The 72,089-nt window shown below is 46.7% G+C and overlaps 2 protein-coding genes across 4 annotated transcripts; one reads left to right on the top strand and one right to left on the bottom strand.

Moving 5' to 3' along the window:
• The first annotated feature begins 8,008 nt into the window (after positions 1-8,008).
• Positions 8,009-11,586, top strand: LOC120044183 (G-protein coupled receptor family C group 5 member B-like). Its single transcript, XM_038988774.1, has 3 exons — positions 8,009-9,035; positions 9,344-9,456; positions 10,745-11,586. Exons 1-3 carry the CDS (start codon positions 8,009-8,011, stop codon positions 10,787-10,789), a joined length of 1,185 nt encoding a protein of 394 aa, XP_038844702.1. The 3' UTR covers positions 10,790-11,586.
• A 32,415-nt stretch (positions 11,587-44,001) lies between these two features.
• LOC120044869 (SUN domain-containing protein 1-like) lies at positions 44,002-65,611 on the bottom strand. Of its 3 annotated transcripts, none has more exons than XM_038989565.1 (22): positions 65,242-65,611; positions 63,737-64,038; positions 63,196-63,222; positions 62,584-62,952; positions 61,993-62,127; positions 61,283-61,414; positions 58,946-59,029; positions 56,720-56,836; positions 54,871-54,990; positions 54,667-54,760; positions 53,955-54,013; positions 53,357-53,541; positions 52,879-53,160; positions 51,249-51,338; positions 50,559-50,638; positions 49,810-49,954; positions 49,230-49,556; positions 48,638-48,722; positions 47,541-47,656; positions 46,985-47,152; positions 46,096-46,188; positions 44,002-45,899 (listed from the first exon to the last, which is right to left on the bottom strand). In XM_038989565.1, exons 1-22 carry the CDS (start codon positions 65,355-65,357, stop codon positions 45,783-45,785), a joined length of 3,243 nt encoding a protein of 1,080 aa, XP_038845493.1. In that variant the 5' UTR covers positions 65,358-65,611; the 3' UTR covers positions 44,002-45,782. The 3 variants fall into 3 exon arrangements, with proteins under 3 accessions (XP_038845493.1, XP_038845494.1, XP_038845495.1); XM_038989566.1 differs by having other exon boundaries at positions 56,747-56,836; XM_038989567.1 differs by lacking the exon at positions 56,720-56,836.
• Positions 65,612-72,089: the final 6,478 nt, after the last annotated feature.

The raw sequence follows: 72,089 nt of genomic DNA, 5'->3' as shown, positions 1-72,089 counted from the left end.
CTCCCTAATCTTAAATGGCACCAACTGCCACTGATGTAAATATTATGTAACTCTATTAATGGCACCTAGAAGCAGATATAGCATAGCTCAGATATAGCATAGCTCAGATATAGCACAGCACAGATATAGCATAGCTCAGATATAGCACAGCTCAGATATAGCATAGCACAGATATAGCATAGCACAGATATAGCATAGCTCAGATATAGCATAGCACAGATATAGACGATGGCTGGAAGCCTTGCTGCACCAGATATCCTTGACACACTCATAAAGCTGTCTGTAATCTGAATTAGTCTAAGCTGCCTTGGAGCGAACCAACACCATGATGGAGGGGTTTAATGCCAACATTCATGAATCCAAAATTGGGTCTTTTTCTCTTTTGGATCCCACTACCACTATCAGCGACCCCCAGGTTATTTCCATGAGCCAGACCTAATTAAGGCTAACCACAGGGCTTTTCCCATTACTAAGCCTAACCAAACTGTACTGAGCTGGGTTGTGTACACATCCAACATTCTGTAGTTGCAGGAACCATGCTGAAAAGGACAATGTGCAAAGACAATATGTCAGCCAGCACAGTTTGGTTTGTGTGGGCATGATAGTGTGAACAGAGTGAAAGGGTAGTGTAGGGTCTGTGTTATGTCAGGCAGCACAGTTTGGTTTAGGTGGGCATGATAGTGTGAACAGGGTGAAAGGGTTGTGTAGGGTCTGTGTTATGTCAGGCAGCACAGTTTGGTTTGGGTGGGCATGATAGTGTGAACAGAGTGAAAGGGTAGTGTAGGGTCTGTGTTGTTATGTCAGGCAGCACAGTTTGGTTTGGGTGGGCATGATAGTGTGAACAGGGTGAAAGGGTAGTGTAGGGTCTGTGTTGTTATGTCAGCCAACACAGTTTGGTTTGGGTGGGCATGACAGTGTGAACAGAGTGAAAGGGTAGTGTAGGGTCTGTGTTGTTATGTCAGGCAGCACAGTTTGGTTTGGGTGGGCATGATAGTGTGAACAGAGTGAAAGGGTAGTGTAGGGTCTGTGTTGTTATGTCAGGCAGCACAGTTTGGTTTGGGTGGGCATGACAGTGTGAACAGAGTGAAAGGGTTGTGTAGGGTCTGTGTTGTTATGTCAGGCAGCACAGTTTGGTTTGGGTGGGCATGATAGTGTGAACAGAGTGAAAGGGTTGTGTAGGGTCTGTGTTGTTATGTCAGGCAGCACAGTTTGGTTTGGGTGGGCATGATAGTGTGAACAGGGTGAAAGGGTTGTGTAGGGTCTGTGTTGTTATGTCAGCCAACACAGTTTGGTTTGGGTGGGCATGATAGTGTGAACAGGGTGAAAGGGTTGTGTAGGGTCTGTGTTGTTATGTCAGGCAGCACAGTTTGGTTTGGGTGGGCATGATAGTGTGAACAGGGTGAAAGGGTTGTGTAGGGTCTGTGTTGTTATGTCAGGCAGCACAGTTTGGTTTGGGTGGGCATGATAGTGTGAACAGGGTGAAAGGGTAGTGTAGGGTCTGTGTTGTTATGTCAGCCAACACAGTTTGGTTTGGGTGGGCATGATAGTGTGAACAGAGTGAAAGGGTAGTGTAGGGTCTGTGTTGTTATGTCAGGCAGCACAGTTTGGTTTGGGTGGGCATGATAGTGTGAACAGAGTGAAAGGGTAGTGTAGGGTCTGTGTTGTTATGTCAGCCAACACAGTTTGGTTTGGGTGGGCATGATAGTGTGAACAGGGTGAAAGGGTTGTGTAGGGTCTGTGTTGTTATGTCAGGCAGCACAGTTTGGTTTGGGTGGGCATGATAGTGTGAACAGGGTGAAAGGGTAGTGTAGGGTCTGTGTTGTTATGTCAGCCAGCACAGTTTGGTTTGGGTGGGCATGATAGTGTGAACAGGGTGAAAGGGTTGTGTAGGGTCTGTGTTGTTATGTCAACCAACACAGTTTGGTTTGGGTGGGCATGATAGTGTGAACAGGGTGAAAGGGTTGTGTAGGGTCTGTGTTGTTATATCAGGCAGCACAGTTTGGTTTGGGTGGGCATGATAGTGTGAACAGGGTGAAAGGGTAGTGTAGGGTCTGTGTTGTTATGTCAGCCAGCACAGTTTGGTTTGGGTGGGCATGATAGTGTGAACAGGGTGAAAGGGTTGTGTAGGGTCTGTGTTATGTCAGGCAGCACAGTTTGGTTTGGGTGGGCATGATAGTGTGAACAGGGTGAAAGGGTTGTGTAGGGTCTGTGTTGTTATGTCAGGCAGCACAGTTTGGTTTGGGTGGGCATGATAGTGTGAACAGGGTGAAAGGGTAGTGTAGGGTCTGTGTTGTTATGTCAACCAGCACAGTTTGGTTTGGGTGGGCATGATAGTGTGAACAGGGTGAAAGGGTTGTGTAGGGTCTGTGTTGTTATGTCAGCCAGCACAGTTTGGTTTGGGTGGGCATGATAGTGTGAACAGGGTGAAAGGGTAGTGTAGGGTCTGTGTTGTTATGTCAGGCAGCACAGTTTGGTTTGGGTGGGCATGATAGTGTGAACAGAGTGAAAGGGTAGTGTAGGGTCTGTGTTGTTATGTCAACCAGCACAGTTTGGTTTGTGTGGGCATGATAGTGTGAACAGGGTGAAAGGGTAGTGTAGGGTCTGTGTTGTTATGTCAACCAGCACAGTTTGGTTTGGGTGGGCATGATAGTGTGAACAGAGTGAAAGGGTAGTGTAGGGTCTGTGTTGTTATGTCAGGCAGCACAGTTTGGTTTGGGTGGGCATGATAGTGTGAACAGGGTGAAAGGGTTGTGTAGGGTCTGTGTTGTTATGTCAGGCAGCACAGTTTGGTTTGGGTGGGCATGATAGTGTGAACAGAGTGAAAGGGTAGTGTAGGGTCTGTGTTGTTATGTCAGGCAGCACAGTTTGGTTTGGGTGGGCATGATAGTGTGAACAGAGTGAAAGGGTAGTGTAGGGTCTGTGTTGTTATGTCAGCCAACACAGTTTGGTTTGGGTGGGCATGATAGTGTGAACAGGGTGAAAGGGTAGTGTAGGGTCTGTGTTGTTATGTCAGCCAACACAGTTTGGTTTGGGTGGGCATGATAGTGTGAACAGAGTGAAAGGGTTGTGTAGGGTCTGTGTTGTTATGTCAACCAACACAGTTTGGTTTGGGTGGGCATGATAGTGTGAACAGAGTGAAAGGGTAGTGTAGGGTCTGTGTTGTTATGTCAGCCAGCACAGTTTGGTTTGGGTGGGCATGACAGTGTGAACAGGGTGAAAGGGTAGTGTAGGGTCTGTGTTGTATTTGTGTGGTTGTGTGTATTAGAGTGACGCGTGGTGATGGTTTAAAATGAATGCAGTGCTATTGACTGTATGAGGCAGATAGGAAAGTATGTCTGAAAGGTCAGTGTGTGACGTGTTGTGAAGGGACCGGACAGTTGTTGTTGACTGTTACTAGGCTGGTTTAAAAACAGGCTGGTGTGTCAGTGTGAATGTGTGTGTGTGTTTGTGAGTTTAGATACAGCCTTAGATACTGATCCTACAGTGTGTTCGTTGTCTCTTTAGAGGCTTATGAGGGATCGTCTTGTGTGTGTTTGTTTTGTTAGGATGGGATAGGATAGGGTAGAATAGGATGGGATAGGGTAGGATGGGATAGGGTAGGATGGGATAGGGTAGGATGGGATAGGATGGGATGGGATAGGATGGGATGGGATAGGGTATAATGGGATAGGATGGGTTAGGGTAGGATGGGATAGGGTAGGATGGGATGGGATAGGATGGGATAGGGTAGAATGGGATAGGATGGGATAGGGTAGGATGGGATGGGATAGGATAGGATGGGATAGGGTAGGATGGGATAGGGTAGGAAGGGATAGGGTAGGATGGGATAGGGTAGTATGGGATAGGGTAGAATAGAATGGGATAGGGTAGAATAGGATAGGGTAGAATAGGATAGGGTAGAATAGGATAGGGTAGGATGGGATAGGATAGGGTAGGATAGGATAGGGTAGAATAGGATAGGGTAGGATGGGATAGGATAGGGTAGAATAGGATAGGGTAGGATGGGATAGGATAGGGTAGAATAGGATGGGATAGGATGGGATAGGATAGGGTAGGGTAGAATAGGATGGGATAGGGTAGGATGGGATAGGATAGGGTAGGGTAGATTAGGATGGGATAGGGTAGGATGGGATAGGGTAGAATAGGATGGGATAGGGTAGGATGGGATAGGATAGGATGGGACGGGATAGGATGGGATAGGATGGGATAGGGTGGGATAGGGTAGGATGGGATAGGATATGATGGGACGGGATGGGATGGGATAGGGTAGGATGGGATAGGATATGATGGGACGGGATGGGATGGGTTAGGATGGGATAGGGTAGAATAGGATGGTATAGGGTAGGATGGGATAGGATAGGGTAGAATAGGATGGGATAGGGTAGGATGGGATAGGATCTGATGGGACGGGATGGGATAGGATAGGGTAGGATAGGATGGGATAGGGTAGGATAGGGTAGAATAGGATAGGGTAGGATGGGATAGGGTAGAATAGGATAGGGTAGGATAGGATAGGGTAGGATGGGATAGGGTAGGATGGGATAGGATATGATGGGACGGGATGGGATGGGGTAGGATGGGATAGGGTAGAATAGGATGGTATAGGGTAGGATGGGATAGGATAGGGTAGAATAGGATGGGATAGGGTAGGATGGGATAGGATCTGATGGGACGGGATGGGATGGGATAGGATAGGGTAGGATAGGATGGGATAGGGTAGGATAGGGTAGAATAGGATAGGATAGGGTAGGATGGGATAGGGTAGAATAGGATAGGATAGGGTAGGATAGGATAGGGTAGGATGGGATAGGGTAGAATAGGATAGGATAGGGTAGGATGGGATAGGGTAGAATAGGATGGGATAGGGTAGAATAGGATAGGGTAGAATAGGATAGGGTAGAATAGGATAGGGTAGGATGGGATAGGATAGGGTAGGATAGGATAGGGTAGAATAGGATAGGGTAGGATGGGATAGGATAGGGTAGAATAGGATAGGGTAGGATGGGATAGGATAGGGTAGAATAGGATGGGATAGGGTAGAATGGGATAGGATGGGATAGGATGGGATAGGGTAGGATGGGATAGGGTAGAATAGGATGGGATAGGGTAGGATGGGATAGGATGGGATAGGGTAGGATGGGATAGGGTAGAATAGGATGGGATAGGGTAGGATAGGATGGGATAGGGTAGGATGGGATAGGGTAGAATAGGATGGGATAGGGTAGAATAGGATGGGGGTAGGATGGGATAGGGTAGGATGGGATAGGGTAGGATGGGATAGGGTAGGATGGGATAGGATATGATGGGACGGGATGGGATGGGATAGGATAGGATAGGGTAGGATAGGATGGTATAGGGTAGGATGGGATAGGATATGATGGGACGGGATGGGATGGGATAGGGTAGGATGGGATAGGATATGATGGGACGGGATGGGATGGGGTAGGATGGGATAGGGTAGAATAGGATGGTATAGGGTAGGATGGGATAGGATAGGGTAGAATAGGATGGGATAGGGTAGGATGGGATAGGATCTGATGGGACGGGATGGGATAGGATAGGGTAGGATAGGATGGGATAGGGTAGGATAGGGTAGAATAGGATAGGGTAGGATGGGATAGGGTAGAATAGGATAGGATAGGGTAGGATAGGATAGGGTAGGATGGGATAGGGTAGAATAGGATAGGATAGGGTAGGATGGGATAGGGTAGAATAGGATGGGATAGGGTAGAATAGGATAGGGTAGAATAGGATAGGGTAGAATAGGATAGGGTAGGATGGGATAGGATAGGGTAGGATAGGATAGGGTAGAATAGGATAGGGTAGGATGGGATAGGATAGGGTAGAATAGGATAGGGTAGGATGGGATAGGATAGGGTAGAATAGGATAGGGTAGGATAGGATGGGATAGGGTAGGATAGGATAGGGTAGGATGGGATAGGATAGGATGGGATGGGATAGGATGGGATAGGGTAGAATAGGATGGGATAGGGTAGGATGGGATAGGATAGGATAGGGTAGAATAGGATGGGATAGGATAGGATGGGATAGGATAGGGTAGAATAGGATGGGATAGGGTAGGGTAGGATGGGATGGGACGGGATAGGATGGGATAGGGTAGAATGGGATAGGATGGGATAGGGTAGGATGGGATAGGATAGGATAGGGTAGGATGGGATAGGGTAGAATAGGATGGGATGGGATAGGATATGATGGGACGGGATGGGATAGGGTAGGATGGGGTAGGATGGGATAGGGTAGAATAGGATAGGATAGGGTAGGATGGGATAGGGTAGGATGGGATAGGGTAGGATGGGATAGGATGGGATAGGGTAGGATGGGATAGGATGGGATAGGGTAGGATGGGATAGGGTAGGATAGGATGGGATAGGGTAGGATGGGATAGGATGGGATAGGATGGGATGGGATAGGATGGGGTAGGATGGGATAGGATGGGATGGGATGGGATAGGGTAGGATGGGATAGGGTAGGATAGGATGGGATAGGATAGGATGGGATAGGGTAGGATGGGATGGGATAGGATAGTGTAGGATAGGATAGGATAGGATAGGGTAGAATAGGATGGGATAGGGTAGGATGGGATAGGATAGGGTAGGATGGGATGGGATATGATAGGATAGGATAGTGTAGGATAGGATGGGATAGGATAGGGTAGGATGGGATAGGATATGATGGGACGGGATGGGATAGGGTAGGATGGGATAGGGTAGAATAGGATGGGATAGGGTAGGATGGGATAGGGTATGATGGGACGGGATGGGATGGGATAGGATAGAATAGGATGGGATAGAACCCTATCCCATCCTATTCTACCCTATCCCATCCCATCCTGTCCCGTCCCATCCTATCCTATCCCATCCCATCCTACCCTATTACATTTACATTTACATTTTAGTCATTTCACTTTAAAAGTGTGTGTGTGTGTGTTTGTGTGTGTGTGTGTGTGTGTGTGTGTGTGTGTGTGTGTGTGTGTGTTTACCTATGCAATATGCCTCGTCTCAGTGTCTTACCTCAACAACATGATGCTGTCAGCTCCTGTGTCTGGACAGGAGGATCCCTGTTCTTCTATTCCTGTTATATATATGATCCTGTGGAGGCTGGTGGGAGGAGCTATAGGAGGACGGGCTCATTGTAATGGCTGGAATGGATCAATGGAACAGAGTCAAACACATCAAACTTATAGAAACCACATGCTTCTATACCTGCATTGCTTGGGGTTTGGGGTTTTTGGCTGGGTTTCTGTATAGCACTTTGTGACATCTGCTGATGTAAATACATTTGATTTGAAATTTGATTGATGTTTGACTCCGTTCCATTAATTACATTCTAGCGATTACAATGAGCCTGTCCTCCTATAGCTCCTCCCACCAGCCTCCACTGATATGATTCTACATGCCTTCCTGTGTCCGCTCAGACAGTCAGCAGTGTTTTCTCTGAGTATGACTCTGTCTGTGGATACTGATGTTATAAAGACTACCGGTAACTCAAAGTACATTTCCAACCTCCGACTCCCAGCTTCATGGTAAAGCCATAGGAATGGTTTGTTTACTTGTTCTGCTCTTGTTCAGGAAGTATCTATTTGATGCTCATCATTTTGTGTGTGTCTATATGCATTTGTGTGGGTGTGTGTGCATGCATGTATTGGTGTAGTCAGTGTATGTGTATGTATGTTAAAGCTATCAGTGTGTGATGTTGGTAAGGAGCCTCTTGGCTGTGTGTTGACCTCTGGCCATTTACAGGATGGAAGGAGAGAGTCACTGTGCTCCTGTTGTTGCGGATACAGGAAGTGTGGGTGTGGGTGCGTGCGTGCCATTGGATAACGCTTCCATGTACATACACTGTCACTCACACAGTGATCACTTGTGTTTCATAAAAAAACACAGACAGCTTTACAGTAGACGATTTACTAGTGAGATTTTGTTTCACTTTGCACATTCTGATCCAGAAATGACTCACTGTTTCTCTCTCCTCCCTCCTCCTCTTAGAGATGGCATTCTTCCCTGTCCTCCTCCTCCTCCTCTCCGTGCTCCAGCGTGGTTCCTCCCAGGACCCTGATGAGGACTCGTTGGCAGTGCCCCGGGGGTGTGGCTGGGGCCTGGTGCGCCCCTACACCCTCCTCTGCGACCTGGACTCTGTTTGGGGCGTGGCGGTCGAATCTGCAGCGGCCAGCGGCGCCCTGGCTGCCATTTTACTGGGCCTGATCATCCTCTGCCGACTACACCACGTGAGCGAGGCGGAGAAGCGCAGCGGCGTGGGACCCATTCTCCTCCTGCTTCTGGGCATCCTGGGCCTGTTCGGCCTCAGTTTCGCCTACCTCATCGAGCGTGACGAACAGCTGTGTCTTCTGCGCCGTGCCCTCTGGGGCCTGCTCTTCGCCCTGTGCTTCTCCTGCCTGCTGGTGCAGGGTGTGCGGCTCCGGAGGTTGGGCCGCGAGCGCCGGAGCCCGGGGGGCTGTGCTCTGACCGGCCTGGCCCTGGGGCTGAGCGCCGTCCAGGGGATCATCGCCGCCGAGTGGCTCCTGCTCACGGTGCTCAGGGAGGGCAGAGCGGCCTGCCAGTACCTGCCTCTGGACTTCTCCTTAGCCTGTAGCTATGTGCTTGCGCTACTGCTAGCCGCGCTGGGGGCGGCCTCCTTCGCTCTCTGTGGGAAGACCCGGCAGTGGCGCTGTAACGCGATCTGGCTCCTCTCCGCCTGTCTGTTGTCCCTCCTCCTCTGGGTTGCCTGGGTGGGCTTCTATCTCTACGGTAACGCCTGGCTGGGGCGGTCCCCGGACTGGGACGATCCAGCATTGGCGATAGCACTGGTGGCACAGGGTTGGCTCCTCCTCCTGTTCCACGCCGTGCCCGAGGCACACTCCTGTCTCTGCTCCCCGCCACAACCCTCCGCCCCTGACTATTTTGACACATCCCAGGCCCCGTCCCGCATGAGGGAGACCAGCTTCGACGAGGACATCCCCCTCTCACACAGGCAGTTTCCGGAGAACCAGAGCTACGGCTTTGACGAAAACACTGCAGGTAACAAGAGAGTTTGACTTTCAAATATGTATTAAAATTCATGCTTACAAGCTCAGTACAGCGCTACTGAGGTTTTACATGCATGTTTCTGTGTATGGGGTTGGAAGATAGTGACTCAGTGATATTACCATACTGGGATAAAAATAACTACATAAGAGCAGTGGTTCTTGTAGTGGTACAAACAGTACCTGTACAGCATGTGTGTTAAAAGTACAGATTAGGCATCTGTTCCTGTGTCGATCTTAATGTAGAATGCATGAATGAATGTGTTTGCATAAGAGAATAACATTGTTCCTCTGCTGTGCCAGATCTGAGGAGTGCAGGTAATCATAATGGTAACACAGCGCCCAGACCCAGTGCCCCCTTCCGCAGCAACGTGTACCAGCCCACTGAGATGACCATGATCCTGAATGGGGGAGCGGTGAGTTCTCATATTGTACGTTTACACATCCGACCACGCTTCACATCCATTCACAAACTCTATTAAAACTCTGATTATGATCCTGAGCAAGAAAGCAGTGTAGACACTTACACATATATAGAAACATACTCTCACTCACCTGGGCAGTGAGCACACACACATTTACACCCACGTTTACACCCCTGTCACACACTACCATTCACAGGTATACAAACTCAAATTATTATTCTGCGCAAGAAAGCCACACATATTAGGTATAAAGCCACATATACACAACACATATACACACCTTGCATGCATGTGTGTGTGTGCGTGTGTGCGTGTGCGTGTGCGTGCGTGCGTGCGTGCGTGCGTGCGTGCATGTGTGTGTGTGAATGAGGGAGTGGGTTCCCTGGGCTGCAGACTAGAGCCATCTCTCCAGTGTGAGTGATGCAGCTGTGTCCCTGGCCCAGTCACGCCCTTTTTAGCCCCAGGATGGATGGGTGAGCTCCCTAGCGCATGTGACTAACCTCCAATCACCTGGCTATAAATAAACGCTGCTGACCTGGCAGAATCTGGAGCCACGCGTCCAGAAAATCGCTGAGCCAACTTTCAGCTTACGTTCTGGGAACGTTTACCTGTGAACCAAATGGTCTCCTTCCTAGTATTATGCTCATAGACCTGCCACCTACATCAGAGTGGTATTACTGTACTTTAGTAGGGAGTAGGGGAAGGAAAGGAGGGGAGGTCTGGAAATGATGCTCTCTCCTGCACAGAGCAGGATTAGCTGTTGAGACTGAATCAAGAGACAAAAGGGGAGAGAGGAGGAAGAGAGAGGAGGAAGAGAGAGGAGGAAGAGAGAAGGGGAAGAGGGAGGAGAAAGAGAAAGAGAGAGGAGGAAGAGAGAAGAGGAAGAGAGAGGGGAAGAGAGAGGGGAAGAGAGAGGGGAAGAGGGAGGAGGAAGAGAGAGGGGAAGAGAGAAGGGGAAGAGGGAGGAGGAAGAGAGAGGAGGAAGAGAGAGGGGAAGAGAGAAGGGGAAGAGGGAGGAGGAAGAGAGAAGGGGAAGAGGGAGGAGGAAGAGAGAGGGGAAGAGAGAAGGGGAAGAGGGAGGAGAAAGAGAGAGGAGGAAAGAAGGGGTTTTAGAAGATGTGATACAGGCAACATTCAAAATGTAACCTCTTATCAGGAACGTGTGGTGTGGTGTGGTGTGTGTGTGCGGTGTGTGTTTACATGGGTGTCTCTCAACTTCAAACACTGTATATTACCAAACTGACGTTCCATCTCTTTTTCTCTCTCCTCCTTTTCACAGGTCCCCTCCGCACCCCCGACCTATACGGGGCGGCAGCTGTGGTGAAGGACAGAAATTAAGAAGAAGAGGAAGGAAGAATGGGGTGATGAAGAAGGGAGGATGGGTCCTTGGACAGAGGAATAACCCAGTGAGGATAACTATAACATGGACACCATCAGGAACCCCCCCCCCCCACCGATCTCTATGTGTGTATGGGGACAGACAGTTGAACAGATAACTTACTGAGGGCTTACACACACCACCCACCCTGTGTTAATCAAATACACCAACCAACCACTGAATGAGTGTGACTGAGGGGGAGAGCAGGTATGGAGGACAGATCAACACATTACGGGTAGTTTTGAAGTTAAATCACTGTAGGAGATATTCAACTTAAAAATAACCCTATTTTGGTTGCAAATGCTGTGGAGACCATTTTCATCTGGGAGATGTAAGATTTGAAATGTTGACAGTCAGGTTTCTTTTGTATGAGTCAAGTTTACTCCCATGAGACTACTAAACCACTGTATAACTTCTGAAAAACTGTGAAACCTCTCTCCCTTTTGAGATATTTGCTCTGTTTTTGTTGTTTATTTTGGGAGAAACTCTTCTAAATCAGAATGTTTTGCTCTGTCCTCCATCCTCCTGTAGGTATGGTACAGACACCTTACAGCCCTGTACCTCACCACAGCCCATCACACAGCACACAATAGAATAACACACGGACAAGTATGGCTTAAACTCCAACCTCTCTAGCCAGTGTGTGCCTACAGGTAACTGCTAGAATAAAGGAAACAGCAACATAAAGTGTCTTAATAGGGCGTTGGGCCATCACGAGAACAGCTTCAATGCACCTTGACATAGATTCTACAAGTGTCTGGAACTCTGTTGGAGGGATGCGACACCTTTCTTCCATGAGAAATTCCATAATTTGGTGTTTTGTTGATGGTGGTGGAAAACGCTGTCTCAGGCACCGCTCCAGAATCTCCCATAAGTATTCAATTGGGTTGAGATCTGGTGACTGAGACAGACATGACATATGGTTTACATCGTTTTCATCCTCATCAAACCATTCAGTGACCACTCGTCACTTTCAATATCTAATTTTAGGGATGGGCATTTGAAATAATTTCACTATTCGAATAATATCATGATTTTTGTGGGGTATATCTGGATAGTCGAGTTGTTTAAACTTGGGAATTAGATTGCTGTGCAGCCTGTGCTACTTGCATCCCGTTTGCTTGCAGCAGTGGGATTGGCAGGTGCCAGTGAGTTTTATGAGAGAGAGAGAGTAGCCATACAGACTAGTTCAACAAATTTGTAGATTCCATAGGTCATCCATCACCCCATCTGGTAGTGCCTGTCTTGTATGCATCAAATCAATCTAAAGAAGCTAGCTATGTTAGCCAGCCAGCTAGCTAGCTAGGCTAAAAGTACTTAAGGTTATTTTGCTGTGCTTCCCGTCCTTGTCTACAACAACTCCATTCAGATTAAACAACAGCTTACCTGATGGTTGCTCGTAGTTGTAGCCTACTCCTTCTCATTTAACTTCATTCTGTCATTTGAATTCCATTTTGCATTGATTAGAGATCTCCCACGTTGCTTACTACACATGGAGCCACTGACTGTAGACGGTGCCACTTTGATTGGCCGACAATAACAAACACATGAAACCCGTGTAGGCTACTATGGTATGTACTTTATGTCAATAAAACTACATTCAAAAGATAGTTTTATTGAATTAAGTATTTCAAATGTCATGGCATATCCTCGTGTGTAGCAATGTCAGATAGACAATTACATTTAGACAAAGCCTTTTCATTGTTAAAATAGACAAAAAATGTATACTCTCACAAGTATTCAAATACTAAAGTCCATTCGGATATTTGATTATCTGAATAACCGTGCCCATCCCTACCTCATTTACTCAAGTGTTTCCACTATTTTGTCAGTTACCTGTGTATATATGTGTGTGTGTACCTCATCTATATTGGCTCTACTCCAAGACTCTGGACCCCAAAAAACAAAATACTCCTTGTTTAAACACTGTGTTCTGCTTCACCAACCCCCCCCCCCCTCTGAGTAACCTGGACTGACTTTTACTGAGTAACCTGGAATCACTACTACTGAGTAACCTGGACTGACTTTTACTGAGTAACCTGGAATCACTACTACTGAGTAACCTGGACTCACCTCTACTGAGTAACATGGACTCACCTCTACTGAGTAACATGGACTCACCTCTACTGAGTAACATGGACTCACCTCTACTGAGTAACATGGACTCACCTCTACTGAGTAACATGGACTCACCTCTACTGAGTAACATGGACTCACCTCTACCGAGTAACATGGACTCACCTCTACTGAGTAACATGGACTCACTTCTACTGAGTAACATGGACTCACTTCTACTGAGTAACATGGACTCACTTCTACTGAGTAACATGGACTCACCTCTACTGAGTAACATGGACTCACCTCTACTGAGTAACATGGACTCACCTCTACTGAGTAACATGGACTCACCTCTACTGAGTAACATGGACTCACTTCTACTGAGTAACATGGACTCACCTCTACTGAGTAACATGGACTCACCTCTACTGAGTAACATGGACTCACTTCTACTGAGTAACATGGACTCACTTCTACTCATCTTGTCTTTCCTTTCCACTTGTCTAACCCCAAACTGTGAACCCACTCAGACTGCGGTCCAACTAACCATAATGACAATATGACCGCAAACTACTATACACCTATCCAGCTCACCTAGCACCTGGCGGAAGGAGCTAAGCTTCTACTGGACGAACAGTAGGAACCGGGAGAATCCGGGGAACCTGATTGGATGGACAGGATGTCAGTCAGTGAGGAGGGGATTTTGATTGGACAGACAGGGTGTCAGACAGGGACTGTGTATGTAGGTCAGACAGGCTGCGTTTTCCCATCACGTTCTCCTGTGACCACAGAGACTTTCTGAACCAGCAGGACTGAACCAACTGTCCCTTTATATCAGAGAGAAATGGATCGGCGGGGAGGAGATGGACTTCCCTTTTACTGTTTTGTTTTTTCAAAGTGTGTGTGCGTGTGTGCAGAGATAAAAAAAAACATGTTCTATCTGTTTGTGTGTGTGTGTGTGTGTGTGTGTGCACACGCTTGTGCGTGTGTGTGTGTTATTGATTTGATCAGTGTTGGGAGGATATACAACAACTGTGCAATACACAGCTCCAGTCCTGTTCCAGTCCTGGCTGTGCCTCTCCCATTTCCTCCAGACTGGTTTCCAGTGAGCCTGAGAAATGGATCCAGAGTACCAGACATCTTGGTCAGCTCCAGATACATAACCCCATACTGTCAGCCTATATATAGACAAGCCCTGACTGGGGTCTGGAACTGCCTGTCCTGGCCCCTGTGAATGATCAGATATAGTATACTGTGAGATCAGCTATAAGCCTGTGGGGAGGACTGGAGAAGAAAAGGGGATGGGTGGCTAGAGAGAGGAAGGGAGGAGCCTGTCCTGAGGGGTTACAATAGTCTATGTGACGGCTACATCGCTTTGACTTCCCCCCAATCAGCAAACGTATCTGTGTGACAAAATGGCTCTTTCCCCAGTGTGTGTGTGTGTGTGTCTGTGTCTGTGTGTGTGGGGAAGGCAGCACTGCCCTGTGCTGTCCTCCTTATCTGAGAAGCCTCTCTCCCTCCTCTCGTCCGTCTGTGCTGGTAACTACTGTTTTCTGTGCCAAGAAAGACTCTTGTGTTACAGCAAGGTGTCTGTTTTCAGTCTCCCTCTCCCTTACATACTTACCAGCTCTCCCCTTACGAGAGAGACATGCTGTGTACTGTATATAGTAGTGCTGTATAGCTTGCTTTGGTTAGATTTCTTTTTGACTGTAGAGGATGATTTGTTTTAGACACCAGCCTAATATATTATTATATAAACCACGGGGCATCTGACTAGTGTAGTAATGCTTTGATTTTCATTTGATCAGATTTGTGACTGGATTGATTTTGTTGTTATTATTTCATTTCTTTTTATTTTGCTTTTTGCTGGTGTCTTTCTTTGTTCTTTTTAATTTGTATTTTAAAACATATTTCAAGATGCTAGCCATGTTTTTAATTTCATTTGATTAGATTATTAACGTTGAAAAACACAACGATCTGTCTGTGAGGGATCTAGCTAACTCTGGGTGTGGATTTTCCTACTTGCGACAACCTTGGAAATCTCCTATACAGTATCCTCTGTCAAAACATTATTTCACTGTCTGCTGTAACAGTTATATTATATGGGGAAACGTAATACATTTTTCAGAGATATGACATTCGTTGCATAATGCTAATCAAAAAGACTTGTTGTTTTGCACTTGATAGATAATGACTACTGTGTCTGTGATATAATAGAGTGATGCAGAGAGTAGAGCAGTGATGGTAGAATGACCTCTGATCTATGACCCCTGCCAATGGCCAGAGATGGTATGACCCCAAGGGTCTTTTGGTGTAATCCTGGGTCATTGGGTTACAGGATGTCTCTTCACTGGGGGTGGGTAGCAGTGGAGGCTGGTGGGAGGAGCTATAGGAGGACAGGCTCACTGTAATGTCTGGAATGGAATTAATGGAACAAAGTCAAACGTGGTTTCCATATGTTTGATACCATTCCATGTATTGCATTCCAGCCATTACAATGAGCCTGTCCTCCTATAGCTCCTCCCACCAGCCTCCACTGGTGGGTAGGTAGGCAGGCACTACATGTAGGCCTAACCATAGAAATATAATTACTAGATTGGTTATTCTGTATATGGCCCTAACCCACAGCGCTGCATGCCAAGGCAGGCTTTGTTCGGGCCTCTCCGGGCCAGACCCAGGCCCGTTCTGACTGCACTGTGCCAGGCTCCAGTTGGACAGGCTACAGGCCTCAGAGTGCTGGCTCAGGATCAGTTCTGCCTTTTAGATAATAATGAATAAGATTATATGGACAGGAGAGACCTGATCCTAGATCAGCACTCCTACCCTAAGATGCTTTGTGAATACGGGTCCTGTCCTCAGGGCTGTGGGTGGACAACAAGCAAGGAACAACTGTGGAGATTCACCCTCCCAGAACCGAAGAGGGGCGGGTTTCAATTCTTCAATCTTGTGATGTTTTCACTCAATGTGGAGTACAAAAAAAAGTCAAAAGCTGTTACTTAGTAGATTTTTGCACTCGTCGATGACTACCTATCTGTGCATGCTCATCACCATTTATATACATGTAAGTACCTTTCTCTCAGACGTACTGTTACATACTAATTATATTTATGTGAAGGTCATGTGACAAATCATATTTTTTAGCGTATATCAGATTGTAAAAGAGAGACACGGTGGAGAACTGTAGGGGATGTCAGGGGATAGGGGCCAAAACAGGCCAAAGGGCACACAAATAACCTGTCGGATTTGCTTGTGACATCATCAGATTACCCAAATACTGTACCCCCTGCCAGTTTGGAAGGAAATCTATATGAAATGACTAAAAATCTAGATCTTCATGTCTGTGTTTATAAAGATGCTATGAACAAATTAGGGTGAGATTTTACACATACTACTGTTCCGTCAAGTTAGTTTTCCCCCCCTGGGCAGCCCCATTTGTAAACACCCCTCCTGTCTGGGTTTGACATGTCCTTGACTTGTCCACTCCTGAATTGGCTTGCCTTCACACTGTTCCATCCGGGGCATCCGACGGGGGTGCTATTGGTTTTCACAGCTGTGACTGTGCAGTGACGCAGCATGCCTATGTATAGAACTATGTTTCCCCTGATTAGAAGAACAAACAGTTAATTCTCAGTTTCTGTAACCGATTCAGGCAAACGTTCAATAAAGTGTCATGTTTGTAGTTAACGCCTTTCGATGGATCATGTTTTTATTTCTAAACAAGAACAGGCCCACTGGAACTCTGTCCGAAGGCATCCCAAAGGGCACCCTATTCCCTACATAGAGGTCTGGTCAAAAGTAGTGCACTATATATAGAATAGGGTGCGAGTGCCATTTGGGACACAACCGTGGTAATTTACGACCACTATAGAGTCCAAAGTGAATTACTGGGACCCTAAAGTGACAGGTATCGAGACTGATTTGTCCATTGCTCCTTACTCTCTGTTCCAGACATTGAACATGGAAGGGTTAAAGCTGTTCAGTTGGTTTGTCAATACATCACTGGGAGGTGACATTGACAGATATATAGGCCAAGTTGAAATACAGATGTTCAGAGTAGTGCAGTAGTACCCTCCACCCGTTCACATCCCCTGTACAGAATAACTAATATCCATAATAGTTGAGGCCCTGATTAGAAGAAGAAAAAAGTTTCCTAGTTTGTGACCGATCCCCAAGATGTCATAGCCTGGTCTGTATATGCTTCCCCCTTCTCCCCAGACTACTCCCCAGCCAGAGTTCCCTTCTCCCCAGACTACTCCCCAGACAGTTACTTTTTCCCCAGACTACTCCCCAGCCAGAGTTCCCTTCTCCCCAGACTACTCCCCAGCCAGAGTTCCCTTCTCCCCAGACTACTCCCCAGCCAGAGTTACCTTCTCCCCAGCCAGAGTTCCCTTCTCCCCAGACTACTCCCCAGACAGTTACTTTTTCCCCAGACTACTCCCCAGCCAGAGTTCCCTTCTCCCCAGACTACTCCCCAGCCAGAGTTCCCTTCTCCCCAGACTACTCCTCAGCCAGTTACTTTCTCCCCAGACTACTCCTCAGCCAGTTACCTTCTCCCCAGACTACTCCTCAGCCAGTTACCTTCTCCCCAGACTACTCCTCAGCCAGTTACTTTCTCCCCAGACTACTCCTCAGCCAGTTACCTTCTCCCCAGACTACTCCTCAGCCAGTTACTTTCTCCCCAGACTACTCCTCAGCCAGGTACCTTCTCCCCAGACTACTCCTCAGCCAGTTACTTTCTCCCCAGACTACTCCTCAGACAGTTACTTTCTCCCCAGACTACTCCTCAGCCAGGTACCTTCTCCCTAGACTACTCCTCAGCCAGGTACCTTCTCCCCAGACTACTCCTCAGCCAGGTACCTTCTCCCCAGACTACTCCTCAGCCAGTTACCTTCTCCCCAGACTACTCCTCAGACAGTTACTTTCTCCCCAGACTACTCCTCAGCCAGTTACCTTCTCCCCAGACTACTCCTCAGCCAGTTACTTTCTCCCCAGACTACTCCTCAGCCAGTTACCTTCTCCCCAGACTACTCCTCAGCCAGTTACTTTCTCCCCAGACTACTCCTCAGCCAGTTACCTTCTCCCAAGACTACTCCTCAGCCAGAGTTACCTTCACCCCAGACTACTCCTCAACTAGATGTACCTTCTCCCCAGATTACTCCTCAGCCAGTCAGAGTTGACAAAAGCACATACAGATGTGAGACCAAGCTAAAGCTTTCATGCCAGTGCATGCAGTAACATTAAAACTAGTAGAGCAGTCCTGCTACCTACCCACTGCAATGTGATCCAGTTTCACCATGCAACAGGACCCACTGCTTCCGGCCAGCCAGCCAAGCTCTACTGTGGAGTGCTGGTTGCTCAGGCCTATCAAATGTCCTCGAAATGAAATGAGCTGTTTTATCGCCTCACCCTAACCCAGTGGCAGCTGTGCCCCGGGCATCCAATTACCTACTGACTGAGATACATCTCTCTCCCTTCCCTGGCCTGGGCCTTCTGGAGGCTGCTGCGTCAGGATTGGCCCAGCAGCTGTCCATCACAGGGCCAACCCGCTGTTCTGCTCTGTGATTTGGTCCAATTGAAAACTGTGAGGCCTTCATGAGCAGGGTCTCTGCAGGTAAGTCCCTCAGACATATAACAGTGGATATAATGCCAATACACTGAATTGCACTCTCAAAACCAATGGAATGTCAATGGTCTCTAAGGTCCACGAGGGAGTAAAGTACAGCACACTCTATCTTGTCATTCTCAGTGTTTTATTGCTGTCCTGTTTATCAGCTTGCTCTCAGTCACAGAGATCACTCTTCTCAGATCTCACTTTCTCTTCCTCTTTCCATCAACAGGGTCATTCAGCTTCCTGACTTGCAGGACACAAGGCTAAGGTGGAAAAAGAATGTGCTATTCTGTTCATCTGCTCTTATCCTTTTCTCTGCCCTAAATTCCTGTTTTGAGTGGGAACATTTGTCTGTTTCATGAGCCAAAGCATTATTATCACCTTGTTCGTGGAAAAAGGAAGTGACAAATACAGGAAATATTTGTAACTTTCTATGCGCTATGGAGGAGAGGTGATTAGAAGCAAAGCCATTGTGCTAGTGACTACCAGAGTGTCTAGTCATCTTTACAGTACGTATCGATGTGGTTTCTAATATTAGTGTGTAACCTATGCTCTTCATCAGTAGTGTGTCAGTAATAGTGTGTAAAAGTGTATTTTCTGAGGTTGTGATGTTGATATAACATTGATGATGTACATGTCATGCTCTGCCGTAGCACCCTGTAAGATGTATTACTTTTGACCAGTTGGCGTAGTCGGCAAGATCCCTAGCCACACAAACAATATGGAGGGACAGGTAGTTGGTCAAGTAGTGCACTATATAGGGCAGGCCCAATCCTGGAACACGAAACATTTCTGGTTTTAGTTTCTACCTGGTAGTTTGTTGCACACACCTGGTGTCCCAGGTCTGAAATAGTCCTGAAAACCAGAAGTACAGTGCCTTAAAAAGTATTCATCCCCCTTGGCATTCTTCCTATTTTGTTGCATTACAACCTGTAATTTGAATTGATTTTTATTTGTATTTCATGTAATGGACATACAGAAAATAGTCCAAATTGGTGAAGTGAAATTAAAAAAATTACTTGTTTCAAAAGATAAATAAAAAAAACGGAAAAGTGGTGTGTGCATATGTATTTACCCCCTTCGCTATGAAGCTCCTAAATATGATCTGGTGCAACCAATTACCTTCAGAAGTCACATAATTAGTTAAATAAAGTCCACCTGTGTGCAATCTAAGTGTCACATGATCTGTCACATGATCTCAGTATATGTTCTGTTCTGAAAGGCCCCAGAGTCTGCAACACCACTAAGCAAGGGGAACCACCAAGCAAGAGACACCATGAAGACCAAGGAGCTCTCCAAAACAGGCCAGGAACAAAGTTGTGGAAATGTACAGATCAGGTTTGGAGCACCATTACATCCATTATAAAAAAATGAAAGAATATGGCACCACAGCAAACCTGCCAAGAGAGGGCCGCCCACCAAAACTCACGGACCAGGCAAGGAGGGCATTAATCAGAGAGGCAACAAAGAGACCAAAGATAACCCTGAAGGAGCTGCAAAGCTCCACAGCGGAGATTGGAGTATCTGTCCATAGGACGACTTTAAGCCTCCACAGAGCTGGGCTTTATGGAAGAGTGTCCAGAAAAAAGCCATTGCTTAAAGAAAAAAATAAGCAAACACGTTTGGTGTTCGCCAAAAGGCATGTGGGAGACTCTCCAAACATATGGAAGAAGGTACTCTGGTCAGGTGAGACTAAAATTGAGCTTTTTGGCCATCAAGGAAAACGCTATGTCTGGTGTAAACCCAACACCTCTCTTCACACCGAGAACACCATCCCCACAGTGAAGCACGGTGGTGGCAGCATCATGCTGTGGGGATGTTTGTCATCGGCAGGGACTGGGAAACTGGTCAGAATTGAAGGAATGATGGATAGGGCTAAATAGAAAGTATTTCTTGAGGGTAACCTGTTTCAGTCTTCCAGAGATTTAAGACTGGGACAGAGGTTCATCTTCCACAGGACAATGACCCTAAGCATACTGCTAAAGCAACACTCGAGTGGTTTAAGGGGAAACATTTAAATGTCTTGGAATGGCCTGGTCAAAGCCCAGACCTCAATCTAATTCAGAATCTGTGGTATGACTTAAAGATTGCTGTACACCAGCGGAACCCATCCAACTTGAAGGAGCTGGAGCAGTTTTGCCTTGAAGAATGGGAAAGAATCCCAGTGGCTAGAAGTACCAAGCTTATAGAGACATACACCAAGAAACTTGCAGCTGTAATTGCTGCAAAAGGCGGATCTACAAAGTATTGACTTTGGGGCGGTGAATAGTTATGCACGCTCAAGTTTGTTTCAGAATAAAAAATATTTTGCATCTTCAAAGTGGTAGGCATGTTGTGTAAATCAAATGATACAAACCCCCCAAAAAATCTATTTTAATTCCAGGTTGTAAGGCAACAAAATAAGAAAAATGCCAAGGGGGGTGAATACTTTCGCAAGCCACTGTATTTCAGCCCTCCAGGACCAGGATTTGCCAGCTCTGGTATAGGGAATAGGGTGCCATTTGGGAAACAGATTGCCTCAGCCTCTATGGCCTTTCAGTATTTCCCTAAGGATGGGGAAAAGGTATCCATAGCGGTGGCTAAAGCAGCGACGGCAGCAGCAGCAGCCTCGGGCAGGGTCAGTGAGTCAGTTAGTGTCCTCTCCTGCCTGGTCAGCTCCTCTACTCCCTGCAGGCTGGGGGGCAGCGACTCGGTGCTCTCAGGACTCATCTGGGAGGTGGGGGTGTGGACCATGGTGCTCTGGGGGGTGGGGGAGACCACCTGGATGGACACGTCTGAGTTGGAGTACCCACCGCCGGGCTGAGGGGTCTGAGGGGTGGTGGAGTCCCCCCTGAGGTCATTGAGGGCCGAGCTCACTAGGGAAGAATAAAACAAAATAAACCAAACATACAGTTTATCCACAAACACACACACACACACACACACACACACACACACACACACACACACACACACACACACACACACACACACACACACACACACACACACACACACACACACACACACACACACACACATGATTCAGAGGTTTGTAGACTAGCTCATGGTGACAGCTGCCAGGCCTGTTCTATTGTTAGCCTCAGTAATAGACAATAGACGTGACATCATAGATGCAAAGCTTTCTTGAATAGAATTGAGTTCTTTATATTTGACCAGTTACAATACTCAAACAAAGAGAGAGAGAAAAACACATTTGTGTTGTAGACGTCACAGACACAATGTTGGGTATGATGGTTTGCTATGTTTACGCTGGTTAATGACGGTGTTTGGGGTCAATTTCAATTCAATCAAGTAAACAGGACGCAAATGAAAATGTTACCCCAAAAAGTATTGAAAAATGTTTTATTTCGAATTGGAATATCAGTTTACATCCTGAATTTAAATGGAATTCACCCCAACCCTGTTGTTGAGTTACCGAGCTATGGGATAGCTAGCTTTGTTATGTTGACGTGTTCACTGAACCGTCATCAGAGATACATTCCTCACATGATACACGAGGTCAAGGACATGAGGAGATTAATGTGGTGCTGAGCTCTGCACCTGTCAGCTGACGCTTGACCTCCAGGCCTGACCTGACCTGTGGCGGCCATGTCTGAGAACCCTGTCGAGACCAAGAGATGAGACCGCCTCAGTATGAATGTCTTTCCTGCTTGTTTCCAGTGCTTATGTTTCAGAATGTCTTTAAGTCCATTTCCAATGATAACGTTTCAATCTAAGTCATTTCTAGGGCTTATGTTTCAGACGGTGAAGTTTTTAAAAGTAATTTCCATAACCACCATAACCATTTTGTGTACGTGTGTGTGTGGAACGAACAGCTGACTGGTTGGGCATTTCCGTGGTAACATGGACTCTTTACAACGTGATGAAACTTTGTTGTAGCAAACGAGTCCCCCTCACTGCAGCAGCAGTCAGGAGCGGAGTAGAGGAGAAGATGTGCTATTCAAATGATTATAATGTGACCACGGCCATTTGGCTGACCAATAACTCTCATCCAACATTCCATGACCGCCACAGCCGTAATGGCGAGGTCATTAAATGTTTCAGCCTGTGAGGTTTTTAGGCCATTTCCAGTGCTTGTGTTTCAGCCTGTGAAGTGTGTAATGGTGAATGGGTATGGTATGGTACTGGGTCAGATGAGATCAGCCTGGCAGCAGCTGCTGTATCACAAAGTTAACATTTATTTTCTCATTTCATGTCTCCCTCTTCCTCTCTCCCTCCCATCTCAATTTCTCTCTTTGCCTCTGCCTCTCTTTCAGGTCTTTCTGTCTCTCTTCTACATCTCTCTCACACTCCCCCTCTTCTCTCTCTGTCCTGTGGTTTGTGTCATCCGTCACTCTGCACTGTATGCTGCTCTGCTCTCGGTTCATTGCGCCCAAAAACAACAAACAAACCGCAACTTCAGCAAAAACAGCCCAGCAAGGTCTCTCTCTGTCTCTACCATCTACCCCTTCCTCCCTTTCCCCTATATTTCTATATGCATCTCTCTGTCTCTCTCTCACACACAAGTACTGTACAGTGCTGTGGTACTGATGTTGAGAGAGGGCTCTCTATTGAGAACACAGTAGTCAGGTGCTTATATTGAAGAAGTAGAGAGGTCTGCATTGACAACACAATAGTCAGGTATAGAGAGAAGTACCTCCCCATTGAGAATACTGTATTCAGGTGCTGCTGTTGAGAGGTAGAGAGTAGAGAGAGGTCTCCATTGACAACAGGTGCTGATGCTGAGAGATAGAGAGGTCCCTCTCCATCTCCATTGAGAACATAAGGTCAGGTGTGTTTCTGTGCTCCCACAGCCTCCCCAGGCCCCCTGCTGGAATGTCAGGTCAGCACTCGCTTCACGCAGCAGGAGTGTCGTGTACCAGGACGTGTAAGAATGTTCGCTGCTCCACAGCTATTTGGATGTGTGTGGTGTGTGTGTGTGTGTGTGTGTGGTGTGTGTGCCTTTGTTGTTCTGGAATGCGTGCCTCAATGTGGTGGTCATGTGGAAAAGACTGATGTGTCTGTCTGTGTGTGTGTGAGTGGAGTGTCTGTGTGTCTAAAACAAAATGTAGACATGTGCAGGGCGGTTAAAACATCTGCCTGTTTGTATGTATGTATGTCTAAGCATATCTGTTTGTATGTATGTGACGGAGATATTCTGTGCATGTATGTGCATTGTATTCTGTGCTTCTGTATGTATTGAGCATGTGGTTATGTTTGTGTGTGTGCATATTTGTAAAGTGTGTGTGTGTTGTCAAGGACATAGCTGTGTCGTTCTCCCAGGAATGCCAGCCAGTCAACCATTAAGGGCTCAGGGTTTTCTCTCTGGAATAGGGCCTACATTCCCAGCTGCTCTACACTATATATATATATATATATATATATATATATATATATATATATATATACATACACACACACACACACACACACACACACACACACACACACACACACACACACACACACACACACCCGCGCTGACATTTTCATCTCCCTCATTCTCTCTCTCCTTCTTTCCTGCCTCCATCTCTTTCTGAAGATGTGTGCAGTCCCCCTCCCCTCCCTCTGTGTCACAAAGACATCCTGAACCCTGCAGACATTTTCTCTTCTGTCTCCTTCACTTCCCATATTTCTTCCCCCTCCCTCTCCTGCTCTCATTCTCTCCCTCTCCTTCCCTCTCTCTCGCTCTCTCCTCAGCAGCAACTCCATTCAGATTAAACAACAGCTTACCTGATGGTTGCTCGTAGTTGTAGCCTACTCCTTCTGATTTAACTTAATTCTGTCATTTGAATTCCATTTTGCATTGATTAGAGATCTCCCACGTTGCTTACTACACATGGAGCCACTGACTGTAGACGGTGCCACTTTGATTGGCCGACAATAACAAACACATGAAACCCGTGTAGGCTACTATGGTATGTACTTTATGTCAATAAAACTACATTCAAAAGATAGTTTTATTGAATTAAGTATTTCAAATGTCATGGCATATCCTCGTGTGTAGCAATGTCAGATAGACAATTACATTTAGACAAAGCCTTTTCATTGTTAAAATAGACGTACAATTGTCCATTCGGACATTTGAACATCTGAATAACCGTGCACATCCCTACCTCATTTACTCAAGTGTTTCCATTACTTTGTCAGTTATCTGTGTGTGTGTGTGTGTTCACTCACCCCGGCTCTCCTGGTGAGCCCAGAATTCTTGGACCGTTTTGGTGATGTCACGGTTATCCTCTCTAAGCTCCCTCTGCCACTGGCGCAGCTCCTGCACATCTGCACGGGCCCGCACCTACACACACACACACACACACACACACACACACACACACACACACACACACACACACACACACACACACACACACACACACACACACACACACACACACACACACACACACACACACACACACACACACACACACACACACACAAACAAACAAACACACACACAGTTGTAATGTCTATTCTTGTGTTTGACCTTGATTGAATCCACATTGTCAATCAAACTAAAACAGGCAGTATCCTCTAGATGGTCCAGATCCTCTCTGGTAGAATCCTACTGTGTTTTAATCTGAAGCAGCTGGAGGAGAAACACACTGGGCTGGCACACCTGAATATAGATTCCTTCCTCCAGAATACCATACAGCAGTGTGTGTGTGTGTGTGTGTATTGTACGCTGCAGGCAATAGGATGGGTAGTTTAGCAGTACTAATATTCATGCGGATTCCTGTGTTGATAAAACAACGTGTTTGGCAGTAAACTGAAGGCAGTGGCAGTGCCAGGTCTTTCAGCTATTGTATGTTGATGATCATGTGGATAATAATGCAGATGATGATGTGGATGGTGGGCCTAAATCCAGAATACTGAGAGAGCATGTTTTTCCTGGAGCCTTTCAGAGGCCTTTCCCTGTGTTTCTGTATGGCCTCAAAGCTTTCAATGAGGTTCCAAATAGCTGCTGCAGGGTAGCTGAATAGAACATGTCCCTGAATCCTCCTCTCTCCCAGCCCCCCTCTTTCCTACACTCTGACTAGATCTTTATGTCTCAGAGTCCCTCTTCACCCGTTTTCTCCTGCTCTCTATTCTCCTCTCACCCCTCCTACTGTCTGTCTGTCTGTCTGTCTGTCTGTCTGTCTGTCTGTCTGTCTGTCTGTCTGTCTGTCTGTCTGTCTGTCTGTCTGTCTGTCTGTCTGTCTGTCTGTCTGTCTGTCTGTCTGTCTGTCTGTCTGTCTTTTTGTTCATGTCTTCTTTCTATCCCACACACACTTCTGTTTGCCACTCTCTTACCTCCTCTCCTTGTTCCCTTTTCTTTTATACCATTCTCCTTCCTCTCCTCCTCTCTCTCCCATCTTTCCTCTCTCTTCTCCACCTCACTTCTTGCCTCTCCCTCCCGCATTTCACCCTTCCCCCTTGCTCCCATTTCTATCTCCCTCTCCCCAGTGTGTCCCTTTTACATCTCTCTCCCCTCCTCCCATCATCCCTCCTTTCACTCTCTCTACCCTCCCCTCTCTCTACTGCTTTGCCTCCTCTCACCCTCCCACTCCTTGCTCCCATTCCTTCATCTCACTCCTGTTCCTCAGCCTCCCCTCCCCCCGGTCTCTCCATCTCTCTCCCCAGTATAGCCTTAGTTAGTGGTTAGCCGTAGCTAGCTGCAGTCTAAATGGGAGTGTGTGGCTGTGAAAGTGGGCCTGTTACGTAAGGCCGTACCATGGCATTGGGGTGGAGGGGGGTAGGGGAGGGGGAGCCATGGTTTATTCAGTGGGTGTCAGAACACAGCACAATCCCCTCTGCTGACGGGAGATACCATAGAGATGGAAATGAGGGGTGAGTGTCAGAAGGGGGGCAGTCTGTTGTTTGTGACGTACGTGTGCATGCGTGCGTGCGTGTTCGTGTGTGTGTGTCAGTATGGCACTTGAGGAAGAAAGGGGGTGGGTGATGGGAGTGTAAATCAATGCAGATAGCCAGTTAACCAGGGTGAGGTTTGTTATGGCTGAAGTGCATCAAGGATTCAGTTTAGCACTGCATCATGTCTGTCTGTACACGTGTCTGTTTCATTACATACGGATGAGTGTTTTTGTGTGTCAAAAAAACATTAGTGTGCCTTTCCTAATAATCTTTTGAGTATGTGTGTATTGTGTACCATGGTGTGCACGTCAGGGTGTATGTGTGTGTCTGTGTGTATTTTAGTTGAACACGTGAGTGAGTTGTCTCTACACTGGGTATGTGTGTCTGTGTGTATTTTAGTTGAACACGTGAATGAGTTGTCCCTACCCTGGGTATGTGTGAAGGATGGGCATTTCAAACGTGATTATATAAATGAGTGAAACAGCACGCACACACACACAGCATAAGCACCAAAAGCACAGTGAGACCCCATCCAACTTAATCCCCACTGGCATCCTCGCTCCAAGTCAAAGTCTTCCCAAGAAAACCTGTTCACACACACACGTGCGCACACACACACACGCACACACGTACACACGCATGCACACACACACACAAAACCACAAACACCCACATAAATACCTGACACAAAGATACACAGATGCACACACACACACACACACACGTATTCCAAGTGTCATTCTCTGTCAGGTGGTCTAGCTGAGACAGAGCTCTTGTCCAAGTCTGTGGGAGAAAAGGGAGGAGAAGAGAGGAGAAGAATAAAGCGGAGAGGAAAGGGGGTTAGAGTGAGATCAGAGACTTTACTTCATCCTGAACACTGAAGCATGCATGAGAGCACCAGCTGTTCCGGACGACTGTGTGACCATGCTTTCCGTAGCCGACCTTCAAACAGGTCAACATTCACAAGGCCACGGGGCAGACAGATTACCAGGGCGTGTACTCACACCAACTGGCAAGTGTCTTCACTGACATGTTCAACCTCTCCCTGACCCAGTCTGTACTACCAACATGTTTCAAGCAGACCACCATAGTCCCTGTGCCCAAGAATGCCAAGGTAACCTGCCTAAATGACTACCACCCCATAGCACACACGTCAGTAGTCATGAAGTGCTTTGAAAGGCTGGTCATAATGCCTACAAAGCTCATCACTAAGCTAAAACCCTGGGACTAAACACCTCCCTCTGCAACTGGATCCTGGACTTCCTGACGGGCCGCCCCCATGTGTTAAGGGTAGGTAACAACACATCTGCCATGCTGATCCTCAACACCGGGGCCCCTCAGGGTTGCGTGCTTAGTCCCCTCCTGTACTCCCTGTTGACCCACGAATATGTGGCCAAGCACGACTGCAACACCATCATTACGTTTTCTGACGACGACAGTGGTCGGCCTGATCACTGACAACGATGAGACAGCCTATAAGGAGGAGGTCAGAGAACTGGCAGTGTGGTGCCAGGACAACAACCTCTCCGTCAACGTGAGCAAAACAAAGGATCTGATCGTGAACTACAGGAAAAGGCGGGCCGGACAGGCCCCCATTAACATCAACGGGTTGAGAGTTTCAAGTTCCTTGGTGTCCACATCACCAACAAACTATCATGGTTCAAACACACCAAGACAGTCGTGAAGAGGGCACGACAACGCCTTTTCCCCCTCAGGAGACTGAAAAGATTTAGCATGGGTCCCCAGATTGTTATACAGCTGCACCATCGAGAGTGTACTGACCGGTTGCATTACTGCCTGGTAGGACAACTGCTCGGCATCCAACCGTAAGGCGCTACAGAGGGTTGTGCGTATGGCCCAATACATCACTGGGGCCAAGCTTCCTGCCAGCCAGGACCTATATAATAGGCAGTGTCAGAGGAAAGCCCAAAGAATTGTCAAAGACTCCAGTCACCCAAGTCATAGACTGTTTCCTCTGCTACCGCATGGCAAGTGGTACCAGAGCACCAAGTCTAGGTCCAAAAGGCTCCTGATCAGCTTCAACCACTAAGCCATAAGACTGCTGAACAATTCATCAAATGGCCACCCGGACTAGTTACATATGTTTTTACACTGCTGCTATGCATAGTCAGTTATCTATGCATAGTCACTTTACCCCTACCTACATGTACATATTACCTCGACTAACCTGTACCCCCCCACATTGACTCGGTACAGGTACCCCCTGTACATAGCCTCGTTATTGTTATGTCATCTTATTGTGTTACTTATTATGACATTTTTTACTTTAGTTTATTTAGCAAATATTTTCTGAACCCTACTTCTTGAGCTGCATTGTTGGTTAAGGGCTTGTAAATAAGCATTTCACAGTAAGGTCTACCTACACCTGTTGTATTCGCTGCATGTGACAAATAAAATGTGATTTTATTTGATTCATCTACAGCAGAGCCGGGCCATGGAGGAATGTAGGGGTGGATGGAGAGGAGGAAGAACCACGCTCTGCCCCAGGGTACTGCACTTCCTGTGAGCCACACAGGGTTCATCTAAGTGCCTTGTGGTTCCTCACTGCATCACTGGCTGTGTCTCAAACAGCACCCTATTCCCTATGTAGTGTGTACTATAAGCCTATAGGGTGTACTGCAAGCAGACAATATCACTCCCTTTGGATTGCCATTTAAAGGGAGGGATGGGTAGACACAGATTAGAGAAGTGTCCATTGTGGTTATCAGGCTAACTCAGCCCTTGTGTTCTTATTGTCCGCCCCTCATAAAGGCTTGCCTACCATTAGCTTTTCACTAGCTCACTGGTCTAATGCAAGTCAACTAACATCCCTCCAATCACTCATCTGGAATCACAGACCTAGTTCTCTATGGGCAAAATCTCTCTCCAACAGCCTTGCCTCACATAGACATTTATTTGCTAGAACAGGTGTGGAGTCTTGACTTGAATGGGGATGTCTGTTCTACAGATTATATTTCTATGTTCCCACAGTTCTATGAATTTATCACTGATAGTGGTGGCACCACTACCAGGCCATGCCAGGGCATGCAGGGATAATACTGGGGGTCACCCAAGCCTACACCCCACAGTCATACACAGGGCTCTATGCTGCCCCTTTTTACAAGGAGCATGTGTGCGCCAAGTAAAAAATGTTAAGAGCACATAAAAAAATATTTGATGTAACAAGCCGTTTTCTTTGTCATGAATCTGCGCTCAGTGTGTTCTCCATGGCACTCAGGTGCTGCCGTGCATTATCATTACAACAATTATCATCTGGGTGATGTTTTTCTAGGCACACTGGTGCTCCTCATTTAAAATTCCAGGTCGCACAGCAAAATATTTAGGCGCATATGCGAGTAAAATGGTCGCACTGTAGAGCCCTGGCAAAGTAAGTATAGGGCACAGCAGTACCTGGCTACTCACAGTCTAAGTACACAGAGAGGTAGATGACTATGGGCTGGGGTAGGCTAGGCTATAGGCTAGACAAAGCTAAACTACTAGGCTAGGCTATAGGCTAGACTGACTATGGACTGGGGTAGGCTAGGCTATAGGCTAGACAAAGCTAAACTACTAGGCTAGGTTATAGGCTAGACTGACTATGGACTGGGGTAGGCTAGGCTATAGGATAGAAAAAGCTAAGCTACTAGGCTAGGCTATAGGCTAGACTGACTATGGACTGGAATGGGGTAGGCTAGGCTATAGGCTAGACTGACTATGGACTGGAATGGGGTAGGCTAGGACTAAGCTCTGCTGGGCTGGGCTATGAGATGTCCTGGGCTGGACTGGGCTAGGTACTGAGTCCATGCCTGTAAATCTCTGAGAGTGGGGTAGGCTAAACAGAGCAGCACCCTAGAGGCGTCTATCTATGACCATAAAAGCCCTCTCTTTCTCTACATGGCCACACTATTGAGCCCCATTGACTGTTTAATTGGAGGGCTATTTATTACTGGTCTCTTTTGGCCACAATACTGTTTAACTCACCATTGCAATGCCTTAAGTGGTCTGTGGTGGGTTTATGTACACATCTCTGTGGTGGGTTTATGTAGTACATCTCTGTGGTGGGTTTATGTAATATATCTCTGTGGTGGGTTTATGTACACATCTCTGTGGTGGGCTTATGTAGTATATCTCTGTGGTGGGTTTATGTAATATATCTTTGTGGTGGGTTTATGTACACATCTCTGTGGTGGGCTTATGTAGTATATCTCTGTGGTGGGTTTATGTAGTACATCTCTGTGGTGGGTTTATGTAATATATCTCTGTGGTGGGTTTATGTAATACATCTCTGTGGTGGGTTTATGTAGTACATCTCTGTGGTGGGTTTATGTAATATATCTCTATGGTGGGTTTATGTAATATATCTCTGTGGTGGGTTTATGTAATATATCTCTGTGGTGGGTTTATGTAATATATCTCTATGGTGGGTTTATGTAATATATCTCTGTGGTGGGTTTATGTAATATATCTCTGTGGTGGGTTTATGTAATATATCTCTATGGTGGGTTTATGTAATATATCTCTGTGGTGGGTTTATGTAGTACATCTCTGATGTGGGCTTACGTAGTATATTTCTGTGGTGGACTTATATAGTATATCTCGGTGGTGGGTTTGTGTAGTATATCTCTGTGGTGGGTTTATGTAATATATCTCTGTGGTGGGTTTATGTAGGATATCTCTGTTGTGGGTTATGTAATATATCTCTATGGTGGGTTTATGTAATATATCTCTGTGGTGGGTTTATGTAGTACATCTCTGATGTGGGCTTACGTAGTATATTTCTGTGGTGGACTTATGTAGTATATCTCTGTGGTGGGTTTATGTAGTACATCTCTGTGGTGGGTTTATGTAATATATCTCTGTGGTGGGTTTATGTAGGATATCTCTGTGGTGGGTTTATGTAGTACATCTCTGATGTGGGCTTACGTAGTATATTTCTGTGGTGGACATATGTAGTATATCTCTGTGGTGGGTTTATGTAGTATATCTCTGTCAGTGGAGGCTGCTGAAGGGAGGAGATGGCTTCCATATGGTTGAAACCATTCCATTGACTCCATTCCAGACATTATTATGAGCCGTCCTCCCCTCAGCAGCCTCCACTGATCTCTGTTGTGGACTTATGTAGTGCATCTGCTGGCTAAGGCTTCCAGATGGTTAGAGCAAGGTCATATTCATTAGGTCAAACCATAGCAAAACGTTTTGAAACGGAAGTTGAAAAACAAGCTTTTCTTATTGGGTGAGTGCAGGTAGTCCATCCCTGTTTCAGTCCCTTTTCTTCTGTTTGGTGCCTGATGAACATCCCCATTAGCTGTTGCGAAAGCAGCAACTATTCTTCCTGGGGTCCACACTAAACATGAAACATTAGATAATACAGCTCAAGGACAGAACTACATCAAACATGTTTTAAAGGCACACATAGCCTACATGTTAATAACATACACACAAACTATCTAGGTCAAATAGGGGGGAGGCGTTGTGCCGTGAGGTATTGCTTTATCTGTTTGTTGAAACCAGGTTTGCTGTTCATCTGAGCAATATGAGATGGAACGGATTTCCATGCAATAATGGCTCTATATAATACCGTACACTTTCTTGAATTTATTCTGGATTTGGGGACTGTGAAAAGAGGAGTTTACACTTTGAAGTGTACCTCCAGTACTGTACTGCACTGTGCCTAGCAGGAGTTAAAGGATGGAGGATTATGGCTAGCTGGGCTATGGCTACGGTGTGTTAGCTAAGTATATTACATAACATGTGTCGTAGCATCTCTCTTTCTAGTGTTCAGCCTAGCATCTCCCTGTGCTGCTCAGAGAGACAAGAACATTGTCTGACTGGCTGCTGTGTGATATACTGGCTGCTGTGTGATATACTGGCTGCTGTGTGATATACTGGCTGCTGTGTGATATACTGGCTGCTGTGTGATATACTGGCTGCTGTGTGATATACTGGCTGCTATGTGGCATCAACGTGTGTTTCTAATACCGACCGTTCATCCTTGGTAACAACTACACATATTGTCAATGAAAGAGGCGAGGGGTACACACAAATGCACGTACACACGCACCCCCACGCCCCTTCTCTGCAGTCAATGCTGCGTCAGGCAGGTTACATAACTCAGCCAAGTGAGTGAGAGAGAGAGAAAGAAAGAGAGAGATAGTAAGAGAGAGGGATGAGGCAGAGAAAGAGAGATATAGACGGAGGAAGGGGGGAGGAACAGGAGAGTATGGTGTAAGGGGGACTGAATGAGAGAGGAAGAGAGAGATAGTCAGAGGAAGGGGGAGGAACAGGAGAGTATGGTGTAAGGGGGACTGAATGAGAGAGGAAGAGAGAGATAGTCAGAGGAAGGGGGAGGAACAGGAGAGTATGGTGTAAGGGGGACTGAATGAGAGAGGAAGAGAGAGATAGTCAGAGGAAGGGGGGAGGAACAGGAGAGTATGGTGTAAGGGGGACTGAATGAGAGAGGAAGAGAGAGATAGTCAGAGGAAGGGGGGAGGAACAGGAGAGTATGGTGTAAGGGGGACTGAATGAGAGAGGAAGAGAGAGATAGTCAGAGGAAGGGGGAGGAACAGGAGAGTATGGTGTAAGGGGGACTGAATGAGAGAGGAAGAGAGAGATAGTTAGAGGAAGGGGGAGGAACAGGAGAGTATGGTGTAAGGGTTACTGAATGAGAGAGGAAGAGAGAGATAGTCAGAGGAAGGGGGGAGGAACAGGAGAGTATGGTGTAAGGGTTACTGAATGAGAGAGGAAGAGAGAGATAGTCAGAGGAAGGGGGAGAAACAGGAGAGTATGGTGTAAGGGGGACTGAATGAGAGAGGAAGAGAGAGATAGTCAGAGGAAGGGGGGAGGAACAGGAGAGTATGGTGTAAGGGTTACTGAATGAGAGAGGAAGAGAGAGATAGTCAGAGGAAGGGGGAGAAACAGGAGAGTATGGTGTAAGGGGGACTGAATGAGAGAGGAAGAGAGAGATAGTCAGAGGAAGGGGGGAGGAACAGGAGAGTATGTTGTAAGGGTTACTGAATGAGAGAGGAAGAGAGAGATAGTCAGAGGAAGGGGGAGAAACAGGAGAGTATGGTGTAAGGGGGACTGAATGAGAGAGGAAGAGAGAGATAGTCAGAGGAAGGAACAGGAGAGTATGGTGTAAGGGGGACTGAATGAGAGAGGAAGAGAGAGATAGTCAGAGGAAGGGGGAGGAACAGGAGAGTATGGTGTAAGGGGGACTGAATGAGAGAGGAAGAGAGAGATAGTCAGAGGAAGGAACAGGAGAGTATGGTGTAAGGGGGACTGAATGAGAGAGGAAGAGAGAGATAGTCAGAGGAAGGGGGAGGAACAGGAGAGTATGGTGTAAGGGGGACTGAATGAGAGAGGAAGAGAGATAGTCAGAGGAAGGGGGAGGAACAGGAGAGTATGGCGTAAGGGGGACTGAATGAGAGAGGAAGAGAGAGATAGTCAGAGGAAGGGGGAGGAACAGGAGAGTATGGTGTAAGGGGGACTGAATGAGAGAGGAAGAGAGAGATAGTCAGAGGAAGGGGGAGAAACAGGAGAGTATGGTGTAAGGGGGACTGAATGAGAGAGGAAGAGAGAGATAGTCAGAGGAAGGAACAGGAGAGTATGGTGTAAGGGTTACTGAATGAGAGAGGAAGAGAGAGATAGTCAGAGGAAGGGGGAGAAACAGGAGAGTATGGTGTAAGGGGGACTGAATGAGAGAGGAAGAGAGAGATAGTCAGAGGAAGGGGGGAGGAACAGGAGAGTATGGTGTAAGGGGGACTGAATGAGAGAGGAAGAGAGAGATAGTCAGAGGAAGGGGGAGAAACAGGAGAGTATGGTGTAAGGGGGACTGAATGAGAGAGGAAGAGAGAGATAGTCAGAGGAAGGGGGAGGAACAGGAGAGTATGGTGTAAGGGAGACTGAATGAGAGAGGAAGAGAGAGATAGTCAGAGGAAGGGGGAGGAACAGGAGAGTATGGTGTAAGGGGGACTGAATGAGAGAGGAAGAGAGAGATAGTCAGAGGAAGGAACAGGAGAGTATGGTGTAAGGGGGACTGAATGAGAGAGGAAGAGAGAGATAGTCAGAGGAAGGGGGAGGAACAGGAGAGTATGGTGTAAGGGAGACTGAATGAGAGAGGAAGAGAGAGATAGTCAGAGGAAGGAACAGGAGAGTATGGTGTAAGGGGGACTGAATGAGAGAGGAAGAGAGAGATAGTCAGAGGAAGGGGGAGGAACAGGAGAGTATGGTGTAAGGGAGACTGAATGAGAGAGATAGTCAGAGGAAGGGGGAGGAACAGGAGAGTATGGTGTAAGGGGGACTGAATGAGAGAGGAAGAGAGAGATAGTCAGAGGAAGGGGGAGGAACAGGAGAGTATGGTGTAAGGGGGACTGAATGAGAGAGGAAGAGAGAGATAGTCAGAGGAAGGGGGAGAAACAGGAGAGTATGGTGTAAGGGGGACTGAATGAGAGAGGAAGAGAGAGATAGTCAGAGGAAGGAACAGGAGAGTATGGTGTAAGGGTTACTGAATGAGAGAGGAAGAGAGAGATAGTCAGAGGAAGGGGGAGAAACAGGAGAGTATGGTGTAAGGGGGACTGAATGAGAGAGGAAGAGAGAGATAGTCAGAGGAAGGGGGGAGGAACAGGAGAGTATGGTGTAAGGGGGACTGAATGAGAGAGGAAGAGAGAGATAGTCAGAGGAAGGGGGAGAAACAGGAGAGTATGGTGTAAGGGGGACTGAATGAGAGAGGAAGAGAGAGATAGTCAGAGGAAGGGGGAGGAACAGGAGAGTATGGTGTAAGGGGGACTGAATGAGAGAGGAAGAGAGAGATAGTCAGAGGAAGGGGGAGAAACAGGAGAGTATGGTGTAAGGGGGACTGAATGAGAGAGGAAGAGAGAGATAGTCAGAGGAAGGGGGGAGGAACAGGAGAGTATGGTGTAAGGGTTACTGAATGAGAGAGGAAGAGAGAGATAGTCAGAGGAAGGGGGGAGGAACAGGAGAGTATGGTGTAAGGGGGACTGAATGAGAGAGGAAGAGAGAGATAGTCAGAGGAAGGGGGGAGGAACAGGAGAGTATGGTGTAAGGGAGACTGAATGAGAGAGGAAGAGAGAGATAGTCAGAGGAAGGGGGAGGAACAGGAGAGTATGGTGTAAGGGGGACTGAATGAGAGAGGAAGAGAGAGATAGTCAGAGGAAGGGGGAGGAACAGGAGAGTATGGTGTAAGGGAGACTGAATGAGAGAGGAAGAGAGAGATAGTCAGAGGAAGGGGGAGAAACAGGAGTATGGTGTAAGGGGGACTGAATGAGAGAGGAAGAGAGAGATAGTCAGAGGAAGGGGGAGAAACAGGAGAGTATGGTGTAAGGGGGACTGAATGAGAGAGGAAGAGAGAGATAGTCAGAGGAAGGGGGAGGAACAGGAGAGTATGGTGTAAGGGGGACTGAATGAGAGAGGAAGAGAGAGATAGTCAGAGGAAGGGGGGAGGAACAGGAGAGTATGGTGTAAGGGGGACTGAATGAGAGAGGAAGAGAGAGATAGTCAGAGGAAGGGGGAGGAACAGGAGAGTATGGTGTAAGGGGGACTGAATGAGAGAGGAAGAGAGAGATAGTCAGAGGAAGGGGGAGGAACAGGAGAGTATGGTGTAAGGGGGACTGAATGAGAGAGGAAGAGAGAGATAGTCAGAGGAAGGGGGAGAAACAGGAGAGTATGGTGTAAGGGTTACTGAATGAGAGAGGAAGAGAGAGATAGTCAGAGGAAGGGGGAGGAACAGGAGAGTATGGTGTACGGGGGACTGAATGAGAGAGGAAGAGAGAGATAGTCAGAGGAAGGGGGAGGAACAGGAGAGTATGGTGTAAGGGGGACTGAATGAGAGAGGAAGAGAGAGATAGTCAGAGGAAGGGGGAGGAACAGGAGAGTATGGTGTAAGGGGGACTGAATGAAGGAGGAAGAGAGAGATAGTCAGAGGAAGGGGGAGGAACAGGAGAGTATGGTGTAAGGGGGACTGAATGAGAGAGGAAGAGAGAGATAGTCAGAGGAAGGGGGGAGGAACAGGAGAGTATGGTGTAAGGGTTACTGAATGAGAGAGGAAGAGAGAGATAGTCAGAGGAAGGGGGAGAAACAGGAGAGTATGGTGTAAGGGGGACTGAATGAGAGAGGAAGAGAGAGATAGTCAGAGGAAGGGGGAGAAACAGGAGAGTATGGTGTAAGGGGGACTGAATGAGAGAGGAAGAGAGAGATAGTCAGAGGAAGGAACAGGAGAGTATGGTGTAAGGGGGATTGAATGAGAGAGGAAGGAAGGATTAGGATGAGTATGATGGATAAAGGGCTAGAGGTGAGAACGAGAGGAAAATAGTATTGACGTCTACTGAAAAGCTTCACAAACACTGTTTCCACCCCGCTGAGCCACACACACACACACACACACACACACACACACACACACACACACACACACACACACACACACACACACACACACACACACACACACACACACACACACACACACACACACACACACACACACACTCCTCTGAAGCATGATGGCACAGTGCAGAGCATCAGCACAGCCTCCAGACAAATCCCTATTTTATATATTTCATTGAAAGAACAGTGGGAAAGTGTAGAGGGGTGTATCATAAAGTAGAATGTCTCAGACACTGAAGTGGCAGAGTGGGCTCAGTCCCCCTGCCACCAGGGGTATACAGTGCATTCAGAAAGTATTCAAACCCCTTGACTTTTTCCACTTTTTCCACTTTTTTGTTACGTGACAGGTTTCCCCCTCATCAATCTACACTTAATACCCCTTAATGACAAAGCAAAAACAAGTTTAGATTTTTTTGTTAATTTATTACAAATAAAAAACTGAAATTTCAAATACTCAATACTTTGTTGAAGCACCTTTGGCAGTGATTACAGCCTTGAGTTATCTTGGTTATGACGCTACAAGCTTGGCACACCTGTACTTGGGGAGTTTCTCCCATTCTTCTGTGCAGATCCTCTCAAGCTCTGTCAGCTTTGTCAAAACATCTCAAGCTCGCACAGATTTTTCAGGTCTCTCCAGAGATGTTCGATCGGGTTCAAGTCCGGCCCCAGGCTGGGCCACTCAAGGACATTCAGAGACTTGTCCCAAAGCCACTCCTGCGTCGTCTTGGCAGTGTGCTTAGGGTCGTTGTCCTGTTGGAAGGTGAACCTTTGCCCCAGTCTGAGGTCCTGAGCGCTCTGGAGCAGGTTTTCATCAAGAATCTCTCTGTACTTTGCTCTGTTCATCTTTCCCTCAGTCCTGACTAGTCTCCCAGTCCCTGCAGCTGAAAAACATCCCCACAGCATGATGCTGCCACCACCATGCTTCACCGTAGGGATGGTGCCAGGTTTCCTCCAGACGTGACGCTTGGCATTCAGGCCAAATAGTTCAATCTTGGTTTCATCAGACCAGAGAATCATGCTTCTCATAGTCTGAGTCTTTAGTTGCCTTTTGGCAAACTCCAAGCAGGCTGTCATGTGCTTTTTACTGAGGACTGGCTTCCATCTGGCCACTCTACCGTAAATGCCTGATTGGTGGAGGGCTGCAGAGATGGTTGTTCTTCTGAAAGGTTCTCTCATCTCCACAGAGGAACTCTAGAGCTCTGTCAGTAACCATCAAATTCTTGGTCATCTCCCTGACCAAGGCCCTTCTCCCCCGATTGCTCAGTTTGGCTGGACGGCCAGCTCTAGGAAGAGTCTTAGGGGTTTCAAACTTCTTCCATTTAAGAATGATGGAGGCCACTGTTCTTGGGGACCTTCAATGCTGCCTTGACACAATCATGTCTCGAAGCTCTACGGACATTTCCTTCAACCTCATGGCTTGGTTTTTGCTCTGACATGCACTGTCAACTGTGGGACCTTATATAGACAGGTGTGTGCCTTTCCAAATCATGTCCAATCAATTTAATTTACTACAAGTGAACTCCAATCAAGTTGTAGAAACATCTCAAGGATGATCAATGGAAAATTTCGAGTCTTATAGCAAAGAGTCTGAATACTTATGTAACTAAGGTATTTATGTTTACTAAAAACCTGTTTTCGCTTTGTCATTATGGGGTATTGTGTGTAGATTTGAGAAAAAGGCTGTTACGTAACAACATGTGGGAAAAGTCAAGGGGTCTGAATACTTTCCGAAGGCACTGTATGTGAGTTGGGAGGGCTAACCACTATGCCCTAGTTAAGATCTAGTCCCAGATCCCCAATATCCACAGACACAAACATAGCTGTACATCAAACAGCAAGCGCCTCAGACCCAGTTCTGGGCTGGCCCAAGTTCCTAAAACAGCACTAACAGTGTTCCTCTCCTTCACTCCCTCTCTAATCATCCCTGAAAAAGCCTTTTAGCAGAGCCTTCCAAGCCATCTCTCTCCACTCCATTCCTAAACTTCTATTGAGGAGAGTCTGCTGTGCTATCCCTCGCCCTATTGAACCTCACCTCAGTCAGAGCAGGATAAACACAGGGAGTCAATGAGAGGACAGGCTCACTACCGCCACCTCCTGTTGAGGAGAGGAATTACAACCAATTACAGTGCGAGATAACACAAGAGATCCAATACTGCCTACCTCTGGCCACACTGGCAGAACAGGACACAGGGACACGCGGACACACTCTGCATGCTCTGCTCTGCCCACCCCAGTGCTTCTTCAAGCCCACTCGAGCAGAGCCTGTTTGGACATGACAGATCTAAACCACAGCTGGCATCGTCGATCCTTAATCATTTACACAGACAATGAGATTTTTGACTGGATTTTTCTACGCCATCACAGAGATGGGATGAGAAGAAAAAGAGCTGTTTTGGTGTTTGTGTGTAAAAAAGGGGTAATTTGTGGTTACATCATAAACAGACAACAACAGTGTCTAGTAGATAGACGAGACAGAGACTTGTCTGATTAGAAGTGTGTCTATGTGTGTGTGTGTGTGTGTGTGTGTGTGTGTGAGTTTACATTTTTTGTAAATTATGAGACGCTCTTAACCAGAGTGACTTACAGCAATTAGTGTCTATATTTATCCAGAACAGAGCACTCAAGGACACCCACACAGGAAGGAATTAGGCAGTGCATCACTGATGACATAATCACGCTGTAGCCAGAAAAGAATGGGATTACACAATATATTTGTTTCATATGGGGTCACTGGCCAGCTCCTGAAAATGCACATGCCTGAACACAATAATACACACACATGCATGCACGTAAAAGAACACACATAAGCATGCACGCTTACACACTAACAAACACACAGCAAAATAGGGGACAGTGGAGCATTTAACCCTTTACACACCGTGCATTGACACCTTTTAAAATGGTACAAGACTATTTCTCATCTAAAATAACAGTGACCTTTAAGTTACTGTCAACAACACTCACGGTATAGCCCCGCCAGAAGGACTGGATGAGAACAGCAGCCTGCTGGTCTGACAGCAGTAGGGAGAGAGGGATGGGAGGCCTGGGACTGGGAGAGAGAGGGAGAAGAGAGGAGGAGATGGAGAGAGGAGGGGGCAGCGTGTGAGTCACCTCTGTTCATAAGGGCAGCATCAGCCTAAGGTGCAAGTTTGTGTCACTGTGTGTGTGTGTACATGCATACATATTCTGTGTGATTTCTGAGATGACTTTCTTGCTCTGTGTTATGTTTGCGTATACACTTTATTAAGTCTCCTGCAACTCACTGTATTCTGAGCCAGTCCTTGACAAATGGGATCTCATGGAAGTCCACAGGGGCCTGTCCCTGCCGGCGGGGGTTCCGACTGCAGTGAGAGAGAAGAAAAGGCTTTGGAACAGACCGTAGCAGACAGAATATTAAGCTTAGTTTCACACAAAGACAAACTACAGTCATAGTTGCGTAACACCAATCCATTTTTAGAGACAGACTTTTGTTTTTTAATGGTAAAAGCAATGGCTTAGCACTCAGAAGATAAAGAGGTGGCAGAAAGTTCAGAGACATTGTCAAAGATTTGTACTAAATCAACTGAGAATGGAAGAGAGCAAAGGGGGCATGCAGGCAGTCTTACTTGTAGAGCCACTCAGTTAGGAAGTCACAAGCGTTGAATGCTGTTCTTTTCCTCTTAAACAGTAAAAGGATCAAGAGTGTTACTGTAGTGTAATAATCTGCAGAGCTCTACAGAAGTATAATCATCATTATCATAGTATAATCAGTGCTTGAAGTCGGATTAAATAAGTCCTAGTACTAGTTTTGGGTGTCGGGATTCATCACGTTAGAGACAATATTTCAGAAGAGGTGATCATACATCATGTCACTCTATAATTCAAAGTTGTTTATGTAGTACAGTCAGGGGAAGCAAACTATTAAAATACTGTAGTGTATTGTAGTTTTGTGGTCTGTAGTGTTCTGCAGGGCCACATTGATATCTAGTAAATTGCCATTATATCATGTTAGTGTTATTGTGTGATATAGGCCTAGTGCCAGTACCTCCAGGCAGTGTTGTCTCTGGGCCTCTCTCAGCATGGCCTCCAGTCCAGGCAGTAGCACTGGGAACACGGACCCCTCCCTGATTGGGCCTGGGGCAGACATGGGAATGGATTAACAAGTGGGGTAAGAGTGGCCTTTCTGCCATGCAAGGGAACATTTCACTCCAATGTAGCCTAAAACACTGTTATGGTACTATTATTGGGGAGTAAAATCGAGACAGACTTGAAACATTGTTATCCTCTACTGTGCTTAGAGAGCTAATTAAACAGGAAAGTATTGTTCCTGATAAAAGCATAGATTATGTGTAGCGATTGAGGGGGGAAAGCAGTATCGGGTCTTGCACCAGAAACACTGAGGCTACAGGACACTAACCTACTTCCTGTGCCATAAACTTCAACACCTCTTGGCAGAGGCAATAATATGTTTTGCACATACAAAGAAGCTAGAGTTTTAAGTAGTTTGAAACTCACGTTGATGGAGCTGGGCAGTGGATGCAGGGTGTGTGGTCAGAGGCTGTCTGTGACAGGAGGATGGAGGTTTGTCCAAGGCAGAGTATCCAGCAAGGGCAGGGTGGCTCAGAAGAGGGTCAACATGCTTCACAGGGTCATCATCCACAGCAACCTAGAAAGCCACACAGCACCATGTAGACAAACATATCGTTTTCTTTTTACAAATGAATTGTATTTACTGAAGTGCATTTTTCCCCCCCCCCCCACCTTTATTTAACCAGGTAGGCTAGTTGAGAACAAGTTCTCATTTGCAACTGCGACCTGGCCAAGATAAAGCATAGCAATTCGACACATACAACACAGTTACACATGGAATAAACAAAACATACAGTCAATAATACAGTAGAAAAATAAGTCTATATACAATGTGAGCAAATGAGGTGAGATAAGGGAGGTAAAGGCAAAAAAAAGGCCATGGTGGCGAGGTAAATACAATATAGCAAGTAAAACACTGGAATGGTTGATTTGCAGTGGAAGAATGTGCAAAGTAGAAATAGAAATAATGGGGTGCAAAGGAGCAAAATAAATAAATAAATACAGTAGGGGAAGAGGTAGTTGTTTGGGCTAAATTATAGATGGGCTATGTACAGGTGCAGTAATATGTGAGCTGCTCTGACAGCTGGTACTTAAAGGTAGTGAGGGAGATAAATGTTTCGAGCTTCAGAGATTTTTGCAGTTCGTTCCAGTCATTGGCAGCAGAGAACTGGAAGGAAAGACGACCAAAGAGGAATTGACTTTGGGGTGACCAGTGAGATATACCTGCTGGAGCGCATGCTACGAGTGGGTACTGCTATGGTGACCAGTGAGCTGAAATAAAGCGGGGCTTTACCTAGCAGAGACTTGTAGATAACCTGTAGCCAGTGGGTCTGGCGACGAGTATGAAGCGAGGGCCAACCAACGAGAGCGTACAGGTCGCAATGGCGGGTAGTGTATGGGGCTTTGGTGACAAAACGGATGGCACTGTGATAGACTGCATCCAGTTTGTTGAGTAGAGTGTTGGAGGCTATTTTATAGATGACATCACCGAAGTCGAGGATCGGTAGGATGGTCAGTTTTACGAGGGTATGTTTGGCTGCCTTACCTTAGCTGCCATGAGACCATAGAAGACAGGAGAGTGCTTGCTGGCGCTGTACTGGGAGACATGAGTGCTCACTGAACCACTGTCTGTCCAAGCAGCGCTGGGTGGACTGGGCTGCTCCGACTCATATTCTGGTTGCACACAACAATGAAAACGAAATATTTGTGCCTATTTTAGTCGACAACATGCATACCGGTATTTACAATTAACTCTGAAGCGAAGCATACCTTACCTTCACAGACTTGTTGCCACAATGATTTCTTAGCACCAATCATTTTTGCCATTCTGAGGCAGTTGCTAAGAACGCATTGCTGGTTGTCAAGGAAAACGTATGTTCGTACTTCCGTTTTTTTTTTTTTATTAAGAAGAATATTTTGGATGAAGTACACATTTCTCTTAGCCCCAAAAAACTAATTTTGAACACAATTAGAAAATATGTATAATGGCACAAGTCTTTAAAAGAAACCAATAGCAAACAAGCAGGGGCTGTTCCTAAAAAAATATATCCCACGTCAGCCACCGGAGGGCAGCAGCTACAGCTGACTCAGACAGACGGAACCAAAGAGGGAGTTTTATTACGTTGGCTCGGGTTGAATAATCATCGGGCAAAAGCGGGGAGGGAGGCGCGCCATCTCAAATCAAAACAGTAATCTGAGCCGCTCGGTCATGTTGTCAACCAGGCAGCACCGTGCATCGTCCAGAAACATACATTTTCCATAAAATACATGTTTGAATTTTCTAACTCGTTTTCATTGGGAAAGCAGATAAAGCATTTTTATCAAAAGCAATCAATTTGCTTGTGAAAACAAATTCCCACTCATCAGTCTACGTGCTTAGTTACATTACTTTTCTTTTGAGCCGACTTTGCCGCCGGCCATAACAGGGCACCTGGCTCATGCCCGGGAGGCAGCCCGATTCCAAATCGAATTACAATCAACGCTAAACAGATCGAATCGTGGCATGCCCGAGGCATTAATAAAGCTCCCTCATTCCTACGTATGATCTACTACTCTGTATTTTGACCAATGAGGCTTATAATAACTTGGTTATATCAAAGGCAGTTTGAATTACGATTCATGTGGTGAGTGTATAAGCGTATAATACACACAAAAATTGTGATCAGAAGAAAAGCCCTCAAACTCAACTCTGGACCTCAAAGCCAGTTCCTCTGCATGTTTTTTCATCAGGGACTGATTTAGACCTGGGTCACCAGGTGTGTGCAATTAATGATAAGGTAGAACAGAAACTAGCAGGCTCTGGACCTTGTAGGGTGAGTTTACCCCTGTCCTATAGTGATCTCTTATTCTAAGAGCATTCACCATCTAATGCAGGGCTGTCTAACTCATTCCATGGAGGGCCTACTGTTTGCAGGTTTTTGTTTATTCCTTTCAATTAAGCCCTAGACAACGAAGTGAGGGGAGTTCTTTAGTAATTAGGAAGCTTAACTCATCAAGTATAAGGGAGGAGTGAAAAACTGCAGACAGTCAGCCCTCCATGGGATGAGTTTGACACCTGTAATCTAAATGGTACATTTGCGCTCATCCTCTCCCTGCTGCCATTCCAAAACCACAACCCCCCCAGATGTGACCCCAAATAATGCAGTCACCACCACTATTCACCCAGATGTGACCACAACTAAAGCAGCTTTTAAATAAAAAAAACAATAGTCTTTATTAGGTAAAATATCACATGCATCAAAAGCTCTCAAAATGTAATTCTTTAGGAATATATTCTAAAATGCGGTTTAGCTATCTCAGGATGACAGCAGCAACAAAACAACAACAAAAAACATTTAAAAACAAGTGAAAAACAAATCTGTACTGTCCCAAGATGTTTCCAAAATGCACTGAAAAGCTTTTTGATAAAAATACAATGCAGTCCTATCTTGCAGTAACTAATTATCTTAAAAATAAATAGGATCATGAAATCATTTTTTTGTACATTTAGACTTTCTGGTCCACACAAAACTCATTTATAGCTACCCCATCTAGACCCCATCTAGTTTTCTCCACAAATTGTGAGGACTTGTGCAACACACATTTAATTTACAGGCATCATTTGTCATTATTCTCAACTAAAAATGGTAAAAGTCAAACATAATTACACTTACAATGGGTAATACAAATTATAGAAATATTGACAAGGTGTACCCTTTTTTCATAAAGCAACACTGATAAAATCTAATTCTTAAAAAAGGACCAACTATTAACAATGAAATATACAGATTACATTCCTGCAGGGAGTAGAAGGGATTATGCGCTATCCGGGATCCTTGGGATGGCCCTACCCTAAACTCTAACCTCTATCCTAACCCTAACCTGAACTTCAATGGGGTGATGTCAGCGTTGGGACATACCAAGGATCCCCTTTTCCAGAGTAGAAGCTCTAGTAGAGGACGTTATAATGACTGTGCAAGGAGCAGCCAAACCATTGGCTCGCTGCACTAGAAGAAGCTAAACCATTGGCTGTCAGTCTCACTCTCATTAACACTCCAGTCTGGACTCCACAGAGCTTCAAGACCAAATCTTAACTTGAGATACACATATATCAACTCATTAAAAGTCTGTCCATGTGTGTAACATTTTCTATAGGAGAGAGATAGAGTTTAGTTTTGATGGCTGTGTGTGTGGATGCATAAAATCATGGCGAACGGTAGTGTTGTTGAGTCCAAAGAACGGTAGCAGTCCGGTCTGTGTCTTGCGAGTGTCCACTGACCACGTTAGCTGGCCCTGCAGACTGACCAACCAACAGCAGCAGAGAGCAGTAGCTTTGTATCAAGAGAATTGAGGCCTATACAGTGTCATGTAGGCCCAGTGTGTGTGAGGCCTATATAAACGTCATTTAGGCCCAGTTCTGTGGCTTTGATCCAGTTCTGTGGCTTTGATCCTGAAATTCCATCAGAATCCACAAGGGGTCTCCAAAGAAACATCCAATTCAAAATAACACCTGATTAAAACAACAACCAAATCAGATAGGATGTGTAAGGAAATAAAAAAAGATGTGTGTAGTCCGTTTCCATCTCGAGGTCACAGACTCCTGTGGTTGTGTGAGAGCGACAGAGGAAAACGCTCCTCCAAAAACCAAAGGGTTTTGACCTGGAGGGCTAATTCAGTGCAAGAGCAGGTTTAAGGAGGAGGGACTGGGACCGAGCTTCTTCTACCTTCACTCTTCTTTTCTCTTTCACATTCCCTGACATTTCATTACAGTTCATTCTTTCACCATTTCAATACCGAGTAAAACAAAACCCCCATTGGACACATTCTAGCATAAATCAAACACCCATCCCCACACTTCTGAAGTCACTCGTCTATATAAGTCTCGGTTTTTCCCAGCCCCCTCCATTTAGAAAAATATGTCCAGTACTATATACAGATAGGATGATATGCATTTCTCTGTTGACTGGCAGTTCAAATGGCCGCCATCCTCCCTCACTGGATGCGTGGTTCTCCGTGGACTCTGAAGCGGTAGAGGCAGGTGTACTCGGGGTGACCCCAGTTGGTCAGCACCCGCACCTCGATGATCTGGAAGGCCCTTTCGTTCTTCTCCTGGATGGAAGGAAGAGACATAGTAAGGAGTGATAAGTATTGAATCTCAAAGTATCAGATTTAAAAAAAAGATTTTTGACAAAGTAAAAAAAGAGCCAGAGAGGTATATAGTATGCAGGATGGTGAGAGGTTTTGTGTGTGTTTGTTGGCGTATGCACATGAGTGTGTATAAATTGATGTAATTTCTCGTGTTTACCATGACAGGGAAGTTCTGCATTGAGTCTCCGTCCTCCTGGTAGATGTATTGACCCAACAGCTTTCCCTCCTCCTGATACTCATCATCCAGACCCTGAAAACACACAGAAACCAGTCAGTGATGTCAGGCAGGAGACCGAGGCTGAGACCATAGATCGCACATGACCAACAGAAGGCACACCATGTAGTTGCTGATACTTCCAGTACGTGTGTGTCTTACGTAGACAGTGTAGTTGCTGATACTTCCAGTACGTGTGTGTCTTACGTAGACAGTGTAGTTGCTGATACTTCCAGTACGTGTGTGTCTTACGTAGACAGTGTAGTTGCTGATACTTCCAGTACGTGTGTGTGTGTCTTACGTAGACAGTGTAGTTGCTGATACTTCCAGTACGTGTGTGTGTGTCTTACGTAGACAGTGTAGTTGCTGATACTTCCAGTACGTGTGTGTGTGTCTTACGTAGACAGTGTAGTTGCTGATACTTCCAGTACGTGTGTGTCTTACGTAGACAGTGTAGTTGCTGATACTTCCAGTACGTGTGTGTCTTACGTAGACAGTGTAGTTGCTGATACTTCCAGTACGTGTGTGTCTTACGTAGACAGTGTAGTTGCTGATACTTCCAGTACGTGTGTGTCTTACGTAGACAGTGTAGTTGCTGATACTTCCAGTACGTGTGTGTCTTACGTAGACAGTGTAGTTGCTGATACTTCCAGTACGTGTCTGTCTTACGTAGACAGTGTAGTTGCTGATACTTCCAGTACGTGTGTGTCTTACGTAGACAGTGTAGTTGCTGATATTGCCAGTACGTACGTGTGTGTGTGTGTGAGTCTTACGTAGACAGTGTAGTTGCTGATATTGTCAGTACGTGTGTGTGTGTGTGTGAGAGTATTACGTAGACAGTGAAGTTGCGCGGGGCGCTGGTGATGTTGCCGGTAGGGGACAGGGCCTTGGGGATGTGCTCCAGACAGAAGGCTGTGGGGAGGATCCTCAGGGACAACCGGATGACCAGGTAACCATGAGAACCTTTAAACGCCCAGCAGTTCCCTGGATACATATCAGGCTGAGGGAAGGAAGGAGAGTTGGGGGAAAGGGCGATGGGCGGAGGGAGGAAGAGATGGTAAGACATGTTACAGTCACTGATAAACGTCTTCTAATCAGTATCCACAAGATAATCCCTGTCCTGTTCAAATTCACAAGACTAATAATGTAATTGTTGAAATAATTTTCTATAATTATCTACAAATAAAAACACTGATAAAGAGGAAACAATGTCCCCTGGTGGTGTTGAAAACGACTTCTTTCTGGAATAACTTTATTGAATCAGTGTCTTCTAAACAGCTTAGCAGCTATTCCTGGATTGCAGCTATTGTTGGAATGTGTTTTTATTTGTACACTGCGTTTGTGACCGGAACAATAAAGCTTCTGAATGTTTGAATTGGAGAGCTCACCTGGATGGCGACACGGGGTGACTGGGAGAAGTACCAGAGGGGCACGCTGAACAGACTCATGAGGGCCGTCTTTGTCTCGTACGTCTCCGAGCAGCGCGTGCTTAGGATGCTACCGCCTGACCGCACAGACACATGACCACACAGACACATGACCACGTTACATCATTACCACAGTTCAACCACAATAGATTCCTTTCTATTTCTACGCAGGAAGACCACATTGGAAATACATGTCTTAAGGTTTATGAGTGTTATCTTCTGGGAAAAAGTGGATCTTTATTTAATCAACCAATCAATGAATGAATCAATCAACGAATGAAAGAATGGGAGCAAGAAAGACATTGTTATTAAATCGTAGGTCAAAATGTATATGAGTCAGAAATCCTAATGCCTGAACCACAACTATGTGGTGAGGAAACTGTATTGAAAAGCCATCTGACCACACACAGGGATAATGCAATGAAACACACAACATACAATAACATGATTCCATACTAACACACACATCAAAATAGAATCCACACAGACAAACGTCACAGACCACTCAGTTCATCTGGCCACTAATCTGATGTGTGGTGTATCTAATGGAGCCCTCTGTGCCTGTCCAATCCACACAGGCCATTAGTATGACAAACAGGCTCATTGTCCATGGAGCCAGACTACCTGAGCTTTGGCCTCTAAAGCCCTACTACCCTCTTCACTACTGTTATACCAGTACCATTCATACTGAAATGGCACACTATTCCCTTAGTACACTACTTTTGACCTGGCACCCTATTCCCTTTATAGTGCACAACTTTTGTCCTGGTCAAAAGTAGGACACCATAGGCACCGTATTCCCTTCATAGTAGGGCACTATATAGGGAATAGGGTGCCATTTGGGACGAACCCTCAGTGCTGGCTGCTGTATAGTTATGTAACACTAGGCTAATGGCTAGGATAATCCTTCCATTATAAACCACCATCATGGAGCTGGCTCTAACCCACAGGATGGTTCTGAACCACAGGGTGGTTCTGTTCATGGACATGTCAGCAGGCTGGCTCTAACCCACCGGGTGGTTCTGTTCATGTAAACAGAGTGAGAGGTCTCTCTTTACCTCCAGACTCCAGGGCGTAGTCCACTAGGCCCGTCCTATCCTGGGAGTAGAGTTTCAGGGCATTCTGGACAATCAGCTGCACTTGCTAGGGGAGAGAGGCAGAGGCAGGGACAGGGGGTTAGGATGTGTGTATGGTTAGATACCTTTTGCAGAGACTCTGCCATGCACCTCCACACACAATGACTCCTAGTCTCATTGACAATCATGACCACTTAAAGTAACAGTCATCATATAGTGAAAGTACATCATATAGGAAGGAGGTGGTTTCCAAGATCCAAATTAAACCTACTCCTGGTCCACTATTCACAAAGCATCTCAGAGTAGTAGTGCTGAATGATCCAAGACCAGTTTAGCCTTTTAGATCATAATGAATAAGGTTATATGGTCAGATCCTAGATCAGCACTCCTACCCTGAGACACTTTGTGGATGCGGGCCATGAAGTCAAAAGCATGCTCTATGGAGAATCTGGGTCCAGGACACCGGTCCATCTTCATAAACTAAATGGTGATAATGAAGCCGTTCCTCTGATGACAGTGAGTAGCACTGGGTTAACGACAACAAAGAGTCACTATAGTGGAGTGTGTTGTCTACCTCCTCAGACAGTCCCCCGCCCACGGCGGTGTGTTGGACACTCTGTGTAATAGCCTGGGTCTGGGTGGTGATGACTGCAGCCCTGGCCTCAGCCTCCGTCCGGGCCTCGGCCCTGCTCTGCTCCAGCTGCAGCGACACGTTCCTCAGGATGCTGAGCTCCAGGTTGGTCAGGAGGGCCTGCAGGTCGGCCCCGTTCACGTAGCGCGACGATAGCCACTGGAGGAGACCCTCGGGGATGTCTGGTTCTCCCTGGTGGGTCTGGTCGACAGAGCCGTAGAACAGGGCCCGCAGCTCCCGCCTCACCTGGGCGGACACCTGGGTAGACACCTGGGAGGGAGAGGTGAGAGAGAGAGAGAGAGAGAGGTGAGACATATCATGTGTGAGGGGCTGTAACTGCAGAATACATATACCATCATGTAGAAGTTCAGTTCAGTAACAGCACAGTACAGGCTGTCATTTGGAAGAATGCCATTATATTGCAAAGGTAATGTACAACTACTATAATAAAGAGTGAGCTATATCAGAGCAAGGCACAGTAAACACTAAAAGCGGTAAACAGACAGTTGTCTCTCATACTCACCGTTTCCTGGATTGTGTTCAGCTGCTCACATTTCCCCTGACATCCCATCACCCCCTGCAGGTCGCCCCTGATCCGACCCAGCTCCCCCTCCAGCCTCTGCACCTCCGCCAGCAAAGCAGCATGGGCCTCCTGGTCCACACCCACACTGAGGTGGAGAAAAGAGAAAGTGAAGGGGATAAAGGGGGAAAGCGAGAGAGATAAAGGGGGAAAGCGAAAGGGATAAAGGGGGAAAGCGAGAGAGATAAAGGGGGAAAGCGAGAGAGATAAAGGGGGAAAGCGAAAGGGATAAAGGGGGAAAGCGAGAGAGAAGTGTCTCTGTTACACTTGCTTAGGTTTGAAACATTTCCCCAAAATCCCCCATTTCCCAGAAATCCAGTTTGGAAGATCCCCTGATGTCTGGCTTATTACCTCCTGATTCCAGGAATCTTCTAACCAGCATTTCTGGTAAACCAGTTTTGAGAAACTGACACAAATTTTGGAACCCTGGACTTGGCTCCACACTTTAAAAATACAAAAGGTTGCATGCTGTTAAAATAAACTAACTCCAATACACTGGCTCTATTGTTTGATCTAATAATGGACCACTTAGACCAATGTTTCAGTCATAAGACATTAAAACATTGTGGGGCAAATGAAGAGAATCAGTGTGCAAGAGTTTCTTTCCCCATGAAATGGAGTGCAGCTGTAAACCGTAGACAAGTTCTGCACTATATCATCTATGGACGTTAAGCCAGTGACCGTGAACCTACCTGACAGGGACAGAGGCAGGGGCTGGTGTGGCTGTCTCCTCTGTCTCCTCCTTCCGCTGTTCCCGTTTCTGTTGCACCGCCTGAAATACAACATCATTAAAGAGTACAGTAACATAAATTAAAATGTACAGTACTGTAATATAAATGAATGGCCAATAAGCTACAATACAGCATGTGTTGACATTAACACTTTCAGCACGGGCATTATATGTCATCACAATGAACCTAAAAGGACAGGGACATGCTGACTCCTGTGTATCAGATGACTAGACTTGTATGAGTGTGTGTCATACTGTATGTATTCAAATGAACTACCTGAGATGATGTATGTATGGACTGGTGCTTATTCAAATGAGCTGCCAGAACCGGTATGTTCCTGTTTGCGTTCCTATGGGTGGGTAATGTGATGCGTGGGTCTTGTATGTGTCAGTCAGTAATAAGCTTGTGAGATTGCACCTCAAGCTTAGCTGTTAGCCTGCTAAGATCTAGTGGTGTGTGTTCAGATGAGCTGTGGAGGTAACGTATGCTCCTGGATGGATTCATTTGACCTCACAGGGTTTAATTCAGTCTGGTGTGCATTTCCCATAGACCATTTCCTCAATCTCAACTGCTAGGACCTGTATGTTCCTGTATGTATTGGTATATGTAGGTAATGGGGTATTGTGTGTATTTCTCAGTAATAGACGTTACCTCAGTTTTAGTAGCGAGGACCTGCAGCAGCCCCTCCAGCTCAGCCAGCCGTGTCTCCTGACTCTGCTGCTGAACCCTCTGCTCTTCAGTCTGCCCAGGAGAGAGGGAGGAGAGAGGGAGAGAAAGAGAGGGAGAGAGAGGGAGAGAGGAGAAGGTCACCCAGAAGTAAAGAGTAAGGAACTCAGTAATAAGGAATAGGGGGTCAGTATGGAATGCTGACGAAGCAAAACGGACTGAAATCTGACCCTACATAAAAACCACAAATCTGTACATAGTTATCAATTAAAATGTTGAAGCTCAACCCTCTGATCAGCCCTGCCACCAAGCCCCAACCCCATTCCTGCCACCAAGTCCCAACCTCATTCCTGCCACCAAGTCCCAACCCCATTCCTGCCACCAAACATCAACACCATTCCTGCCACCAAACATCAACACCATTCCTGCCACCAAACCGCAACCTCATTCCTGCCACCAAATGCCACCAAACCCCAACCTCATTCCTGCCACCAAGTCCCAACCCCATTCCTGCCACCAAGCCCCAACCTCATTCCTGCCACCAAGCCCCAACCCCATTCCTGCCACCAAGCCCCAACCTCATTCCTGCCACCAAGCCCCAACCTCATTCCTGCCACCAAGCCCCAACCTCATTCCTGCCACCAAACCCCAACCTCATTCCTGCCACCAAACCCCAACCTCATTCCTGCCACCAAGCCCCAACCCCATTCCTGCCACCAAGCCCCAACCCCATTCCTGCCACCAAGCCCCAACCTCATTCCTGCCACCAAACCCCAACCCCATTCCTGCCACCAAGCCCCAACCTCATTCCTGCCACCAAGCCCCAACCCCATTCCTGCCACCAAGCCCCAACCTCATTCCTGCCACCAAACCCCAACCCCATTCCTGCCACCAAGCCCCAACCTCATTCCTGCCACCAAGCCCCAACCTCATTCCTGCCACCAAACCCCAACCTCATTCCTGCCACCAAGCCCCAACCTCATTCCTGCCACCAAGTCCCAACCTCATTCCTGCCACCAAGCCCCAACCCCATTCCTGCCACCAAGCCCCAACCTCATTCCTGCCACCAAGCCCCAACCCCATTCCTGCCACCAAGCCCCAACCTCATTCCTGCCACCAAGCCCCAACCTCATTCCTGCCACCAAGCCCCAACCTCATTCCTGTCACCAAGTCCCAACCTCATTCCTGCCACCAAACCCCAACCTCATTCCTGCCACCAAGCCCCAACCTCATTCCTGCCACCAAGCCCCAACCCCATTCCTGCCACCAAGCCCCAACCTCATTCCTGCCACCAAACCCCAACCCCATTCCTGCCACCAAGCCCCAACCTCATTCCTGCCACCAAGACCCAACCCCATTCCTGCCACCAAGCCCCAACCTCATTCCTGCCACCAAACCCCAACCTCATTCCTGCCACCAAGCCCCAACCTCATTCCTGCCACCAAGCCCCAACCCCATTCCTGCCACCAAGCCCCAACCTCATTCCTGCCACCAAACCCCAACCCCATTCCTGCCACCAAGCCCCAACCTCATTCCTGCCACCAAGTCCCAGTCTTATCAACATCTTTGGTGTCCGGCCCCAGTCCCTTTCCCCTCCCCTGACAGCCATCCCTACCTGTGCCCTGTGTGAGGCCTCATGCTGCTCCAGCTCTCCTCTCAGCAGGGTGATCCTGTGCTCCAGCAAGCCAGAGACCCAGAGACCCAGGCTGTCCCTGTCCGTCTGGCTGTCCAGCTGCTCCCTCAGGAGGGTGTACTGGGCCAGGGTGTCCCCGTGATGCTGCTCCTGGCTCTGGTCTCCCTGCTCCACCCGCTCCCACAGCAGGGTCAGACCATGCTCTACCCGCTCCAGACGCTCCAGGCCCTCTGTGTCCACGGTGACTATGGGGGGAAGGACTGGCTGTAGAGGGAGATACGGGATAGACAGAAATAAAGGAGGGACACAGAAGTATAGTGAGAGGTTAGAGAGAGAACAAGAAAGCTTGTTTTAGTCCAACATTCATGAGGCAGATGTATTTCATGAAGAACCATATTCGCACAATACAGACACAAATTGAGAGGCGCCCTCGGGCTTCTCAGGCGAGCTCCTCTCTTACCTGTGCCTGTGGGCCAGGGGGTGCTGGGGGGGTCTGCTCCAGTGGTGTGGCGGGGGTGGAAACAAGGGCAGGGGTCAGGATAAACGATGAGAGGGTGAAGGGGGACACCACTCTGGAGCGCCACTCTGTCAGGTTTATGGCTGGAAGGTAGGAGAGGAAACTGGACGGACCCCAGAACCACAACCCTGAGAGGAGAGAAACAGGGAAATGAATCAACAGGAACTACAGTATGCAACAACCTGCCTGTCTTTACTACAAATGCAGTGAAAGCTTTATTGGTATAGCACCTGTTGTTTCTTAGGTTTCTATTGTTTACGTTTTTTGTGTTTATGCATGAATTTGGGGATTTGATAGTAGCTTGTGGGTTTATGAATGCAAGTCAGTGCTTTTCTGTGTAGACTGTTAGTGTAGAAAGTACAGTGTGTAAAAGTGTTGTTCCACAGAAGGGCTGGTTCTGTAGCTGTGTGCCCAGTAAGAGTGACCTAGATCTGGGGCTGGATTTGGAGTAAGCTCTGGGGGGCTGGTTAACAGCTCTGGTGCTACACAGCTGACAGATTGGCGTATTTGTGTGTGAAGTAGGTTACGTCAGGTGACTCACACAGAAGTAGCAGGAGGGGAAGGAGGAAGAGGAGGAGCTTCCACATTCTGGGCAGGCACCTGAAAGACACACACACACACAGAGCAGTGAGCAAAACACACCTGAGACACGCACACACACACCGTCAAACATAACCTGATAAGATACTGTACCCTTTCCTTCCTCAGATGAGAGAAATAATTGAATCAAAATGTAATATTTAAAAGTCTTGACTAAATAATTCAAATCATCATATCTGTCATGTGCTTCTAATTGACAGAACCCATATATCATGACCCTTTGTTTTCATTATTTAATTTCATCTGAAAAAATGACAAATGCCTAAATATAACCAAAATATAATTCAATCTAATTAAGATTTATCGTGTTAGACAGAGCCTGCATAAGAACAGTCATACATATTTATCAAACATGCACAATGATAACTGGGTCTCAGACACAAACAGGAAGGTACAATGTAAACTTGTCCAATGACAAAAACCTGTAATTTTCCATTGCTAAACATTTGGCTGTTTTACTACGGTTTGCCCCAGATATCTGAAATGTCTCTGCTGTCAATCACATCAATCAAAAGTTACAGCCACAGTTAAATCTTCAACCTTTGATAACAAAGAACAATAGTAGGTCAATAAAAATAATCTACAAATGGATCTTCCTGAGAACTACACAGGCAAAAGTCACATGAGTTGGATACAGTAACAGAGGCTCTCACCGGGTCAGGAAGAAGACGTTGAACAGAGACATGAGAGACACCAGCTGGTACCAGCCTGTCCCCAGACACCACAACAACCGCCTGGCTGCTTTACCTGAGGGGGGGTATCGTTACTGTAACGTAGCGTGTATGATAAGAAAGAGCAACTGATTAAACAACTAAATACTGATGATGAAGAGAGGATGGATGCAACACACAACTAACCTGGAGCTCCCAGGACTAGCCACAGCACCGACAGGAGTCTCTGAGCCACTGACCGTACTGCTGACCCCAGCGCCAGGCCTGCCCTCACTACATAGTAACCTGGCTGGAGCAGACAGTAGCCTGGAAGGTCAGAACAAACACACAACGTTGGAGCTTTCATTAGAAAAGGGTCTTTGTATGAAACTTTATGTGCTGCTATTTTGGCCAGGTCTCTCTTAAAAAATATATATTTTTATCTCAATGTCAATGAGACTAACCTGTTAAAATAAAGGTAAAAAAACAAAGAAATCATAGTGATTCAATTCAGTAAATAGAGTGCTAATGACATGGTAATAACAAATGCTGGGCATTAGGACAAGGCTTCAGTTCACAACTGATTTCAGATCAGCTCTATGGAGCCTAGTCCTGACCTCAGACACTATCTGCAGTGCAACAAAACAGGTCCTAGACCAGTAGTGGAAGGAAGGGAATTGTATTTCCCCACACCCACAGTTTGTATATAATTTGCATTGATGTCAATGAGAGACTCCTATGAAAAGTCTATGTGCACAAGGTTTATAAAGCAAGGGTCGTATTCATTAGGCACCAAACAGAATCAAACGGACTGAGTCAGGTGAGGACTACCTGAACTTGTCCAATAAGAAATGCTTGTTTTTGGTTTCTGTTGCAGAACGTTTTGCTACGGTTTGGACCGATCAATACAACTCTGATGTATGTGTATTAGGTCAGTAAGGAAGGAAGCCAGGGAGAGGAGGATGGGGGTTAACCTGTATGTGTATTAGATCAGTAAGGAAGCCAGGAGGAGGAGGAAGGGGGTTAACCTGTATGTGTATTAGAACAGTAAGGAAGCCAGGAGGAGGAGGAAGGGGGTTAACCTGTATGTGTATTAGAACAGTAAGGAAGCCAGGAGGAGGAGGAAGGGGGTTAACCTGTTTGTGTATTAGATCAGTAAGGAAGCCAGGAGGAGGAGGAAGGGGGTTAACCCGTTTGTGTATTAGATCAGTAAGGAAGCCAGGAGGAGGAGGAAGGGGGTTAACCCGTTTGTGTATTAGATCAGTAAGGAAGCCAGGAGGAGGAGGAAGGGGGTTAACCTGTATGTGTATTAGATCAGTAAGGAAGCCAGGGAGAGGAGGAAGGGGGTTAACCTGTACGTGTATTAGATCAGTAAGGAAGCCAGGGAGAGGCGGAAGGGGGTTAACCTGTACGTGTATTAGATCAGTAAGGAAGCCAGGGAGAGGAGGAAGGGGGTTAACCTGTATGTGTATTAGATCAGTAAGGAAGCCAGGGAGAGGAGGAAGGGGGTTAACCTGTATGTGTATTAGATCAGTAAGGAAGCCAGGGAGAGGAGGAAGGGGGTTAACCTGTATGTGTATTAGATCAGTAAGGAAGCCAGGGAGAGGAGGAAGGGGGTTAACCTGTATGTGTATTAGATCAGTAAGGAAGCCAGGGAGAGGATGAAGGGGGTTAACCTGTATGTGTATTAGATCAGTAAGGAAGCCAGGGAGAGGAGGAAGGGGGTTAACCTGTATGTGTATTAGATCAGTAAGGAAGCCAGGGAGAAGAGGAAGGGGGTTAACCTGTATGTGTATTAGATCAGTAAGGAAGCCAGGGAGAGGAGGAAGGGGGTTAACCTGTATGTGTACTAGATCAGTAAGGAAGCCAGGGAGAGGAGGAAGGGGGTTAACCTGTATGTGTATTAGATCAGTAAGGAAGCCAGGGAGAGGAGGAAGGGGGTTAACCTGTATGTGTACTAGATCAGTAAGGAAGCCAGGGAGAGGAGGAAGGGGGTTAACCTGTATGTGTATTAGATCAGTAAGGAAATCAGGGAGAGGAGGAAGGGGATTATAACCTGTGTAAACTATAAGGGTGCACAGACCCCCCAGTAGACGGTGAGTTCTGGAGGTCTGTGTGTGACTTTGGACCAGTGTGTTGGTCTCCAGGTGCTGCTTCCCTTTACAGTCGTCACCTGAGGCAGACCACATGACGGATGGATGGCAGACCACATGACGGATGGATGGCAGACCACATGATGGATGGATGGCAGACAAGCAGGAAAAGAAAACAAACAAAACACAAATGAATGAAAAATGATGTAAAATTAAATGCAATAAACATCAACGCAACTGAGAAGCAAAAAATGTATAGAACTTAACAAATCAGAAGACAAATAAAAGTTCTAAATAATGTATGAAATGTAAAAGCATTCAAATAAAATGAATAGAATAAAAAGGAAAGTTTTCCATCTTCCTAAGTCAGAGGGTGGTTTAACCTTCCAGACTTGGAATTGTATCAACTCACTACCCAAGGCTTTTACTCGTGACATATAGTTAAATACACTAAAGAGGAACAATGGGTACATACTGAAGATGCACATGCTCATCCCCAGAATATTTTGACGTGTCTATTTTCAAAGGATGAAGCTAAGAACATTAACAACTACATAGCTAAGAACACTAAAACAATATGGAAGAAAATTAAACGTATTTTACCAAAACAACCAATATCACTCCCTAGAAACAGGACCTTATGGAATAATCCTTGGACAGCTTTTCAGAATTCATCGATAAACTGTCCCACTTGGAAAACTAAAGGCAAGGACAGTTGGAGCATAACTAACGAAATTACAGTTAACAAAAATGTACGCTTAATCCAGTATAAAGTAACGTTTAGAATTTATTATACAAGAGAAACATTCTGAAATTCTACAGCACAAAGCGAAGTCATGTCTCAAGTGTAAAACGAATAATAACTCCATAGTCCTTGCTTTCTGAGACTGCTACAACGTTGGGAAGTTATGGGCGGAGCTAGAGAGTTGTCTATCAGAAGTATTACAACGTAATAGATGTAATCCATCTGTCTGCATAGTTCAAGACATGTCATGTGGGGGTGTAGTGAGATACCCAATGGGCTGGACGATTCTCTTCTCATCAATCATTTTGAAAAAGCAGATACTAAAAACTTGGAAATCGATCAACCCGCCATCATTGACACAATGGAAAAATCTACTGATGTATTATTGAAATAACATGGTACGAATTGGTACAATTTAAGACCGAGTTGCAAACAATAATTCAGGTACTAGGGATGGGAGTGTGAGCATGCAGGTCTGGGCAGATGAGATGTAGTCATTGTTTGTATGTCTATACATTTTTGTTTAAATGTATTCTTTTTTTTTGGAATGTAAAAAAATGAAGAAAAGGAAAATCCAATATTATAAAAACTACCAACCATAGAAAAAATGCTTCTGAATGAGTGAAATGTCCACAGTGTAGGAGCTGCAACACAGTTGACAGAGAACTGTCTGTCTGTCAATCTCTGGTTGCGTTCCAGGTTGTCTTTATTGCAATCAAAATGCGTAGTTGATCAAATCTTAGAACACAGGAACCACGTTAATATGAAAAAGCAATCTTCTGAGATGTACGCATGTGCAACAAAGAAAGGCAACGTTCCAGGTTCTCTCTTTGGTAACACAGCCCATCCCTTCCTCTTCAGATGTTTGGATTAGCAACTTCTGTGTCAAACAGGCCTTTGTTCTCTGTTTGACTTTTGTTCAACTGCATTGTCAGGATCGTATGTCATTCTGTCTGACTCTGACACCAGTGAAATTTAAGAAGACGATAGATAAGACATCATGGAATATGGACTAAAGGACTAGCTAATTCTTCTCCCAGTTTCTGTGAAACAATCTTTAAAGTAAAGTGAAACATTCACAGAGATACATCTGATGGATCTTTATGGGTTTTGGCCTTTTCAAAACAATCTTTAAAAAAGCTGCTGTAACTGACTAGGGAGACCAGTAGCCAGAGTACAGTCACTGACTGGTGAAAGAGGTGTGACCGGCTGACCACTGGCCCTAGTGTTTCACATAACCCCTGTGCACTGATCTGGAAATAGGTCACACAGAATTAACTCTGGGTCAATCAGGGTGACAAAGTGGCCCCCTGGCACGTATAGAGCACTTGAGAGGGAATTTGTGTTTGTGTGTGATTTTTGCACATGGGTGTATGTGTGTGTGTGTGTGTGTGTGTGTGTGTGTGTGTGTGTGTGTGTGTGTGTGAGCGTGTTGACTACTTACACAACGAGCCATTCAAAAAGTGTTGGCGTCCGTCTCCCATCACGTGGTCTTTTACATTCATGCTCCCACAGTAACTAGAATGAGCTGCAACACAACAAACTATTAATAATCATATTTACATACCAAATCTTTTCATTCTGCAGGCGAGTGTCGATCAAGAGCGTGTGACGCATTGTATATTCCGACACACAAGAGAAGGTAAGAGGGAAATTTGCATGTCACCAAGGGAACCAACCAAAGTGGAAAGAAGACCATTTGTTTATGAAGTAATCAAGAGGACCTGTATTAAACCAGAGATGGATGAAGAGAGAAAACAGACAGACAGAGGGAGAAAACAAAGATGAGTGACATGCAGTGAGGTGGTACAGGAGTTCTGTCTGTCTCCTGAAGAAGTATGGAGGACCGTTTCAGTGATGAGCATACAGTCGTGGCCAAAAGTTTTGAGAATGACACAAATATTAATTTCCACAAAGTTTGCTGCTTCAGTCTCTTTAGATATTTTTGTCAGATGTTACTATGGAATACTGAAGTATAATTACAAGCATTACATAAGTGTCAAAGGCTTTTATTGACAATTACATGAAGTTGATGCAAAGAGTCAATATTTGCAGTGTTGACCCTTCTTTTTCAAGACCTCTGCAATCTGCCCTGGCATGCTGTCAATTAACTTCTGGGCCACATCCTGACTGATGGCAGCCCATTCTTGCATAATCAATGCTTGGAGTTTGTCAGAATTTGTGGGTTTTTGTTTGTTCACCCGCCTCTTGAGGATTGACCACAAGTTCTCAATGGGATTAAGGTCTGGGGAGTTTCCTGGCCATGGACCCAAAATGTCGATGTTTTGTTCCCCGAGCCACTTAGTTATCACTTTTGCCTTATGGCAAGTTGCTCCATCATGCTGGAAAAGGCATTGTTCGTCATCAAACTGTTCCTGGATGGTTGGGAGAAGTTGCTCTTGGAGGATGTGTTGATACCATTCTTTATTCATGGCTGTGTTCTTATGCAAAATTGTGAGTGAGCCCACTCCCTTGGCTGAGAAGCAACCCCACACATGATTGGTCTCAGGATGCTTTACTGTTGGCATGACACAGGACTGATGGTAGCGCTCACCTTGTCTTCTCCGGACAAGCTTTTTTCCGGATGCCCCAAACAATCGGAAAGGGGATTCATCAGAGAAAATGACTTTACCCCAGTCCTCAGCAGTCCAATCCCTTTACCTTTTGCAGAATATCAGTCTGTCCCTGATGTTTTTCCTGGAGAGAAGTGGCTTCTTTGCTGCCCTTCTTGACACCAGGCCATCTTACAAAAGTCTTTGCCTCACTGTGCGTGCAGATGCACTCACACCTGCCTGCTGCCATTCCTGAGCAAGCTCTGTACTGGTGGTGCCCCGATCCCGCAGCTGAATCAACTTTAGGAGACGGTCCTGGAGCTTGCTGGACTTTCTTGGGGGCCTTGAAGCCTTCTTCACAACAATTGAACCGCTCTCCTTGAAGTTCTTGATGATCTGATAAATGGTTGATTTAGGTGCAATCTTACTGGCAGCAATATCCTTGCCTGTGAAGCCCTTTTTATGCAAAGCAATGATGACGGCACGTGTTTCCTTGCAGGTAACTATGCTTGACAGAAGATGAACAATGATTCCAAGCACCACCCTCCTTTTGAAGCTTCCAGTCTGTTATTCGAACTCAATCAGCATGACAGAGCGATCTCCGGCCTTGTCCTCGTCAACACTCACACCTGTGTTAACGAGAGAATCACTGACATGATGTCAGCTGGTCCTTTTGTGGCAGGGCTGAAATGAGGTGGAAACGTTTTTGGGGGATTTAGTTCATTTGCATGGCAATAACATTCTGGAGTATATGCAAATTGCCATCATACAAACTGAGGCAGCAGTTTTGTGAAAATTAATATTTGTGTCATTCTCAAAACTTTTGGCCACGACTATACAGAGGTAGATGGACAGAGCTGGAGAGAGAGGCTCAGATGGACAGAGCTGGAGAGAGAGGCTCTGAAGACTGAAATAGAGTTATCTGTGGTGAAACTACACAGTAGAAAACAGCATCTGTACATACTGTGGAGAGAAGCATTCCTCTACATTATAACCCACCAAACCATTACTATACATGCACAGTTAACCTTATGCCCAGCCTTCACAGATAGGTTTTCACAGACACAGAAATGCAAAGACCAAGAGCTTGAGAAAGAAAAGTCGTGTCGGCGGACAGTGGAAATAGAGGGCTGAAAAAAAGAGGGTCACAGGTGGGGAATGGTCAGCGTTGATGATCGATGACCTTTGACCCATGCCTCCTGACCTCAGGTCGGCGGTGGGTCAGGTACCTTTGCCTTCGTAGCCGTTGGCCCTGTAGCCCATCATCCTGTGGAGAGTGGTCTGCTTAAAGAGCCAAGAGACACGGGACGCGCTGGAGGAGACAGCCCGTCTGGCCCTGTCTAAGAGGGACGCCAGGACACCTAGTGACACAACCATACCACACATCAAAGGTCAGGTCAGACAATCTGTCTGTTAAAACACTGTCCCCTTTCCAGCCTGGGACCAGATCAGTATTTTGCTTTATTTAGCCGACTACTCAGACTAGTATAATTTTGTATTTTTGCTTCATTTAAACAACTCATCTGACTAATGTTAAGGCCCATACAGATCTGGGACCAGGCTATTCTATTTCCACCTCCAACGTCACAGTTTTGAGGCTGGGAAGAGACAGGAGTGGAAATCCCTTTGAATCTTAAAAATATATATTTTTATAGCAATATTACGATTAACCAGTCCCTTGAGACTATCAGGTTGAACAGCTTTGAATAAATCAAACCATGAAAGAGAGTAAAAAAAGAAGGAGAGAGAGATGGGTGGGAAGGGAAGTAGTATAAGGGGGAATTCAGTGAGGTAAAATTTGCAGATAGAAATACAATGAATAGAGCTGATATTGATGCCCAATTCTGCACCATATATGTTCTACATAATGCATTTCTACGCGAACATTTTGTAAAGTTGCGCCCTCTGAACAGACTCCAGTAGTAAGCATCTCGTATACCTTTGCCTGAGTGGCTCCTGGCCCTAGTGCCCAGCCACAGAACATTCTGGAAGAGCAGTGTCACCAGGGACACTATAGGGGCCAGGGCTCGTCTGCTGTAGTGGACACATGTGTTAGAGACTGACACCAGGAGACCTAGACAGAGAAAGGACGACAGGTTAGTTAACTTAGCCGGACATATAAAAGGTGGAGAAATGGGTCCTTCTCCTAAGTGGAAACCCACGTAGCGTCAGCACTAACAAGCGAACAGAAACAGAGAAACACATAAGAAATGGCTGGTTGACTGATCATTTTAACTCATTTTGGTCTTCTAACAGGACTCAGATTTTATAAATTAAGGAAACAGTGTGATATGCACAGATTTATAAACCATCAAACAGAAAGAACCTCCTGTTTACCTTTCTCCTAGGAGAGGAACACTGGGTCATGTTCATTAGGGAATGCAACAGAAAGCGTTTTGCAATAGAAAATTAAATGAGCATCCAGGTTGTCCCTCCATGTTTCAGTCTGTTTTCTTCCATTTGGTGCCTAATGAACACAGCCCTGTTCCACTCCCCAGTCAGTTGTGTGCACACTAGGTACGATTCTCACCTGTCTTGCTCCTCTGACTCTTGACCGTGCAGTATAAACTGGAGGATGAGGCTGATGATGATGAGATGGCGGCAGCAGCTGCTGCAGCAGAGGCAGCCTGAGATGAGGAAGAGGATGAAAGGGCGGAGGCAGCTGCTGCAGCAGAGGCAGCCTGAGACGAGGAAGAGGAGAAGGTGGCGGCAGCTGCTGCAGCAGAGGCAGCCTGAGACGAGGAAGAGGAGGAGTATGTGGTGAGAGCTTCTTTCCTCTCAGAGTGTATGGAACAGTCTTTACAGATGTAACCGTTGGCGACCATGGCGTGGCTGTGCGACACAGTGTTGACGCCGCCGTTCGCACCCGTTGAGCTGTGGTCCGTCCTTGAACTCCTCCCTGGGGGAAACACACACAAGAGGAACATTTTTAAGAACAACTCTGACTAGAAAACCATTTCTTCATATATTTCTCATCAGTCCATTTATATGGTCTCAAAATATCATTATTTTGCACATGAGAGCTAGCCTTAAAGCAAGCCTGTGTTTACTTCCTGGAAAAGTGTTGTGATGATGCGTAATAAAAGATCACTACCTGGGTGAATGCTCACAAATATCATTAGAATGAATGGTGAAGTCTCACCTTTCAGACTGGTATCCTGATCTGAACCTAGAGGAAATAAAGCATTATCAAATCATCCAAGCCAGCGGGAGATCATTGAATACTGATTCATTAATTGTATTGGGTCACACGGGTAATAACACAGCTAATCTCTGTAAAACCACATCAAAGGGATTAAATGGAGAGATTATACAATCAGCCTGCCTCGTCTCTCCCCTGGTATTCCCACAAACCATTCATCAGTCCTGCCTTACATATCAGATAGACACAAACAACAAACTGCAGTAATTAAAATTAGCATGCTAGCTAGTTATCTTAAACTGCTACAGTCCTAGTTTTACCTTTTATATTCTAATGCGGTTGACTGGTCCTAGACCTGTGCTTTAGCCATTAGACTGTCTGACCATACCTGTCATGTCAAGCCAACGATAGTCGGAGGAGTTGGCTAATGCACATACCGTACAGGTCTGGGACCAGAATAGAGCTAATGTATCCTCTCTATCAAACGTAACCCTTCCTCTGATCGTATGACCCATGCCCTGCCCTTTCCTCTTGGACTGACCCCAGTAGCCGTCTGTGGTAGTAGTGGTGGTGGATCGCTGGCGGAGGCCGGACTGGTCCAGGATGGAGGACAGCAGGGAGGCATCGCTGGCAGTGGTGCAGCCCGTAGAGGGAGTGTTGGTAGTGGAGAAGGAGAGGGTCTTGCGTGGCGTCTGGTTCAGGGACAGGGACTGGTTCAGGGACAGGGACTGGTTCAGGGACAGGGACTGGTTCAGGGACAGGGACTGGTTCAGGGACAGGTTCTGGTTCAGGGACTGGGAGCTGGAGGCAGACTGCTGCTGCTGCTTTCTGCTCCTCACCATCCTGAGAGACAGGAGAGAGATTGGTAGAGAATATAGAAGTCAGTGTGTGCCTGCCTCCGTGTGTATCTGCCTCCGTGTGTATCTGCCTCCGTGTGTATCTGCCTCCGTGTGTATCTGCCTCCGTGTGTATCTGCCTCCGTGTGTATCTGCCTCCGTGTGTATCTGCCTCCGTGTGTATCTGCCTCCGTGTGTATCTGCCTCCGTGTGTATCTGCCTACGTGTGTATCTGCCTCTAGCTGCCTCTAGCTGCCTCTAGCTGCCTCTAGCTGCCTCTAGCTGCCTCTAGCTGCCTCTAGCTGCCTCTAGCTGCCTCTAGCTGCCTCTGTGTGTATCTGCCTCTAGCTGCCTCTGTGTGTATCTGCCTCCAAGTGCATCTGTGTGTACATGTTTAATGTTAATATATGGCTAATGTTTCTAACTTTTGTGTCTGCATGAGTGCGTTTGTGTGTGTGTCCATTGACTCCCTTCCCCTGTGTAGTGTTACCATGACTCTCTCTGACTGGACCCTGTGTAGTCTTACCATGACTCTCTCTGACTGGACCCTGTGTAGTCTTACCATGACTCTCTCTGACTGGACCCTGTGTAGTCTGACCATGACTCTCTCTGACTGGACCCTGTGTAGTGTTACCGTGACTCTCTCTGACTGGACCCTGTGTAGTCTTACCATGACTCTCTCTGACTGGACCCTGTGTAGTCTTACCATGACTCTCTCTGACTGGACCCTGTGTAGTCTTACCATGACTCTCTCTGACTGGACCCTGTGTAGTCTGACCATGACTCTCTCTGACTGGACCCTGTGTAGTCTTACCATGACTCTCTCTGACTGGACCCTGTGTAGTCTTACCATGACTCTCTCTGACTGGACCCTGTGTAGTCTTACCATGACTCTCTCTGACTGGACCCTGTGTAGTCTTACCATGACTCTCTCTGACTGGACCCTGTGTAGTCTTACCATGACTCTCTCTGACTGGACCCTGTGTAGTCTTACCATGACTCTCTCTGACTGGACCCTGTGTAGTCTTACCATGACTCTCTCTGACTGGACCCTGTGTAGTCTGACCATGACTCTCTCTGACTGGACCCTGTGTAGTCTGACCATGACTCTCTCTGACTGGACCCTGTGTAGTCTGACCATGACTCTCTCTGACTGGACCCTGTGTAGTCTGACCATGACTCTCTCTGACTGGACCCTATGTAGTCTTACCATGACTCTGTCCGACTGGACCCTCCGCTGCTGTGGTTCTGGGAGGAGAAGTCAGCCAGTCTGTCGTTGCCATAGAGACCGCCCGTGGTCTGCAGACGCAGGCTCCGCCGCGACATCCTGGGCGAGTTGAACACTGGAGCGATCTGATGCACCTTCTCAAACTCTAGGGCCACAGTCGAGTAGCTGGAGCTAAGAACAGAAGGAGAGGGAAAGAGAGAGAAGAAAGAGAGAGCAGGAGAAAGAGATGAGAGGAAGAGAGGAGATGGCAAGAGATTGGAATAGTGAGATGGCAAAGAGAGGAAAGAGAGGACAGGGGAAGAGATGATACAGTGTGATATAGCAAGGGAGAATAAATGAGATGGATAGAAAGAGAGGGATGGATAGAAACAGAGGGATGGACAGAAAGAGAGGGATGGATAGAAACAGAGGGATGGATAGAAACAGAGGGATGGATAGAAAGAGAGGGATGGATAGAAAGAGAGGGATGGATAGAAAGAGAGGGGGAGGGAGGAAAGGAGAGAGAAAGAGAGGGATGGATAGAAACAGAGGGATGGATAGAAACAGAGGGATGGATAGAAAGAGAGGGATGGATAGAAACAGAGGGATGGATAGAAACAGAGGGATGGATAGAAACAGAGGGATGGATAGAAACAGAGGGATGGATAGAAAGAGAGGGATGGATAGAAAGAGAGGGATGGATAGAAAGAGAGGGATGGATAGAAAGAGGGATGGATAGAAAGAGAGGGATGGATAGAAACAGAGGGATGGATAGAAAGAGAGGGATGGATAGAAAGAGAGGGATGGATAGAAAGAGAGGGATGGATAGAAAGAGAGGGATGGATAGAAAGAGAGGGGGAGGGAGGAAAGGAGAGAGAAAGAGAGAAGTGTGGTGAATGTAGGTAATGTATGACTCAATCACAGTGCCTGAGCTTCTTATCATTTGCTGTAAGCCTATCAGAGGCCTTGGTCTGAATCAGATCAGCACTTATGTGGTTTCAGCTTACCTCAACATGAAATCAACAACCCTCTCCCTATGAGTCAGTCAGGGCCAGTATTCATAACAGTTAACTTATTCATTATCACCTAAAAGGCTAAACTGATCCCAGATCAGCACTCCTACTCTAAGAGCTTTATTAATGCAGGCCCAGGGCTTAGTTAACATGCCATGATTAATACGGACATTCCTAACTTCCTCCCATCCATTGACTGTATCTTAGTCACGCATATAAACATGAGAGACACACTATGTTTTGTAAACAACAGCAACACAGCATTGGGGTAGTTTTGTAAACAACAGCAACACAGCATTGGGGTAGTTTTGTAAACAACAGCAACACAGCATTGGGGTAGTTTTGTAAACAACAGCAACACAGCATTGGGGTAGTTTTGTAAACAACAGCAACACAGCATTGGGGCAGCTGTAGCAGCTCAGTAGGGAGAGAATGTTACCACAGGAACTGTTCCTGGAGCTGAACACTGGGCTCGCAGGAAATGACTCACCCAATAAACACGAGGAAAAAATACAAATGGAGAAAGAACGAGGACTGTGTGTGAAAGAGGAGAGAGGCCCAGACAGATATATAATGGAATGGATTAGGACACTGTATACCAGTCCTGTGTGGTTTAGTTGGTAGAACATGGTGCTTACAACTCCAGGGTTGTGGGTTCATATCCCATGGAGAACCAGTATGAAAATATATGTACCTTTTGGAAAAGATCATGTAAATGTAAAATAATATACCAGTTTGAGCCAGTAAGATGTGGAGTGGAGACGGAATGTAAATATTGTGAATATAGAATTGGACACTACTGCAGCAGTAGCTAGAAACTCTCTCTCTGACTGACTCATACCAGACCACACCCCCTGGCTGAGGATGCAGGCCAAGACCAGCGCCAACATTCCATCATGGAACACAACGAAATCATTATTGCCACATTGGCTCTTAGAAACAGATCCTTTCAGAGAGTATACTTGAGTCTTGTCTATTGCTTGTACACACACACACACACACACACACACACACACACACACACACACACACACACACACACACACACACACACACACACACTAACAATCGTGATTTGATGCTAAACACACAGCAGTAGGGTAATATGCTCCTACAGTAGGTTGTGTCTCCTCTCCTTTGTATGTCAGTCATCTAAAACCCCTGACAGACAAGCAGGGCAGTTGAGGAGGAGAAAAGCATCTTAGCTGACTGACTGTGTTCAAGAACTTCCCTTCCTGTAATGGAGATGGGAGGCGGGAACAAAATGTAAACACAAACACATGGTCTCATTCAATGTTGCAACTACAACAGTGCGTCCATAAGACTAAACTCTGAACAACAACATGTGGCAGCCATTTAAAACAACGCAACACAGAAGGAAGAACAGGGGGTGGGCCCCACACACGGCCAGGCTGTTCTCAGATGCCTCTCCTTCTCTAAAGGCCCCCAACATATAAACAGGGGGTGGGCCCCACACACGGCCAGGCTGTTCTCAGAAGCCTCTCCTTCTCTAAAGGCCCCCAACATATAAACAGGGGGTGGGCCCCACACACGGCCAGGCTGTTCTCAGAAGCCTCTCCTTCTCTAAAGGCCCCCAATATATAAACAGGGGCTCTGGCTGTAGAGGCCTCCTCCATCAGTCAATCCCCAGGCCTGTGTGTGTTGTGTCCTCCTGGCCCTAAAACCTCAGGATTACACCATCCCATCCAGAGCCAATTATGGGCTTTGCTTTCCTCCTCCTGCCTGCTGCTCCACCTGGTTCTCTTACACACACCAACACCTCTCAATGTGACTGTGTGCTCTTCGGGGGAGTGTGTGTGCTCTTCCGGGGAGTGTGTGTGCCCACTACAGATCATGCTAGAGGCCACACCAGGTTGGATGGGATATTAGCAGAGAGTTGTCTATGTTGTTACCCCACACACTATTTTAAAGGCCTAGTGCAGTCAAACATGAGATTTACTTGTGTTTTATATACTGTATATGAGGTTGGAATAATACTGTGAAATTATAATAATGCCCTTTTAGTATAGGAGCTGTATGAAAAGACTGCCTGAAATTTCTGCCTGTTTCGGTGGGATGGAGTTTTGGCATGCCTGATGACATCACCTGGCAGTAAATTTGTTAATAGACCAATAAGAGAAGAGAGTTCCAGACCTCTCTGCCAATAACAGCTAGTTGCTAAGAAGCAATGTGTTTATTTCTGACCATTTTAATTGAAAACAATCAAAGTAAGATACTTATTTGTTCCCCAGAAATGATTTATTATTGAGATGAAAACGGCTGCATTGGACCTTTAAGAATACCATGTGTCTCCTGTTCCCCACTCCATGTTATGTGGACTGTCTCCTGTTCCCCACTCCATGTTATGTGGACTGTCTCCTGTTCCCCACTCCATGTTATGTGGACTGTCTCCTGTTCCCCACTCCATGTTATGTGGACTGTCTCCTGTTTACCCCAACATCCTAATACCCTGGCTAGGGGCGGTGACTCTTGTCTACCCACCAACATCCTAATACCCTGGCTAGGGGCGGTGTCTCCTGTCTACCCCCCAACATCCTAATACCCTGGCTAGGGGCGGTGTCTCCTGTCTACCCCCCAACATCCTAATACCCTGGCTAAGGGCGGTGTCTCCTGTCTACCCCCAACATCCTAATACCCTGGCTAAGGGCGGTGTCTCCTGTCTACCCCCAACAACCTAATACCCTGGCTAGGGGCGGTGTCTCCTGTCTACCCCCAACATCCTACTACCCTGGCTAAGGGCGGTGTCTCCTGTCTACCCCCAACAACCTAATACCCTGGCTAGGGGCTGTGTCTCCTGTCTACCCCCCAACATCCTAATACCCTGGCTAGGGGCGGTGTCTCCTGTCTACCCCCAACAACCTAATACCCTGGCTAGGGGCTGTGTCTCCTGTCTACCCCCCAACATCATAAAACCCTGGCTAGGGGCGGTGTCTCCTGTCTACCCCCCAACATCCTAATACCCTGGCTAGGGGCGGTGTCTCCTGTCTACCCCCCAACATCCTAATACCCTGGCTAGGGGCGGTGTCTCCTGTCTACCCCCAACATCCTAATACCCTGGCTAGGGGCGGTGTCTCCTGTCTACCCCCAACATCATAATACCCTGGCTAGGGGCGGTGTCTCCTGTCTACCCCCCAACATCCTAATACCCTGGCTAGGGGCGGTGTCTCCTGTCTACCCCCCAACATCCTAATACCCTGGCTAGGGGCGGTGTCTCCTGTCTACCCCCCAACATCCTAATACCCTGGCTAGGGGCGGTGTCTCCTGTCTACCCCCCAACCTCCTAATACCCTGGCTAGGGGCGGTGTATCCTGTCTACCCCCCAACCTCCTAATACCCTGGCTAGGGGCGGTGTCTCCTGTCTACCCCCCAACCTCCTAATACCCTGGCTAGGGGCGGTGCCTCCTGTCTACCCCCCAACATCCTAATACCCTGGCTAGGGGCGGTGTATCCTGTCTACCCCCCAACATCCTAATACCCTGGCTAGGGGCGGTGTATCCTGTCTACCCCCCAACATCCTAATACCCTGGCTAGGGGCGGTGTCTCCTGTCTACCCCCCAACATCCTAATACCCTGGCTAGGGGCAGTGTCTCCTGTCTACCTCAGACCCTCCACTATACTACCCTCCAGAACAATCACACCAGACCCTGCACTATACTACCCTCCAGAACAATCACACCAGACCCTCCACTATACTACCCTCCAGAACAATCACACCAGACCCTCCACTATACTACCCTCCAGAACAACACACCAGACCCTGCACTATACTACCCTCCAGAACAACACACCAGACCCTACACTATACTACCCTCCATAACAACACACCAGACCCTCCACTATACTACCCTCCAGAACAACACACCAGACCCTACACTATACTACCCTCCATAACAACACACCAGACCCTCCACTATACTACCCTCCATAACAACACACCAGACCCTCCACTATACTACCCTCCAGAACAACACACCAGACCCTCCACTATACTACCCTCCATAACAACACACCAGACCCTCCACTATACTACCCTCCAGAACAACACACCAGACCCTACACTATACTACCCTCCAGAACAACACACCAGACCCTACACTATACTACCCTCCAGAACAATCACACCAGACCCTGCACTATACTACCCTCCAGAACAATCACACCAGACCCTCCACTATACTACCCTCCAGAACAATCACACCAGACCCTGCACTATACTACCCTCCATAACAACACACCAGACCCTACACTATACTACCCTCCAGAACAATCACACCAGACCCTGCACTATACTACCCTCCAGAACAATCACACCAGACCCTCCACTATACTACCCTCCATAACAACACACCAGACCCTGCACTATACTACCCTCCAGAACAACACACCAGACCCTGCACTATACTACCCTCCAGAACAACACACCAGACCCTGCACTATACTACCCTCCAGAACAACACACCAAACCCTACACTATACTACCCTCCATAACAACACACCAGACCCTGCACTATACTACCCTCCAGAACAATCACACCAGACCCTGCACTATACTACCCTCCAGAACAACACACCAGACCCTGCACTATACTACCCTCCAGAACAACACACCAGACCCTCCACTATACTACCCTCCATAACAACACACCAGACCCTCCACTATACTACCCTCCAGAACAACACACCAGACCCTGCACTATACTACCCTCCAGAACAATCACACCAGACCCTGCACTATACTACCCTCCAGAACAATCACACCAGACCCTACACTATACTACCCTCCAGAACAATCACACCAGACCCTGCACTATACTACCCTCCAGAACAACACACCAGACCCTACACTATACTACCCTCCATAACAATCACACCAGACCCTGCACTATACTACCCTCCATAACAACACACCAGACCCTGCACTATACTACCCTCCATAACAACACACCAGACCCTGCACTATACTACCCTCCAGAACAACACACCAGACCCTACACTATACTACCCTCCATAACAATCACACCAGACCCTGCACTATACTACCCTCCAGAACAATCACACCAGACCCTACACTATACTACCCTCCAGAACAATCACACCAGACCCTGCACTATACTACCCTCCAGAACAATCACACCAGACCCTACACTATACTACCCTCCAGAACAATCACACCAGACCCTGCACTATACTATCCTCCAGAACAACACACCAGACCCTGCACTATACTATCCTCCAGAACAACACACCAGACCCTGCACTATACTACCCTCCATAACAACACACCAGACCCTGCACTATACTACCCTCCAGAACAACACACCAGACCCTGCACTATACTACCCTCCAGAACAATCACACCAGACCCTCCACTATACTACCCTCCAGAACAACACACCAGACCCTACACTATACTACCCTCCATAACAACACACCAGACCCTGCACTATACTACCCTCCAGAACAACACACCAGACCCTCCACTATACTACCCTCCATAACAACACACCAGACCCTGCACTATACTACCCTCCAGAACAACACACCAGACCCTCCACTATACTACCCTCCATAACTACACACCAGACCCTGCACTATACTACCCTCCAGAACAACACACCAGACCTGCACTATACTACCCTCCAGGACAACACACCAGACCCTGCACTATACTACCCTCCAGAACAATCACACCAGACCCTGCACTATACTACCCTCCAGAACAATCACACCAGACCCTCCACTATACTACCCTCCAGAACAATCACACCAGACCCTGCACTATATTACCCTCCAGAACAACACACCAGACCCTGCACT

The sequence above is a fragment of the Salvelinus namaycush genome, chromosome 3 (genome assembly GCF_016432855.1).
Source record: "Salvelinus namaycush isolate Seneca chromosome 3, SaNama_1.0, whole genome shotgun sequence".
NCBI classification, from domain to species: Eukaryota; Metazoa; Chordata; class Actinopteri; order Salmoniformes; family Salmonidae; genus Salvelinus; species Salvelinus namaycush.
This window is presented reverse-complemented; position numbering and strand designations above follow the sequence as displayed.

Bases quoted from the DNA above. Each gene is read 5' to 3' on its own strand.
- LOC120044183 (XM_038988774.1), top strand. From the start codon at position 8,009: ATGGCATTCTTCCCTGTCCTCCTCCTCCTCCTCTCCGTGCTCCAGCGT. The intron at 9,036-9,343 runs GTAACAAGAGAG...CTGCTGTGCCAG, and splicing joins CTTTGACGAAAACACTGCAG to ATCTGAGGAGTGCAGGTAAT. The intron at 9,457-10,744 runs GTGAGTTCTCAT...TCCTTTTCACAG, and splicing joins TGATCCTGAATGGGGGAGCG to GTCCCCTCCGCACCCCCGAC.
- LOC120044869 (XM_038989565.1), bottom strand. From the start codon at position 65,357: ATGTCGCGGCGGAGCCTGCGTCTGCAGACCACGGGCGGTCTCTATGGC. The intron at 51,339-52,878 runs GTAGGGATGGCT...TCTCCTGGGCAG, and splicing joins AGGCCTCACACAGGGCACAG to ACTGAAGAGCAGAGGGTTCA. The intron at 49,557-49,809 runs GTGAGTATGAGA...TCTCCCTCCCAG, and splicing joins TGAACACAATCCAGGAAACG to GTGTCTACCCAGGTGTCCGC.